The sequence below is a fragment of the Pleuronectes platessa genome, chromosome 10 (genome assembly GCF_947347685.1).
Source record: "Pleuronectes platessa chromosome 10, fPlePla1.1, whole genome shotgun sequence".
NCBI lineage: Eukaryota > Metazoa > Chordata > Actinopteri > Pleuronectiformes > Pleuronectidae > Pleuronectes > Pleuronectes platessa.
Genome location: NC_070635.1, coordinates 4,467,961 through 4,521,116, shown reverse-complemented (window position 1 = coordinate 4,521,116; position 53,156 = coordinate 4,467,961). Strand labels below are relative to the sequence as shown.

Below are 53,156 nucleotides of genomic sequence, written 5' to 3'. Positions count from 1 at the left end.
TGTTTCAGAAATCCAGTTGTAGTCCCAGATGAGATGGAGGCTCAGACAGTCACGTGGTTGGTTTTTCTGGCCCTAATAAAACGTAAGGATTTTATTTTTCCATTTTGAAAATAAAGTTGGTGTTTTTTTTCCAACATTTGCATTAAAGATTAATTGACTTCTCCACTTGTGTTTTCACCGACAGATGTTTCTACAAGTGACCCTGGAAGTCCCGTTAAATGTATGTACAATACAAATCTGAATATGGAAATATGTTTCAGAATATACATAAAATTACAATCAGTACACAAATGTGTCCTTCCTGCCCGAGCAACCAAGGCTCCTCCGGGTGGAAATATAATTATTAACCTAACGTACATGAAAAATGGACATTTGAACATAAACCATTGATAAAACGACAGAATGCATCTTTGAAATCATTTTAGTTGATGTGTATTTTGACTTTTTAGTTTGGTCCATGTCCCATTTACAAAAATTCATGAGGTGAGATTTATACTGCAATCAGGCACCAGGTGGCGATCTAGACACTTTGACTTCACTTTTAGTCGATGGTTTGAACTCTTCAAGATCAGTTATGACTCTAGAGCAGTTTGGCACAAAAAGCTTCACTCTACATAGTTTCACAATCAATTTGGCTACAAAAATCTGTCATAAAAGAATAAATAAACGAACAGAAAACTAGACCTACGTAAAATCAGTGAATGAAGAAAGATAAAAGTTTGTTTTCACCTCCTGACTCAGTCTGCTGTATGTCCTCGTTCAGGCTGTTTCAGAGCCTCAGGGCTCTTGTTTCAAAAGCTTTGTCCCCCAACTTTGTCCTTTTGTACAATAATTCATATCAGCTGGACTGATGAAGAGGAGTTAAGGAGCTTCAAGAGAGGAGCTCCCTTTACCACAGATTGTTGGATCTTTTGCTCTAGAGAACTTTTACATTGACAAGAAACCTATATAACACAGACTAGAGGGAAGAACAACAATAAAATCATAATGTCCATTCTTTAAAGAAGATTCTGCTTCCTCTCTACAGACCCGCCCACTGAACCTATACTGTCTATGAGTTCTGAGGTCACAGACGGTCAGACCATCACCATCAGCTGCACTGTTGAAAGTTTCCCACAGTCAACTCTCACCTTGATGTGGATCAATACAACTAATCAGGCTGAAATAATCCCTGAAAATAATCTTAATTCACGACCCATCAACTCTCTCTCCCACGAGTTTAAAGTGACTTCATCCGACGCTGGCTGGTACTTCTGCTGTGCCCAGAACACTGAGGGCTCAAAGGACAGCAAGTGGAAGGAGTTGGTGGTGAAATGTGAGTGTTTCAGCTGATGCTTTTTTTTTCAACCAAACAGATCAAACCAAATCTTCCTTTAAAAAATCTGTTTATGCAAAAGTAGCTTTTCTCATGTGTTTTTCTATCAACTATTACTTCTGACAGTTGAAACAATAGCACCTGAGAAATGAATGACCTAAAGTAAATGTGTCTATTTGATTAAGTTCTGTAGAGCTTGGACAATATGAATAAACTACCAGACCCTATATAAAGTAATTTAATCTATAAATTATCAATAAAAATGATCCAGTAATGTTACGTGGTGCCACTCTGCCACTTAATGAATACTCCTGATAAACTACTGTGCTGCTTATTTAAATTATGAAATCAGGGCCTATACTTGTAATGGAGTATTTTGTACTGCGATTTTTCGACTTTCTTCTACTATTCAACATGACTTAAGTGTCCTGTTGTCATAACTTGATTTATTTAAATAGCTCTTCTAAAAACAACGTTACAAAGTGCTTCCGATATAACATATATAGTAACAACACATCAAAATATGAAGATACATTTAATAACAATTAAAAATGTCTCGTAATTCACGTGGTCTTGATGTAAAGGAAAATGTGTTGTTGACACTGAGGGAAGAAAAACAATAAAATCATAATGTTCCTTCTTTAAAGAAGATTCTGAGTGTTTCAGCAGCGGCTTTATGTTTTAAACAAACAAATCAGAAAAAATCTTCCATAAAAAAATTTGTCAATGCAGCAGAAAAATCTTCTCATGTATTTTTTCAGTGATCCAGTTTTTTCATTAATTTTACTTCTGATAATTGAAACAACAGCACCTCAGGAATTTATAACCGTAAGTACTTAAATCTCAGGGCTGTTGTTTCAAAAGCTTTGTCCCCAAACTTTGTCTTCATGTATTGTTTTAATCTGAATTCTGAACTAAAATCTTCTGCATAGTATTCACAATATTACGTTCTTAGTGGACCGTCACTCACATAGCAAGTGTCTTGGTCCAGATTTGTCCTGGGCCACTTGAAGACCAGAAGTGATGGATCATTTCCTGAAGTGGCCCACATCCGTGTGCTATCTGGGTTGTGAATTAACCTGAAAGAATCTTCTGCTTCAGATTCACCTGTTGTTGAGATAAAGGTCATTTCACTTGGGTCCTTTTTCCAGATAAGCCGAGGAAGACGAGCATTTCTGTCAGTGGCTCTTCTGATAACCAAGTGAAAGTTGGTGGTTCTCTCATGTTAACCTGTGACACCGATGCCAATCCTGCCCCGACGACTTACTCCTGGTCCCGCAGCAAAAACCAACAAACTGACTCTTGGTGGAAGAACACAAACAGCCGAGAGCTGAGTTTAACAATACAAAGAGCAGATGAAGCTTGTTACAGATGCAGCTCCTCAAACCTCATTGGTGGAGGGGATGAGAGTCAACCAGTGTGCATACAAGTACTGTGTAAGTACTATTATGTTTCCGATCATTTTTATGTAATTCAAATACTTTGATCATCTGCTTCCAGCTTGTGTGTGAAATCTCAGCCTCTGCTCTCGCTTTAAACTACTGTGCTGCTTATTTTAATTATGAATTCAGAGCCTACACTTGTAATGGAGTATTTTTGCTCTGCGAAATTTCTACTTTTACTTAAATCTCTGTAATTCATCCACCAGAGTAAAGTATAATTATGTTGATATGAAGCCTTGTGACTCCCAGTAATTATACGGTTTCTTATAGTATACATTTTGGTTTCATGCAATGTTCTATTTTCACAGGTTTGCATGTTATTGTTATCCCTGATCCACTGTCTCCAAACTTACCTTGATTTACACCCTGATGAAACATAAAAACATATATTATGCAGGTTATTCTATGTTATAAAGACCATTATATTAGAAAGTGGTTAAATCTGACAGTTCTCTGTTTTCTATATCTTTGATTACTGCAGACAGTCCCTACCATGTGACAGTTCAAGCCAATCCTGGTCTTGATGTGAAGGAAAATGTGTTGTTGACACTGAGCTGTTCTGCCAAGTCCAACCCACCAGTGAGCTCTGTCACCTGGAGGAAGACCACTGATGGGAGAGAGGAAATCATCCAACAGACTCAGACCCAGACCTTCAGCGTGAATTCAGCCAGTCCCTCTGACAGTGGACTGTACAGCTGTGAAGCCACCAATGACATTGGAAGTGGAAAGTCACAGGCAGCTGAGGTTAAAGTCAGATGTGAGTAGAATGATGCACTTGTGATGGTGAATGGATAAACAAGGAGGATATATTCTACATTACTGTGTATAAAGTAACTACTGATCAGACGTGCTGGTTCTAAAAAGAATAAACATTACTCCACTATGTCAAAAACAGGGTTCTTTTAACTATTGTGTAAATTAATTCATTCATTAAACTTATCCAACATTTCGTTGAACTGAAAACGTCTATTTCAACATGAAAATAACGTTTAGCAAACCTGCTAAACGTTATTTAAAAAAAAAAAGGAACAGTAACATTAAATCAGTGGCTGTAGTTTGTTTCAAAGAGAAATTGTTGAGAAAAAAATTGGAAGTTTCACCAGGTGAATCTGAAGCCAGTCTGTTTTATCCTCCCATTTAAAGTTTCACATTCTTCTCAGTCTGGCTTTAAAGATTTGTTGTGTTATTAATTTTTGATATTTGATGATGTTCAGAAAATGACGTTGTCTTTTCTCCTGAATTTCCCGGCTAGTTTTTCCAAAACACACACACATCACGCAGTCGGCAGAGAAGCAGGAGCTTGACGGGAGGAGCTCCGTGATGCTGAGCTGCTTCAGTCACAGCTTTCCCCCAGTCCAACACTACTCATGGTACAGGAGGAGTCAGGGAGAGGAAAAGGATGAACTTGTGTCCGAGCATCAAAACCACACAGTGTACTCAAACCAGTCAGGAGTCTACTACTGCATCGCTCAAAATGAAGTAGATCACAGTTTGTCTGATCCCGTCCATCTGTTTGAACGTGAGTGAATTTCAAGACCTTATAACTGTGTGTTTTATTGCTCAGGAGACATGTGAGAGGTTTATATCAGATCATGTTTTCTTTTTGTCCGTCAGTACATCCTATGTTTGTGAACGTGACATCTCAAGAAGGTCTTGAGGGAATTTCTTTCAACTTAAAATGTAAATGTTCAGTGTGATTCAGGAATGAAATTATAAGAATGTGGAGGTTAAAGGTTAAGATTGTGTCCTCACAAAACTGTGAACTCACAAAGCATACTTTTGCCTTGTAAAAGCAATACCCACGTAACGCCTTGAGGGAACAAACACACAATTAGACTCAAGGAGTTAGTGATTTGATTTGGCAGTCAAAGGTCAAAGGTCAAGGTCACAGTGGCCTCACAAAACACGTATCTTGTCCTCTTGAAAGTAATTTTACAAAACCGCCTTTAGAGAAATTCCTCAACTTTCAATGAGAACTCAAAACTGTGAAGTGATTAGATATCAAAGGTCAAAGGTCACAGTGGCCCGGTGAATCTTGGTTGATGGAGGTAAACAACTACAGAACAGTATTTCTAGTTCAGTCTTAAATAAATATCTGCACAAGAAATAAAGTTTAAACTAATTCTCCATGTTCACAAGTCTATATGATGCTCTCTCTCTTCTAACCACAGGAGACTATCTAGAGAACCTGAGGTTCCTCATTGTTGCTCTACTTCTCCTGATGATTATCAGTGTAATTGTGGTAAATTTAAGGTGAATGAATAAGAAGTGCATTTGATCAAATTAAATAAATACATTTCAGAGATGGTCTGGCTTGTTATACCACATCATGTCCCTCTATGTTTTCAGATACTGGAGGAAATCTGTTCAACAAGGGACAACAAACATCAAATCCCCTTCTGGTTTTTCGGTAATGACACATTTGTTTAAACTTAAAAATCTATTTCTAATTGATTATTTGTATATTGGAAATCATAGCAAACAGTGATTATGGAGAGTACAGGTATAAGATTCAGGATATTTAAGCCTCTGCTTCATCACTTCTGACCTGTTACAGCTGTAAAACTACTAATTCTTCTAAATACTCTAAATGATGTCATAATTTCAATAATAAGTAATCAAATATGTTTGAATGGTGATATTACAAAGCCTCCAAAGTCCCAGAATGTTTTGTTAATTTTATGTTAAGAACACAAGATCCAAGGATCTGAAAAAAAACAACAACATGTGCACATTAGATTTTAAAATGATAAATAATCTATCATGATATCTCCAACCCCTCAAATTGACCATGTAGAGCTACTGACTTCCATCTTCTATCATCAGTAATAATCTGGCTCTACAGGCAGATGTGTCTTTTACTGTTCAAGCTGTTGCTTTTCCCTCCTTGTTCTTCCATATCCTGCCCTCACTGTTTGCCCTGTCAGTACCTGTCTATCAGTACACTTATATCTCAGTATACAGGGGCCAGTGGTTAAAAGACAATCTGTACAGCATCCATTTTAGAGCCTGAATGAAGAGATTCAGTTGCTGCTTGATAATCATGTGGTTAGAGGAAACAAAACTCATCAGGAGATGAAACCTCCCCTTCACCCATTTATTCTGTGCAACAAGCAAAACAATTAAATCAAGAAAAATGTCTTCAAGTCCTAAAAGAATCAGATGTGAGTCTTGTATGAACTTTTTTGTGACTTACATCCAGAGAGTGTCACACAAATAATCTATAAACTACCTCCACTCTCATCCTAGAAGGAACCAGAGAGCCTGCAGGACTATGATGACATTGGTGATGCAGCTGCACGTGCACCAACATCTCCAAATCTACTTGACGACCACACCAGTGAAGGTGAAGTGGAGCTGAACTTTCCACAGGTGAGATTCACAGCGACACCCCGACGTCAGACGACCAACAGAGACTCCAGCAGCTCACACCAAGATGAGAGTTAATACTCTGACGTCAGGATTTGACCCGAGATGTTCTCGTCCTGCTTTTTACAGCTACCTCGGGCCTGAGGAAGTTTATATTCACAATAAGTCATCACAGAGAGTCTGAAGAGTTCATGTGTTAAATCGTGTTGCCATTTGGAGTATTTTAAAACTAGTTAGCAAGAAGGCACAGAAGTTACATTACTGAGCTAAAATATAATATATCAATATTTAAAACTGTTAATTAAAGGTTCTGGAGAAAATAGTGAACAAAGCTAAATGTGAGGGGTAAACGGTTAAAATCCTTATTTTGCAACTTAAAATGTAAAATTATTGTATTAATAACTTTTTATATAATCTATATATATATAAATGAAATGCAGTTAGATAAGAAATGCTGAGAATCACTGCTGAATGTTTTTTTTGTGCTTTCCAGTGTTGTGAACTTAATCCAAACCCACACACATGAAATGTAAATATCCTGTTGCTCAAAATAAAATGAAATATGTTGGAACAAATGATGAACTTTAAGTTTATTGACATTATTGTGGGATTTGTGAACATGTCACAGTGTGAAAGAGTTTCAGGAACATGCATGTACACACAAAATGCATTGCGTCAGGAAAGCACATTATTTTGTGATGCATTTCTATCAACGGACCATTTAAACCTTAAATTACGTCTTGAAAAAGAACACATGCATGTGAGCAGGCACGTGCACAAATTTCGCCCCGACACGCTCGGCGGCGCTCACTAGAGACAGGGAGAGAGATACTGACAGACAGACAGACAGACAGGCAGACAGGCAGACAGGCAGAGAATTTAAAGGCAGTTTTACTGTTCTACTATTTATTTATTATTATTATTTTTAATTTCATAAATAATTTTGGCAATGGGTGCCCTTTTTTTTGGTTTGAGCACCTGCCGCCCAAAATGTCTATGCACGTGCCTGCATGTGACTGAGGTGTAATGTTTCTAAATGTCTTCTTACAGTTTTTCACAATTGTTAACACACGTTTTTCAAAACAATAACGGCTTTCTCAAAACTGCACACAGACAACTAAAAACCTCACACACAAAATGCAAAACCTGACACTTCCTTTGCAAGATGACTCTTTGCCATCAAATCTCTTACCTGTTCACAAATTTCCTCAATGGGATTCAGGAAAGGAGAATAAGGTGGAAGGTATAGAATGGAAAAACACAGTGTGGATCATCTGTCTGGTCAGGTGGTACCAGTAGGTCATGCAGGCCAGCGATATAGGCCCCTAGGTGGGCATGACGGTGCAAGACCCCATGGGGATTCATTGCAGCACACATTGTGATGTTCCCACCACGCTGGCCGGGGACCTCAACAATGGCCCGCTGGCCAATGACGTTTCTGCCCCGTCACCTCCTCTTCACCAGGTTGAATCCCACCTCATCAATAAAGATGTACTGGTACAACACATGAGCTGTGTCATGCTCCTGGATCAGCATGAGAATGCAAGTTACAGTATGGACACAGAGCGGTCAACACAGTGGGCTACAGTGAGACACTGTAGAAAAGGAACAATATTGGATTACAGGTACAATACATGCATGTGTCAGTGCTGAATGTTGGTACTTACAAGCACAAACTCTCACCATAACTCCTTGATGCCTGTGTTCCGTTCTAATGGGACCCTGAACACTTGTTTCATCCACATGGCATTTCTATGAAGAATACGCTCCAATGTAGAGAGGCTGAGGGTCTGGACGTTTCTAAATGTAGCATGGTCAGCCAGGATCCTAGTTTTTATCTGTCTGAGTGTGATAGAGTTGTTCTCACGAACCATATCTACAGTTTCAGTTTCCTGTTCGGCTGTGTAAATGAGGTGAAAATGAATTAGGCATCACCTCTTCCTCCTCCTCCTCCTCTCACTCTTACCCCTCTCTTTCTCTGGTTGTCGATATCTTCCAAGTTCTCCATTGTTCATCAAACAACACAGAGGCTCAACAGACCTGAATGTTTAGAGATTTTAGTATTTATGTGTTGTAGGTTGATGCTTGGAGATTTTACTTGAGAAGTGTGTGCAACAACTGAACATTGTGTGTAGTGTTGTGCAATAGTACGTAAAAAGTGTTACCATAGAATGGTGTGCCTTTAGGCACTCAATAAATTTGGTTATCAAAATAAAATGTAAAACATTAATATTTAAAATATTAATATTAAATCATAACTTTAATTGGTTAAAGTTCTCGCGTGGCACCACCCTTCATAGAAGGGAAAAGATAGCCAATTTATTGATTAAGATCAGTCTCATTTAGATCTAGTTCAATTAGAAATCTCAATATTTTACCATTAAAGATTATATAATGAACAATGAAGGTTTATGGAGTTCTTAACAGTGTAACAGTTGGCAAGATTCACTTATGCAATATTAATGACAGAACATTTGTGAAAGAAGAACATTTATTATGAACATAATAAAGTATAAAAACACAAATTACTAAACAATCAAACTAACTAACAAGGAGGTGTGTGAGTGTGTGTGTGTGAATGTAAATTAGCATGCTTTAAAAATGGTCCCTAAGATAAGAGCCCCCCCCCTTCTTCTGAGGTTGCTTTATGGGGGTAGGTTTAATTAGGTGGAGACTATGCGTGTGTCTGTGGAGATGTTAATCAGATAATGCAAGAGTCAGAGAGACCTACAAAGGAGGCCTATGAAGGGCCTAACTAACAATTACTTTCAAATAACTTGTTGCCACAATATCACAACACATATCAAACTTATAAACACACACCGATCAAATAAACAGTCTTGCTTAGCGTAGTATAATTATTAAGCCCAGATTATGTTACCAGTCCGAGGGAAAGGGGAAAAGAAGTTGCAGTCCAGTTGTAGTTCTGTGACGTCTCCTGGGTTGGTGGTCGTAGAGTTCTGCATTCGCGATTCTGTCGAGCCGTGTGCTCAGATGCTGGTTGAAGTTTTCCTGCAGGACATCGCGTCGCTACGAGGAGTTTTGTAGAGCTTGAAGGGCGAGGAGATTTCCTTGAGAGGGGTGAGCTGGGAGCTGCACCTCTGACCTCCGGTTGTGGGTTGGATAGAGAAGGAAGCTGGATCAGCCAGGCCCCCCCCCCTTGGCGATGTAGGAGAGAGAGGCTGTAGCAGCCTTCCGTCCTTGGAGGGATGAGAGAAGAGAGGCTTTAGCAGCCTTCCGCCCTCGGGAGGATTGGAGAAAGAGAGAGATTTTAGGCAGACCTCTCCTTATATTGGCCCCGGTGACCTCTAAGGTCTTGGACCAGAGTGACCAATAGGAGTGACCCCCCAGGTTCTTGACACCTTTGTGTGATATTGCCCAAATCCCAGGACATGCAGCATCCTGTTACATCCTCTGGGAGACTGAGTTCCTTGACTGTCTTAAGACAAAGGGAACATGTGGCACTCTGGGAGACTGAGTTCACTCCAGAACATGCGGCTTGCCTGTTTCCAGTTTGACTGAAGGGAGGCCTGTGGTTTGCACAAAAACCATGTCCCAACAGTAGTGTTTTGACAACAAGGTGATGTGTAATTGACATCAGTGTGTAATGAAGGAAGTCAGAGTCTAATGCAGATAAGGGAGTGTGAAGTAGTGCCAAACTGGGTCGAGCGATTGGTACATGAAGTGAAGGTTGTGCAAATTGTGCCGAATATTCGCTTTTTGTGTGTTAACAACTGAGAAAACTAATTCCTGTCTCAATCTTGTCCTACAGAACCAGTCTGAACTGGCTCGGACAAACGGCCTTAGTTCTTCTATATAAGATCCTTGCATTTGACTGTTCTCCATCTTCACTGAGATCCCTGTGACTCTCTTTGTTGATCCTTTCTGCAGAAAGCTCCTATTAAAATACACAAAGACAAATATGGTGTTCCAGCCTCTTACACATCACAGTGTGTAAAAGCCTGTCGATGTGCACAGGAAAAACATTTCTCAGCAGTGACTTCCTTAAACGGTTGAGTGTGATAATTGGGGAGTAGACAGAAAAGCAACAAGAGCAGAAGTCACTTCAGAGCAGAAACAGAGAGAGAGGGAGAGAGAAAGGTAAAATACAACATTTAACTAATGCTTGACATATATAATGTTCTGAACTGTAAAGGCTTATGTAACCATCTTTGCTACATTCCTGGTGAAGGGAAGGTGTGAGATGTAAATCGATTCAGAGCTGCTGCTTGTTCTCCTAAAAGAGCGACTCAAGGAAAATCCAAACGTGCAGCATCCTTTATTAAGACGATGATTTCGATGGTAGACTGTCCTCTGGTTCCGTTACTTTATGTTCTGTGTCAGGTTCGTTGGAGGAAGAAGAAGAAGAAGAGATGTTTGTTCTCATCTGGGCGACTCTGCTTTTCTCTGTGAGAGTCAGTGATGCTGAGACAGGTATTCACTTTTTATTTTACTTATATGCCAACTTTATGGTTATGAAGAAAATAGGTGGAAATAGTTTGCTATTAAAAAGATTTGCTAGTGACAAGGTTTTAATTTGGGATTAGGATTTCAACTATACATTTGTTTTCCAAAGTATTATACGTTGATTATTGGAATTCCTCTGTGTCATGTTTGCTGACATCATTTCATATATATATATAAAACTGTGTAAAACTGACAGATTCACATGTTCTATTTTTTTTAAGTAGCCTTTCTTCTTTTTTTTGGTATATTTTAAAAGTTTAAATAATCTCTCTCCCTGTTTTTCTCTTAATGTTTGCATTAACAGGTTCTTCAGTGTTGGGGAAACAAAGTTGTCCGTTGACGGATTACTGTATCACTCTAGTTGAAGGAGAAATAACAGCGGAGGCCGGACTCTGTGTCGTGATACCATGCTCCTTCACTGTTCCTGAGGATATCAAAGTCTTACATATAGTTTGGTTGAAATGTGAATCGACCAAACAGAGATGTGATTATGGAGACATGATTTTCAACAGTAACACCTTCAGCGATCAGGTTCAGTCGGAGTTTAAAGGACGAGTGTCACTGCTGGAGTCTGATGTGAGCAAGAAAAACTGCAGCATCATCGTCAATGACCTGAAGGAGTCGGACTCTGGAACATATCAACTCAGAGTTGAAGCTTCACCGAGTGAAGGTTCATTTAATTTCCCCCAAAGAGCAACTGTCTCTGTTCAAGGTATGAACCATCCTGCTGTATGACATGTTTGGTGTTTTGGGGCCATAGGCTGCAAATAAACATGAACAACACTTCCCCATTTTCCTTCCGTTGTACAAAATACGTGTGATGCCACGTTACACTTTTGGTGTAAAAGTTTGCACAGTAGAGATTTTGTGATGTAGAGTGGTGTCAAAGTCCCGTCAGTATATGGCCTCAACCGATTGTAAGACCAATTAAGACGTTTCATCCCGTTACAGAGGCTAACACCAAAAAACGTATTAGAAACAAACTTTCTGAAGAATTTGCAATTTAACAAACATCAGTGTCATATGATCTCCTGGAAGTGACGGAAACAGTTCTTGTGAAAAGTTCATTTGAGGTGAAGTTTGAGTTTTTGATCCATGTCCCAGTTACTAACATGGAGGTGGCAACCACCAGAGGGTGATCAAGGGAATTTGGCTTCACTTTAGTGGAGCTGTCATGTCGTCCATCTTTATTCACAGTCTATGGGTGGGACATAAAGCAATTTTGGCCGTTGTTTAGCTGATGCAGATTCCTATTGTTGCCCCATTTAAAAAAATGTGAATGAAGTGAATGATGACGTTCTGATCTGACTCCATTCATGAACTGGTCTCCCATCAGGTCTGATTCAGAGGCCCACAGTGATGATTCCCCCTCTGACGGAAGGACGGCCGACCACACTGACCTGCACTGCTCCTGGTCTCTGCTCTGGATCTGAACCTGCATTCACCTGGAGGTGGCGAGGAAGAGGAGAGAGCCACGCTGACCTCACAGGAAACATCACGGCCTTCAAAACTGAGAATGTGACTGAGTTCGCTAAGAGACGCAGCTCGACTCTGTCCTTCTCCCCTTCAGCTGAACATCACGGAACCAACATCACCTGCACGGTCCTCTTCCAAGGACACGTGAGCACAGAGGAGACGGCGACTCTGAGTGTGAGCTGTGAGTAGAACTTCTTAATTTCTGAGGGGCTGATTTTTACAACAAGAAACTTTGTTCTTAACCACATTATATGACTGTGCAACGTGTGTTTATCTATCGTAGATGTGAACTGGACTAAAGCACTTGTGATGGTGAATGGATAAACAAGGAGGATATATTCTACATTACTGTGTATAAAGTAAATACTGATCAAACGTGCTGGTTCCAAAAAGAAGAAAACATTACTCCACAATATGATGTCATTCAAAATAAGGTTTAGCAAACCTGATCAGAAATAAGTAAAAAAATGGAACACTTACCTAAAATCAGTGGCTGTTAGGGTTAACCCTTTGCTAGGAAGAGAAATCTTTGATGATGTTCAGAAAATGACGTTGTCTTTTCTCCTGAATTTCCCGGCTAGTTTCTCCAAAACACACACACATCACGGAGTCGGCAGAGAAGCAGGAGCTTGACGGGAGGAGCTCCGTGATGCTGAGCTGCTTCAGTCACAGCTTTCCCCCAGTCCAACACTACTCATGGTACAGGAAGAGTCAGGGAGAGGAAAAGGATGAAGTTGTGTCAAAGCATCAAAACCACACAGTGTACTCAAACCAGTCAGGAGTCTACTACTGCATCGCTCAAAATGAAGTAAATCAAAGTTTGTCTGATCCCGTCCATCTGTTTGAACGTGAGTGAATTTCAAGACCTTATAACTGTGTGTTTTATTGCTCAGGAGACATGTGGGAGGTTTATATCAGATCATGTTTTCTGGTTGTCTGTCCATACGTCCTATGTTTGTGAACGTGACATCTCCAGAAGGTCTTGAGGGAATTTCTTTAAACTTAAAATGTAAATGTTCAGTGTGATTCAGGAATGAAATTATAAGAATATGGAGGTTAAAGGTTTAGATTGTGTCCTCACAAAACTGTGAATTCACAAAGCATACTTTTGCCTTGTAAAAGCAATACCCACGTAACGCCTTGAGGGAACAAACACACAATTAGACTCAAGGAGTTAGTGATTTGATTTGGCAGTCAAAGGTCAAAGGTCAAGGTCAAAAGCGGCCTCACAAAACACGTATTTTGTCCTCTTGAAAGTCATTTTACAAAACCGCCTTTAGAGAAATTCCTCAACTTTCAATGAGAACTCAAAACTGTGAAGTGATTAGATATCAGTGGTCAAAGGTCACAGTGGCCCGGTGAATCTTGGTTGATGGAAGTAAACAACTACAGAACAGTATTTCTAGTTCAGTCTTAAATAAATATCTGCACAAGGAATAAAGTTGAAACTAATTCTCCATGTTCACAACTCAGTGTCTATATGATGCTCTCTCTCTTCTAACCACAGGAGACTATCTGGAGAACCTGAGGTTCCTCATTGTTGCTCTACTTCTCCTGATGATTATCAGTGTAATTGTTGTAAATTTAAGGTGAATGAATAAGAAGTGAATTTGATCAAATTCAATAAATACATTTCAGAGATGGTCTGCCTTGTTTTACCACATCATGTCCCTATATGTTTTCAGATACTGGAGGAAATCTGTTCAACAAGGGACAACAAACATCAAATCCACTTCTGGTTTTTCGGTAATGACACATTTGTTTAAACTTAAAAATCGATTTTTCTAATTGACTATTTGTATATTGGAAATCATAGCAAACAGTGATTATGGAGAGTACAGTTATAAGATTCAGGATATTTAAGACTCTGCTTCATCACTTCTGACCTGTTACAGCTTTAAAACTACTAATTCTTGTAAATACTCTAAATGATGTCATAATTTCAATAATATGTAATCAAATATGTTTTAATGGTGATATTACAAAGCCTCTAAAGTCCCAGAATGTTTTGTTAATTTTATGTTAAGAACACAAGATCCAAGGATCTGAAACAAAACAACATGTGCACTTTAGATTTTAAAATGATATATAATAATCTGTCAGGATATTTACAACCCCTCAAATTGACCATGTAGAGCTACTGCCTTCCATCTTCTATCATCAGTATTAATCTGGCTCTACAGGCAGATGTGTCTTTTACTGTTCAAGCTGTTGCTTTTCCCTCCTTGTTCTTCCGTATCCTGCCCTCACTGTTTGCCCTGTCAGTAGCTGTCTATCAGTGCACTTATATCTCAGTATACTGGGACCATTATATAAAAGACAACCTGTACAGCATCCATTTTAGATCATGAATGAAGAGATTCAGTTGCTGCTGGATAATCATGTGGTTAGAGGAAACAAAACTCATCAGGAGATGAAACCTCCCCTTCACCCATTTATTCTGTGCAACAAACAAAACAATTAAATCAAGAAAAATGTCTGTAAGTCCTAAAAGAATCAGATGTGAGTCTTGTATGAACTTTATTGTGACTTACATCCAGAGAGTGTCACTCAAATAATCTATAAACTACCTCCGCTCTCATCCTAGAATGAACCAGAGAGCCTGCAGGACTATGATGACGTTAGTGATGCAGCTGCACGTGCACCAACATCTCCAACTCTACTTGACGACCACACCAGTGAAGGTGAAGTGGAGCTGAACTTTCCACAGGTGAGATTCACAGCGACGCCCCGACGTCAGACGACCAACAGAGACTCCAGCAGCTCACACCAAGATGAGAGTCTTTACTCTAACGTCAAGATTTGACCCGAGATGTTCTCGTCCTGCTTTTTACAGCTACCTCGGGCCTGAGGAAGTTTATATTCACAATAAGTCATCACAGAGAGTCTGAAGAGTTCATGTGTTAAATCGTGTTGCCATTTGGAGTATTTTAAAACTAGTTAGCAAGAAGGCACAGAAGTTACATTACTGAGCTTAAATATAATATATCAACATTTAAAACTGTTAAAATCCTTATTTTGCAACTTAAAATGTAAAATGATTGTATTAATAACTTTTTATATAATATATATATACATAAATGAAATGCAGTTAGATAAGAAATGCTGAGAATCACTGCTGAATGTTTTTTTTTGTGCTTTCCAGTGTTGTGAACTTAATCCAAACCCACACACATGAAATGTAAATATCCTGTTGCTCAAAATAAAATGAAATATGTTGGAACAAATGATGAACTTTAAGTTTATTGACATTATTGTTGGATTTGTGAACATGTCACAGTGTGAAAGAGTTTCGGGAACATGCATGTACACACAAAATGCATTGCGTCAAGAAAGCACATTATTTTGTGATGCATTTCTATCAACGGACCATTTAAACCTTAAATTACGTCTTGAAAAAGAACACATGCATGTGAGCAGGCACGTGCACAGATTTCGCCCCGACATGCTCGACGGCGCTCACTAGAGACAGGGAGAGAGATACTGACAGACAGACAGACAGACAGACAGACAGACAGGCAGAGAATTTAAAGGCAGTTTTACTGTTCTACTATTTATTTATTATTATTATTTTTAATTTCCTAAATAATTTTGGCAATGGGTGCCCTTTTTTTTGGTTTGAGCACCTGCCGCCCAAAATGTCTATGCACGTGCCTGCATGTGACTGAGGTGTAATGTTTCTAAATGTCTTCTTACAGTTTTTCACAATTGTTAACGCACGTTTTTCAAAACAATAACGGCTTTCTCAAAACTGCACACAGACAACTAAAAACCTCACACACAAAATGCAAAACCTGACACTCCCTTTGCAAGATGACTCTTTGCCATAAAATCTCTTAACTGTTCACAAATTTCCTCAATGGGATTCAGGAAAGGAGAATAAGGTGGAAGGTATAGAATGGAAAAACACAGTGTGGATCATCTGTCTGGTCAGGTGGTACCAGTAGGTCATGCAGGCCATCCAGGAAGACGAGGAGACGGGCAGCGTTATCGGCCTCTAGGTGGGCATGACGGTGCAAGACCCCATGGGGATTCATTGCAGCACACATTGTGATGTTCCCACCACGCTGGCCGGGGACCTCAACAATGGCCCGCTGGCCAATGACGTTTCTGCCCCGTCACCTCCTCTTCACCAGGTTGAATCCCACCTCATCAATAAAGATGTACTGGTACAACACATGAGCTGTGTCATGCTCCTGGATCAGCATGAGAATGCAAGTTACAGTATGGACACAGAGAGGTCAACACAGTGGGCTACAGTGAGACACTGTAGAAAAGGAACAATATTGGATTACAGATACAATACATGCATGTGTCAGTGCTGAATGTTGGTACTTACAAGCACAAACTCTCACCGTAACTCCTTGATGCCTGTGTTCCGTTCTAATGGGACCCTGAACACTTGTTTCATCCACATGGCATTTCCATGAAGAATACGGTCCAATGTAGAGAGGCTGAGGGTCTGGACGTTTCTAAATGTAGCATGGTCAGCCAGGATCCTAGTTTTTATCTGTCTGAGTGTGATAGAGTTGTTCTCACGAACCATATCTACAGTTTCAGTTTCCTGTTCGGCTGTGTAAATGAGGTGAAAATGAATTAGGCATCACCTCTTCCTCCTCTACCTCCTCCTCCTCCTCCTCTCACTCTTACCCCTCTCTTTCTCTGGTTGTCGATATCTTCCAAGTTCTCCATTGTTCATCAAACAACACAGAGGCTCAACAGACCTGAATGTTTAGAGATTTTAGTATTTATGTGTTGTAGGTTGATGCTTGGAGATTTTACTTGAGAAGTGTGTGCAACAACTGAACATTGTGTGTAGTGTTGTGCAATAGTACGTAAAAAGTGTTACCATAGAATGGTGTGCCTTTAGGCACTCAATAAATTTGGTTATCAAAATAAAATGTAAAACATTAATATTTAAAATATTAATATTAAATCATAACTTTAATTGGTTAAAGTTCTCGCGTGGCACCACCCTTCATAGAAGGGAAAAGATAGCCAATTTATTGATTAAGATCAGTCTCATTTAGATCTAGTTCAATTAGAAATCTCAATATTTTACCATTAAAGATTATATAATGAACAATGAAGGTTTATGGAGTTCTTAACAGTGTAACAGTTGGAAAGATTCACTTATGCAATATTAATGACAGAACATTTGTGAAAGAAGAACATTTATTATGAACATAATAAAGTATAAAAACACAAATTACTAAACAATCAAACTAACTAACAAGGAGGTGTGTGAGTGTGTGTGTGTGAATGTAAATTAGCATGCTTTAAAAATGGTCCCTAAGATAAGAGCCCCCCCCCTTCTTCTGAGGTTGCTTTATGGGGGTAGGTTTAATTAGGTGGAGACTATGCGTGTGTCTGTGGAGATGTTAATCAGATAATGCAAGAGTCAGAGAGACCTACAAAGGAGGCCTATGAAGGGCCTAACTAACAATTACTTTCAAATAACTTGTTGCCACAATATCACAACACATATCAAACTTATAAACACACACCGATCAAATAAACAGTCTTGCTTAGCGTAGTATAATTATTAAGCCCAGATTATGTTACCAGTCCGAGGGAAAGGGGAAAAGAAGTTGCAGTCCAGTTGTAGTTCTGTGACGTCTCCTGGGTTGGTGGTCGTAGAGTTCTGCATTCGCGATTCTGTCGAGCCGTGTGCTCAGATGCTGGTTGAAGTTTTCCTGCAGGACATCGCGTCGCTACGAGGAGTTTTGTAGAGCTTGAAGGGCGAGGAGATTTCCTTGAGAGGGGTGAGCTGGGAGCTGCACCTCTGACCTCCGGTTGTGGGTTGGATAGAGAAGGAAGCTGGATCAGCCAGGCCCCCCCCCCTTGGCGATGTAGGAGAGAGAGGCTGTAGCAGCCTTCCGTCCTTGGAGGGATGAGAGAAGAGAGGCTTTAGCAGCCTTCCGCCCTCGGGAGGATTGGAGAAAGAGAGAGATTTTAGGCAGACCTCTCCTTATATTGGCCCCGGTGACCTCACAGGTCTTGGACCAGAGTGACCAATAGGAGTGACCCCCCAGGTTCTTGACACCTTTGTGTGATATTGCCCAAATCCCAGGACATGCAGCATCCTGTTACATCCTCTGGGAGACTGAGTTCCTTGACTGTCTTAAGACAAAGGGAACATGTGGCACTCTGGGAGACTGAGTTCACTCCAGAACATGCGGCTTGCCTGTTTCCAGTTTGACTGAAGGGAGGCCTGTGGTTTACACAAAAACCATGTCCCAACAGTAGTGTTTTGACAACAAGGTGATGTGTAATTGACATCAGTGTGTAATGAAGGAAGTCAGAGTCTAATGCAGATAAGGGAGTGTGAAGTAGTGCCAAACTGGGTCGAGCGATTGGTACATGAAGTGAAGGTTGTGCAAATTGTGCCGAATATTCGCTTTTTGTGTGTTAACAACTGAGAAAACTAATTCCTGTCTCAATCTTGTCCTACAGAACCAGTCTGAACTGGCTCGGACAAACGGCCTTAGTTCTTCTATATAAGATCCTTGCATTTGACTGTTCTCCATCTTCACTGAGATCCCTGTGACTCTCTTTGTTGATCCTTTCTGCAGAAAGCTCCTATTAAAATACACAAAGACAAATATGGTGTTCCAGCCTCTTACACATCACAGTGTGTAAAAGCCTGTCGATGTGCACAGGAAAAACATTTCTCAGCAGTGACTTCCTTAAACGGTTGAGTGTGATAATTGGGGAGTAGACAGAAAAGCAACAAGAGCAGAAGTCACTTCAGAGCAGAAACAGAGAGAGAGGGAGAGAGAAAGGTAAAATACAACATTTAACTAATGCTTGACATATATAATGTTCTGAAATGTAAAGGTTTATGTAACCATCTTTGCTACATTCCTGGTGAAGGGAAGGTATGAGATGTAAATCGATTCAGAGCTGCTGCTTGTTCTCCTAAAAGAGCGACTCAAGGAAAATCCAAACGTGCAGCATCCTTTATTAAGACGATGATTTCGATGGTAGACTGTCCTCTGGTTCCGTTACTTTATGTTCTGTGTCAGGTTCGTTGGAGGAAGAAGAAGAAGAAGAGATGTTTGTTCTCATCTGGGCGACTCTGCTTTTCTCTGTGAGAGTCAGTGATGCTGAGACAGGTATTCACTTTTTATTTTACTTATATGCCAACTTTATGGTTATGAAGAAAATAGGTGGAAATAGTTTGCCATTAAAAAGATTTGCTACTGACAAGGTTTTAATTTGGGATTAGGATTTCAACTATACATTTGTTTTCCAAAGTATTATACGTTGATTATTGGAATTCCTGTGTGTCGTGTTTGCTGACCTCATTTTATATATATATATATATATATATATATAAAACTGTGTAAAACTGACAGATTCACATGTTCTATTTTTTTTAAGTAGCCTTTCTTCTTTTTTTTGGTATAATTTAAAAGTTTAAATAATCTCTCTCCCTGTTTTTCTCTTAATGTTTGCATTAACAGGTTCTTCAGTGTCAGGGAAAACAAGTTGTTGGTTGAAGGATTACTGTATCACTCTAGTTGAAGGAGAAATAACAGCGGAGGCCGGACTCTGTGTCGTGATACCATGCTCCTTCACTGTTCCTGAGGATATCAAAGTTTTAAATATAGTTTGGTTGAAATGTGAATCGACCAAACAGAGATGTGGTTATGGAGACATGATTTTTAACAGTAACACCTCCAGCGATCAGGTTCAGTCGGAGTTTAAAGGACGAGTGTCACTGCTGGAGTCTGATGTGAGCCAGAAAAACTGCAGCATCATCGTCAATGACCTGAAGGAGTCGGACTCTGGAACATATCAACTCAGAGTTGAAGCTTCACCGAGGAGAGGTTCATATAAATTCTTCCAAAGAGCAACTGTCTCTGTTCAAGGTATGAACCATCCTGCTGTATGACATGTTTGGTGTTTTGGGGCCATAGGCTGCAAATAAACATGAACAACACTTCCCCATTTCCTTCCGTTGTGCAAAATACGTGTGATGCCACGTTCAGGGGCGCCGAAAAGGGGGGTAAAGGAGACGGATTCTAGGGGCCCATGATGGAGGGGGGCCCAGAGAGGCCCCTAATGATGATGAAATTATAATACAGAAAAAATAATGACACTAAGTTATTAACTAACATATAATCACACATGTTTTATTTTCCATGTCCTGGTAACAATTCCTTTATTTGTTTTGGAAGCATCAACCCCTGCAGGGCCCCCCCTTCCCCCCCTCTATTTACGTAAAATGGTTCAGTCCGACTGGATCAGCTGCAGCCGGTAGCACCGGCGATTTGTCACAGACACATAGAGATTGCTACTTAAGATGGAAAAATCTGCAAGGATCTGTAATGAAAGATAGAGGTGTGGATTCTCTGTTAAATAAGGAGTTGCAAACAGAAATAGAGAAAAATAGAGCCATCTTGGAGAGACTCTTAGACGTAACCCTACACTTGGCCTCAAGAAACCTGCCTTTCAGGGGCAAAACCAAAGACCTAGATGACATTCATAATGGCAATTTCCTAGGCACACTGGAGCTCTTGTCACATTGTGATCCTCTGCTGAAAGAGCACTTTCAAAAAATCAGGGACAACAAACAAAAACAAAAAGAAGGAAAATGAACCAGGCTAACACATTATCTTAGCTCTGACAGTCAGAATGAGTTTATCAACTTATGTGGACGACGAGTTCTGAAAAGAATTCTGCAGGAACGGGAGGATGCCATATATTATGCTGTCATCTGTGATGCCACACCAGACATTTCCCATACGGAGCAAAATGTGGTGCTACTACGGTATGTTAAATATGACAAAGAAAAAGATGAGTGGGAAATTACGGAGAGGTTCCTTGAATTCAGGGATTTTCTCAAAAAGACAGGGAGTGAGATCGCAGAGATGATTGATGCAGTTCTTCGTGACCATGGGATAGACATCGGTGATTGCAGAGGGCAGGGCTACAGGTCCGGTTCTACGGGGGTGCATAAGCATGCATTGCACCCCCAAAAAAATTGTTTGCACCCTCAATTGAAAAAAAATAAAGATTTTTTTTTTTTATAAATATGATAAAAATAATAAAATACTTGCTCACAAAACAAATTGTAATGAAACTTGTGACTATTTCCATTAAATACCGTTGAGATATGAGCATCCGACATCACTCTGACTGTTCAACAAACTGACAAAATCACTCCGCATTTATGTATGGTGTTTTGTTTATATGTTGCTTGGCAACAGTCCGCTCAGTGGGAATTTATTTTTGTTGCCGGAAGCAATTTCATTCGTTTATATGATTAAATAAACAAACAAATCACAATCTATTGTCAATTATTATTATTAACAGTACATTTTACTAGTATATATTTTGCTTTATACTGTTGTATAAAGCAATATCACACTCGAGGGCGCAATGTTGTCGCTCTATATGATTGGCCGCCGGCCGGCATCGTGTGTCATGCCGGCGTCGTTTGCAAAATGCACGCACCCATAGTATATCTATAGCGCGCACGGTAGTGACGTTGAACTTCTTCGGCAGCAACAGTTATATATCCGTTGGATATCCATTTAGGAATGGATATCCGAAAATGGTTAAAAAAGAACACAGCAGAAGACATTAACCGGAGCAGGGAGGAGGATGGAGACAATGTGGGTCACGCGGCAGCCGGAACAGTTGACGTTACTTTGGCTTCTGTCAACGTCAGCTCTATAACCGTTGTGGAGGCTAGCACTAGCAACGCCAGCTCAATCCTGCCCGACTCGCTGCCTTTGCCTGCGCCGCCCTCACTCCCGGACAAGCAGCCTTCGGCTTCGACACTGCCACCCGTTGGCGGCCCGCAAGTGCCAGGGGATCTCGGATCAACACAGCCTACCCAGGTATTTCTTAAAACATATCCGACTCGCCTGTACAGTGGGGTAAAGCGGTCCTTTTGCAGCTCGTGGTTTGCTGCTAGAGAATGGCTAGAGTATTCGTGTGAGAAAGATTCAATTTTCTGCTATGCCTGCAGAAACTTTGGGTCAAATAAAAACAGCACCGATGCTTTCACCATGACTGGCTACAACAACTGGCGCCATGCTCTTGTACGTGGAAAGGGGCTGGGAAGGCACGAGTCCAGCAAAGAGCACATGAAGTCAGTGGCATTGTGGAAGGAGAGGCGTACAAGGAGTGTGACTGGTACAGAGATCTCCACACTTGTAAATACAGCACAACTGGAGAGGAACCGCACCTATGTAGCAGCTATTGTTGACATCATTCAATTTATAGCTTTAAACCAGCTGCCTTTTCGTGGCTCAGATGATGCTTTGGATGCAAGAGGTGAGGTGGGCAGTGGCATTTTTCTTGCATTGATGGACTACACCCTTAAAAAGGACAAGGACCTTGCTAGGATTTTTAGCACCATCCCTGCGAATGCCACATACACATCACATCACATCCAAAATGAAATTATTGAAATCATGAGAACAATCATCACAGAGGAAATAGTGAAAGATATAGGAGAGGCTTGGTACACATTAAAGGTTGATGGCACCAAAGATCCCACTGGCTGCGAAAATATATCCATAGTGCTTCGCTACGTGGACACAAGCAACACTGTAAGGGAGCGACTTGTCTCAATGGCCACTACCAAACAATGTGATGCCAAGTCTCTGACTCAGCTGGTTTTGGCACAGTTGAGAGACATTGGGCTAAATACAGCGAAGGTGCTCAGTCAGTGTTACGATGGGGCAAGTGTCATGTCTGGAGTACACGGAGGGATGCAGAAAATCGTGCAGGAAGAATTGCAGAGAGAGGTGCCATACGTACACTGCTTTAATCATCAGTTGCATTTGGTTGTGGTGCACGCCATGTCTTCTGATTTCGCACTGGAAAACTTTTTCAGTGTATGCACCTCACTCTACAAGTACTTCAAGAAACCTACAGTGGCTGCAGTGTACACGGGCGAGAAGTTGAAGAGGTTGCTTGAGCAACGGTGGACAGGCCACCTGGCCACAGTGACGGTGATCCTGAAATCAATTGATAACATTGTCCACTTGCTTCGTGGGATCGAAGGCTCCCAAACCAGTGCAGCAGAGGTGCGAATGGAGGCCACAGGGCTTTTGAAGGCCATTACCCAGCCCAGCTTCCTGTTCATTGCCTGCATGACGCATCAAATATTGAGTTTGCTTGATCCTCCCAACACTGCACTCCAAGCCAAATCCACAGACCTCTACACTGGTGTCAGACTGGTCCAAAGTGCCTTGGCGTGTGTTGAGAAGCTGAGATGTGATACTCAGTTTGACACATTTTGGGAGAAATTCTCTCAAGACAGACAGACCTCAGAACCTCCTGCAGCAGCACCCCCACAGAAACGACCAAGAAATTTGAGCCACTTGAGTGACTATGTGGTGGACACCACAGTTGGTCACCGTCAAAAGGAAGCGGAAGAGAGGACTGGGTGTAAAAGACTGTATTTCAGTACATTGGATGCTGTAGTGGGAGAGATTAAAGCAAGATTCAGCATAAGAAACAGCCAACTGGTGCAGGCCCTCTGCACCTTACACCCAGGGAGTGAAGATTTCCTGAACACAAACAAAGTGAGACCACTGCTTGACCTAACAGGCACAGAGATGAAGGAAGCTGAGTTTGCTGTAGCACAGCAGTTTCTGCAGGACGAAATGGCCAAATCAAATGAAAACTGGACTACACAGGACATTTTGATACGATACTGTGAGCCTCTAGCAGCCATGCCTACTGTGCTAAAAACACTCAAGCTGAGCCTTACCTTCGGTGCATCAACTGCAACATGTGAAAATTCATTTTCAACTCTCAAAAATGTGTTCAGTGAACACAGAAGGAGCATGCTCCACAAAAGAAAAGCCTGTCTCATCCAGATTGCTGTGGAGAAGGACCTCACCAAGAAGTTAACTGGAGAGTGGAAAGAGACGCTGCTAAGAAGATTCAGCACAGCTTCAAGGAGGCTGCAGCTCTTCTGAGGGTAAGAAATATTTTTTGTAATCACATTTCAGATTTTATTGTATCAAGTATTATGTTTATTTTAACATGATTATGTATCCTACACTGCTATAGTTGTTGGGTAATGTTAGTCATTTTATTCTACTGAGGGGGGAATACCTCGTTTGTATTAAATATAATAATGTACAATTTGTTATGTACATAGTTTAACCTTTGACTTTTGACTGTCCAACAAGGATCCTGTGCCCCCTGGTGGATCAAGTGTGCCCCTGTCTTGGAACCTGGGACAGTTTGAGAAAATGGCTGCTGACAGCCTGATGTCTACATACTGGTAGTTGTTACAATTTGAATGACATTGTAAAATTATTTGTTCATATATGTCAACAACAGCTTCTTTTATTAATGTATTAAATGTATTATGTTCATAAGAACCCATATTTCTTTTTATTGTATTTATTTACTGTTATGTTAACTTTAAGAATTATACTGATTACTTTTTGGACAAAGTTCAAAATCTGAAAGTGTTCTTTCCTTGTTCAGCTAAAATCTGTTTTATTTTTAAGTGGCAATGTAAAATTATTTGTTATGTCAAATATCCTGCCCCAATTTATAAAAAATAAACGTTATTTTTGAATTGCAGTCACATGTTTTTTTTTTTGTGTAGAATTCTGTTCTTTTTTACAACTCACACATCACACATATCAAAAACCTATCTCATATTCAAAGCTATCTAAGATATCAATAAGCAAATGTTGCAGCTGAAATGTTCTCCACATCACAAGACATGATATGATACCATCTTTTAAGCACAGTAATTGTTTGTTGTCTCAACATGTCAGTAGAACTACACAGAAGTGCTTGTCTATGGTAGAAAGGCCTGTGTGTAAAAAAGCGAAGTCTGAACTGAAGCTGGGTAGCTGGTTTGTATAGTACTGGTGCACCCCCTGTAATCTCAGATGCACCCCAAGGCATTCTGTTCTGGAACCGGGCCTGCAGGGCTATGACAACGGGGCTAACATGTCAGGGAAAATAAAAGGAGTCCAAGCTCAAATACTGAAGAAAAACAAGCTGGCTACTTATTCACCATGTGCCTCCCACACATTAAATCTTGTTGGTGTGCACGCTGCACAGTCAAGCCCAGAGGTATCCACATTTTTCGGCTGCATAAATCTCCTGTACACATTTGTAAGTGGCAGCCCAGAGCGTTGGGCCATCTATAAAGAGCAAACAGGTTGCTCATTGCATCGCCTATCTGATACCCGCTGGAGTGCAAGGATTGAGGCTGTTAACCCTGTGGCAAAGCACCTACCTTCTGTCCTCAAATCCCTTGATAGCATAGTTATGACATGCAGTCTCACCAGTGAACCAAGATCAGAAGCTAATGGTTTGAGAAAATACTTCATGTCATTTGATGCTGTTGTTCTTCTCACTGTCTGGCTGAAGGTACTGCAAAGTATTGACAACAGGAATGTTATTCTCCAGTCAGGAAAAATATCACTTGACATAGAAGCAGCCAATATCAGAGACTTGACAGAAGAGATGCAGTCTCTAAGAGATGCATGGGACACTCTCCTAGCTGAGGCAAAGTTGATTGAGCTGGGGAAATTAATGTTACACCTCAGTTAAGCAAGGAGTCCAGCCGCCAGAAGAAAAGGCGGAGATTCCATGATGAAACCGCTGAAGAGGAGACAACTCAGGAGAGTTCAGAAACAGTGTTTCGGAACACTGTGTTTTATACAGCCATGGACAGTATCATCAGTGACTTGGACACTAGGTTCCGGGGCATTGCACATATTGTCAACGAGTTTTCTGCTGTTCTGAAAGTTGGGCAGATTAGTGAGGGCAAAATCTCTTCTGTGTGCCAACCACTGATCACAAAGTATTCTAGTGATCTTACTCCTGATTTTGAAAATCAAGTAAGACACCTAAACAGTGTATATGCAGCCAACTTCCCCCCTAACCTGTCCCCTCTTGAACTCCTGAATGCAATTTGTAAGCTGCAGCTGCAAAGCATCTTTGGAGAAGTGTGCATCGCCTTGCGCATATTTTGCACCCTGCCAGTTACTGTTGCTGGTGGTGAGAGAGCGTTCAGTAAACTAAAAATGATAAAAAACTATTTGAGGTCCACAATATCTCAGGAAAGACTTTGCAGTCTTGCCATGCTGTCAATTGAGAGTCAGTTGGCTAGAAAGCTGGACTTCAAAGACCTGATAAGTGATTTTGCACATGAGAAGGCTCGGCGTTGGGCTTTTGGTGAGAAGAGTTGAGCAAGGACCAGTGATTGAAAGGTTGCAAAAGGAAGCTTGTCTCAGTCGGCAACGTTATATTATATATATATTTGCCATTCTTTCATATATTAAGTTCTACTTAAATGATGAGAAATCATATATGGCCATTTTGTATTCTGATGGCTTTTTGTTTTTGCTGAGATTTTTTTCTCTCCACTGATTATAATTGCTATTTTTTCATGGAAGAGTTTATTTCCAATTTAAGAATCAGTGGTGCAGCAAATAAATGACTCAAAATGAATTCCATTGTATTCAGAGTGCTCAGTTCTTCCCCTACTGTACATGTCAACCAGGGCCGGGTCTAGGCAGGGGCAAGAGGGGAACTGGCCCCCTCAAATAAATGTTGTGCCCCCTCAAACTAAATAGGGTTAGGGTTAGGGTTAGGCACAATGCCCCCTCAAGATTTGTGGCTGCCCCCTCATACATGCCTGTCTAGACCCGGCCCTGATGTCAACTGTCATGCTGTTCTTCTTTCACAAATATGGTAATGATAGTCAAAAATACCATTAAAATGCATAATTGTATGTAAAATAGCATCAAAAAATGTTGCCGCTGTGTTGGGGGCCCTATAAAGATTCTTTTCATGGGGCCCAAAATCCCTAGCGGCGCCCCTGGCCACGTTACACTTTTGGTGTCAAAGTTTGCACAGTAGAGATTTTGGGATGTAGAGTGGTGTCAAAGTCCAGTCAGTATATGGCCTCAACCGATTGTAAGACCAGTTAAGATGTTTCATCCCGTTACAGAGGCTAACACCAAAAAACGTATTAGAAACAAACTTTCTGAAGAATTTGCAATTTAACAAACATCAGTGTGATATGATCTCCTGGAAGTGACGGAAACAGTTCTTGTGAAAAGTTCATTTGAGGTGAAGTTTGAGTTTTTGATCCATGTCCCATTTACTAACATGGAGGTGGCAACCACCAGAGGGTGATCAAGGGAATTTGGCTTCACTTTAGTGGAGCTGTCATGTCGTCCATCTTTATTCACAGTCTATGGGTGGGACCTAAAGTAATTTTGGCCGTTGTTTAGCTGATGCAGATTCCTATCGTTGCCCCATTTAAAAAAATGTGAATGAAGTGAATGATGACGTTCTGATCTGACTCCGTTCATGAACTGGTCTCCCATCAGGTCTGAGTCAGAGGCCCACAGTGATGATTCCCCCTCTGACTGAAGGACAGCTGACCACACTGACCTGCACTGCTCCTGGTCTCTGCTCTGGATCTGAACCTACATTCACCTGGAGGTGGCGAGGAAGAGGAGAGAGCGACGCTGAACTCACAGGAAACATCACGGCCTTCAAAACTGAGAATGTGACTGAGTTCACTAAGAGAAGCAGCTCGACTCTGTCCTTCTCCCCTTCAGCTGAACATCACGGAACCAACATCACCTGCACGGTCCTCTTCCAAGGACACGTGAGCACAGAGGAGACGGCGACTCTGAGTGTGAGCTGTGAGTAGAACTACTTCATTTCTGAGGGGGGGTATTTTTACAACAAGAAACTTTGTTCTTAACCACATTATATGACTGTGCAACGTGTGTTTATCTATCGTAGATGTGAAGGAAGTCAGATTAACCCAAAATGTGTTAGTGAGGGCGAGACTCTGACTCTGAAGTGCACTGTTGAAGGTTTCCTTCCATCGCGGATCACATGGACTAATGCACTTGTGATGGTGAATGGATAAACAAGGAGGATATATTCTACATTACTGTGTATAAAGTAAATACTGATCAGACGTGCTGGTTCCAAAAAGAAGAAAACATTACTCCACAATATGATGTCATTCAAAATAAGGTTTAGCAAACCTGATCAGAAATAAGTAAAAAAATGGAACACTTACCTAAAATCAGTGGCTGTTAGGGTTAACCCTTTGCTAGGAAGAGAAATTGCTGAGAGAAAAATTGAAAGTTTCATCAGGAGAATCTAAAGCCAGTCTGTTTTATCTTTTATTGTTTCAATGCCCATTAACTGGTGTGAAAATACGTTTCAAATCATACACACATCACGGAGTCGGCAGAGAAGCAGGAGCTTGACGGGAGGAGCTCCGTGATGCTGAGCTGCTTCAGTCACAGCTTTCCCCCAGTCCAACACTACTCATGGTACAGGAAGAGTCAGGGAGAGGAACAGGATGAACTTGTGTCCGAGCATCAAAACCACACAGTGTACTCAAACCAGTCAGGAGTCTACTACTGCGTCGCAGAAAAAGAAGTAGATCAAAGTTTGTCTGATCCCGTCCATCTGTTTGAACGTGAGTGAATTTCAAGGCCTATTAACTGTGTGCTTTATTGCTCAGGAGACATGTGGGAGGTTTATATCAGATCATGTTTTCTGGTTGTCCATCTGTACATCCCATTTCCTGCATCCTTCGCACAAACACACAATTAGAATCAAGGAGTAAATGATTTGATTTCGGTAGCCAAAGGTGAAGCTCGATATGATGCTCTCTCTCTTTTAGCCACAGGAAACTCTCTGCATATCCTGAATTTCCTCGTTCCTGCTCTATTTGTCCTGATGATTATCTTTTTAATCGTCCTAGTTTTAAGGTGAATGAATAAGAAGTGAATTTGATTAAATAAATACATTTCAGAGATGGTCCGGCATGTGTAACCACATCATGTCACTCTTTGTTTTCAGACTCAGGAGGAAGAAATCTATTCAACAAGGAACAACAAACACCAAATCCCCTTCTGGTTTTTCGGAGCAGTTGAGTCGTCCAGACGCTCCTGAACACCAGCCTCTTCCAGAGAGCACGTAAGACCACACCCACTCAACACACTGTCCCCACCCAGGACAAGGATCATCATGTGGGACAGAGTCAGACATGGACTGCTGCTCATGCTATAGTCAAAGCATCCATTTATGTTCTATATCCTCCGACATGAATAGCACAATGAAACGCTGCCCTGTTATTTATAATAGTCATTCACTCTGTATGCATATGTTTATTCTTACATATCTTTTATATTCCACAGGCCTCCGACCGACATCAACCTTGTTTACAGCATTTTGAATCTGCCCCAGGTGAGTCCCGGGTTGAGACAACACTTTAAACTAGAAAACAATAAGTTAAAACAGTCTTTAAACAGAGACTTTAGTAAAACTCAAGAAGATTTATATTAAAAAGAGTTTAATTCAAAGTGTCTAGTCATGGTGGCCTGTTGTCAGAACCGTGTCGTAGCACAATAGATTTTTTAATTATTTAACAACCAGTTGTTGAAACTTCAACATTTATATCTAATTGGCTTTATGTATATTGAAATCGTAGGAAACAGTGATAAAGGAGAGTACAAGTCTAAGATTCAGGATATTTAAGCCTCTGCCTCGTCACTTCTAACCTGTTACAGCTGTAAAACTAATGATTCTTCTAAATACTCTAAAGCAAATCTAGATATATCTAGTTAACAAATCTAGAAAAATCTCTGTAAAAAACAACAAAAATGGTTGATTTTCAGTGCTTATGAATTGAAAACAAAATTAAAATGCAGTTTGTAGTTGTACTGCATCTCAGAACCATATGTACATCAATATATAACGTTCATGACTTAAATGTACAGACATGTAGCTGACATGTTGAGAGAACGTGAGAGTAATGGTGATCAATAACAATCATGGTTTGTGCCAACTGTAGGGGCGTGCTTAGGCCCGATTTAAGCTGGTCTATTCATTCTGTTGGGAGAACTGCTACTCGATAGACGTAAGTGTTATAACTCTGCTAAGAAATTGTTTCTCAACCAGCGAACGTGGTAAAGTTGACTGTTATTGCAATTAATTGTTTTGGCTATTATGCCAATTCATTTTTCTCATTACAAAGTATTTGTTTTTCACTCTTTTGTTTTATTTAATATTGTCATTATTAATGCTGCCCTTTTGGGCCTTCTTTTTGGGAAAACAAAAATTCCCATCACACAAACTACATCTCCAACACCTCCTGAGAGTTTTTCTACCTAGGTCAACTGCTCTTGTACATCTCTCTTTAACACGCATGCACAGGGGAAAACTACCTGCAGTTTCTAGCCCCAAGCCGGTTTCAAGGTTCCCCTCATCTCCTTTATATTATTATAGATATATTTATCTTATTTTAGATATTTTTCATGATATTCAAGAGTAATCTGGAAATGTGTTGAAATATCAAAGTTAATTTCGCAGACCCCCTGCAATGCCGTCACGGACCACCAGGGGGCCGCGGACCCCTGTTTGAAAACCCCTGCTCTAAAGTCATAATTTCAATAATATGTTATCAAATATGTTTTATTGGTGATATTACAAAGCATCCAAAGTCCCAGAATCTGTTATTTGTTTTATTTTGAGAACACACAATGCAAGGATCTGAAACAAGACAACAACATGTGCACATCATTTTTAAAAATTACGAATAAAATAATCTATCAGGATATCTTCAACCCCTCAAATTGACCATGTAGAGCTACTGCCTTTCATCTTCTATCATCAGTATTAATCTGGCTCTACAGGCAGATGTGTCTTGTACTGTTCAAGCTGTTGCTTTTCCCTCCTTGTTCTTCCATATCCTGCCCTCACTGTTTGCCCTGTCAGTAGCTGTCTATCAGTACACTTATATCTCAGTATACTGGGGCCATTAGTTAAAAGACAACCTGTACAGCATCCATTTTAGAGCATGAATGAAGAGATTCAGTTGCTGCTTGATAATCACTGATGTTTTCTGTCTGCATCTGCTCAGGCTGCCTCTGCACAAAACCCCACAAGACGGCAAGCTGGAAACACCGAGGAGGATTCTGTCAACTACGCTCCTCTGAACTTTAAGAATAATCGGAAGTGAGAATTTAATTTTTGTGATACAATACCAGAACAACAAAGTCGTTATTAATCAGCACATGTCATGTTGATATTTGTTTTTCAAGGAAGAAGCAAAGAAAGGTGGAAGAAGACTCTGTGTATGCGAAGGTGTCCAAGCCAACACAAGTTAAAAAGGTCAGGAACCGTGACCTCTCATTTCTTTATATCAGTCCGTATATTTAGCTATTAGGTGAATTTAATCCAGAAATTGTCACACAAATAAACTTTAAACTACCTTCACTCTCATCCTAGAATGAACCAGAGAGCCTGCAGGACTATGATGACATTAGTGATGCAGCTGCACGTGCACCAACATCTCCAAATCTATGTGACGACCACACCAGTGAAGGTGAAGTGGAGCTGAACTTTCCACAGGTGAGATTCACAGCGACGCCCCGACGTCAGACGACCAACAGAGACTCCAGCAGCTCACACCAAGATGAGAGTCTTTACTCTAACGTCAGGATTTGACCCGAGATGTTCTCGTCCTGCTTTTTACAGCTACCTCGGGCCTGAGGAAGTTTATATTCACAATAAGTCATCACAGAGAGTCTGAAGAGTTCATGTGTTAAACCATGTTGCCATTAGGAATATTTTAAAACAAGTTAGCAAGAAGGCACAGAAGTTACATTACTGAGCTAAAATATAATATATCAGTATTTAAAACTGTTAATTAAAGGTTCTGGAGAAAATAGTGAACAAAGCTAAATGTGAGGGGTAAACGTTTAAAATCCTTATTTTGCAATTTTAAATGTAAAATTATTGTATTAATATTTTTTTATAAACTATATATATATAAATGACATGCAGTTAGATAAGAAATGCTGAGAATCACTGCTGAATGTTTTTTTTTGTGCTTTCCAGTGTTGTGAACTTAATCCAAACCCACACACATGAAATGTAAATATCCTGTTGCTCAAAATAAAATGAAATATGTTTGAACAAATGATGAACTTTAAGTTTATTGACATTATTTTTGGATTTGTGAACATGTCACAGTGTGAAAGAGTTTCGGGAACATGCATGTACACACAAAATGCATTGCGTCAAGAAAGCACATTATTTTGTGATGCATTTCTATCAACGGACCATTTAAACCTTAAATTACGTCTTGAAAAAGAACACATGCATGTGAGCAGGCACGTGCACAGATAGACAGTGGTGCTCAAGCACTGGCCCTTTTGCCCTGAATGAGAAAAGTGCCCCTTCTGCTGGAGCTCAATTTTTTCTTCATTCATCAATAGTTAAAAATAAAAAATACTCTTTCATAAATTTCCCCAAAATTTGTTTTGATATCTGACAGGACATTTATTTGAGTTCTTGTCAGAATTTCGCCCCGACATGCTCCGCTGCGCTCACAAGAGAGAGGGAGAGAGATACAGACAGACAGACAGACAGACAGACAGACAGACAGGCAGGCAGGCAGAGTATTTAAAAGCTGTTTTACTGTTCTACAAATTAGACAAGTTCAGTAGTTTTGTTTCATTTAAAATCGTCATTATTGAAAAGAAGGTAGGTCTTAAGTTGAGCTACATGACAGTCTGGTGAGGTATATTGTGGTATGTTATTAGTGTAATGCTGCTTATGCTTCAACTCTGTCAGTTGGCCTTGTTTTGTCTGTTTTTGCCTGTTATTCATTTATTTATTCAATTTGATAATTTGAGTTAGTTTGTTAACAAAAATAAATATATAAGTTGAAAATATCATACTGTGTTTTTTATTTATTTATTTATTATTATTATTTTTAATTTCATAAATAATTTTGGCAATGGGTGCCCTTTTTTTTGTTTTGAGCACCTGCCGCCCAAAATGTCTATGCACGTGCCTGCATGTGACTGAGGTTTAATGTTTCTAAGTGTCTTCTTAATTTGTTGGGTCTCAAAGACATTTCAGACATAAAATCCACACTGGTCTCTCCTCATGTCCTACTGCATTGACTGTGAACCCAAGAGCAAGACAGGCTTCATCGTACTTTCTGCAGACTGGCTGAAGAGCCGCGGGTATGCCTCCGCACCACACCGGTGGGGGGCGCCAAATAGTTTGAGAATCACTGGTATAGTCCATGAGATCTGTGTTACAGTTTTTTCCATCGCTAACGAGCACTTACCTATACTTAAAATACTTTTTCTAAACTCTTAACACAGACTTACACCTGCAAAACACAATTGGCCAAATAGATCATTTTCTTCTCAAAAGCACATTTTGTTAACTATATACTAACTCTTCATTTCAAAATAGAAGACATCTTTCTCTGCACACACTAACTTTACCAAAACACTGGACATCTGACTCAAAATGAAATTATTCTTTCAAAGAATAACTCTTGTTTTCACTTCACAAGGAACATGCAGCCAATCAAAGTACACCAGGTTTCAAAATACTGGCTATTGTGGACATTACAAAAACTGCATAGACTTTTATGTTTCAGTTTTACAGGTATTTGCATGCAAAACATGCAATCCACTGTTTTTTACGCCAAATTTTTTGGTTGGGAACTGTACTGTATATCCACATGTAATGTTCACATTCAAAAGCATTCCAGTAAAAAGCGAATCAGTTTTTTTTTCTTTACTGTTTACTACAGGAGGTATAGTAGAAATACTGTTTACAGTATGATACAACAGAAAACGTTTTACAGTATTGTTTACTGTAAAGTTAACAAAATATCCATGAACAAAAAAGCAACAGCAAAAAGCCCAGTAAAAAGGGAGAACTAAAAAAAATGTATCTAATCCCTGCGATCTTCAGGGTTAGGCCACAAGTTTTCATCCACATCGCATCTGATGTTATCTAAGGCAATACACCTTGGATAAAACCGCTTGGAATGCCTGATCCACCCTTGACAATCATCAACTGTGATGTCCCTGCAGCCAGCATCCATGGCTTCAAGGAGGGACAACTGGTCATGTGGCTGATGGTCATAGACTTTCCACCTCCATGTAGAAAAGAACTCCTCTATGGGGTTGAGGAAAGGTGAATAGGGTGGAAGAAATAGACGAATCAGTCTTGGGTGGACCTCAAACCATGCTGTAACTGCTTGTGAGTGATGGAAGGCCATGTTGTCCCAGGTGATAACGAAGGTCCTCCTGTTTTCACCCTCCTGATCCTGCTCTGGAACCAGGCGCTGGTGGAGATCATCGAGAAAAGCAAGGAGGCGCTCGGTGTTGTAAGGTCCAACCTGACATTTGTGGAGGAGTGATCCTGCATTTGAAATTGCCGCACACATAGTGATATTTGCCCCTCTCTGTCCAGGAACATCAACTGTGGCCCTTTTTCCAATGACATTTCTTCCACGTCGACGCCTTTAGGCCAGATTAAATCCTGCCTCATCCACGTATACGAATTCATGAGGGGCCTGGTTGGCCTCCAATTCCATAACTCTCTGAAACAAAATTTATGTAAATCATGCCATTATAGTACTATATACCATACAGTACTGTAACCTATTACTGAGTGGGTTACCTACTTGAAAAGTGCAAAGCTTATAGAACTGTACATTGAATTGAATATACACACTATACCTGGACATATTGTTGTCGTAGCACCTGGACTCGCTCACTGTTCCTCTCAAAGGGAACAGTGTAGAGCTGTTTCATCCGCACTCTGTGTTTGGACAATATCCGCGTAATGGTTGCGAGGCTGATGCTATTGATATTGTGAAATATCTCTTGGTCCTCCAAAATTCTGCTTTGAATCTCATGCAGTTTAATGGCGTTATTTGCAACAACCATATCTACTATGGCAAGCTCTTGTTGATGATTAAGGAGCTTACCTCTTCCCCCAGAGGGAGGAAGACGTTGCATTCTTTTGAGGGACAAAAAAAATCAACATATGCATTACTGTATGGCCTCATTGACATGTCAAGTGAGAATAGAAACAATCCATGTAAAATGCAAACTTACCTGTTGGTTTGTTGAAAGATGCGTATAATTGACGCAACCGTTGACCGCCCCAAATTGGGCTGTACTCTTTCACCAGCCTCCCTTAGTGAAAGACCGTGGTTTATCACATGGTCAATGATAGTGGCACGAATTCCATCACTCACCACTGCCCTTGTAGCCCTTAGAATGCCACCACCACGCATTCTTATACCTCTACCTTGCCCTCTCCTTAGGCCTGCTCTTCTCCCTGGACCTGCTCCTCTCACTACTCCTGCTCCTCTCACTACTCCTGCTCCTCTCACTACTCCTGCTCCTCTCACTACTCCTGCTCCTCTCACTACTCCTGCTCCTCTCACTACTCCTGCTCCTCTCACTTCTCCTGCTCCTCTCACTACTCCTGCTCCTCTCACTACTCCTGCTCCTCTCACTACTCCTGCTCCTCTCACTTCTCCTGCTCCTCTCACTACTCCTGCTCCTCTCACTACTCCTGCTCCTCTCACTACTCCTGCTCCTCTCACTTCTCCTGCTCCTCTCACTACTCCTGCTCCTCTCACTACTCCTGCTCCTCTCACTTCTCCTGCTCCTCTCACTACTCCTGCTCCTCTCACTACTCCTGCTCCTCTCACTTCTCCTGCTCCTCTCACTTCTCCTGCTCCTCTCACTACTCCTGCTCCTCTCACTACTCCTGCTCCTCTCACTTCTCCTGCTCCTCTCACTACTCCTGCTCCTCTCACTTCTCCTGCTCCTCTCACTACTCCTGCTCCTCTCACTACTACACCTCTCACTGCTCCTCTCACTGGGCCTGCTCTTGTCCCTGGGCCCCTTGCTCTAACTCTTCCTCGTCCAGACATCTTTTTCGGTTTCTGTTTCTAAAAACATCACTCCTCAAAGTCCTCCTTTTAGTAATGCCATTGATTCTAAGCCAGAGTGGAATCAGCTGTGGTTGACCCAATATACCCAGCATACATCAGCTGTGTGTCAATTATTCAATTGTTTGTTTATTATCAGCTGAGATATATTGTTTTAGAACTGATATTACTGTATTACAGAAGCAGAGGTTTTTATACTGTATCTAAGGTTTGGAATAGTGTGTTTGCAATTGTGGGATGTTGTGTGTTAACATTTGTAAATAATACAAAAACAATCCATAATTTTGTTTGGAGGTATAGCTTGTCTGTTAAGAAAATGTAAGCATTATATAAATGTGTTCACTGACTGCATATTGTGTGAAAACAACATGAAATGTGTGAATGGTATGGCCACAAAGGACCGATGTTGTGCTAATCGTGTTTAGAGTTTTGAAAATGTGACTACTGTTTAGAAAAACGCTTGTTAGCGACTGAAAAAAACTGTAATCTGGCTCTACAGGCAGATGTGTCTTTTACTGTTCAAGCTGTTGCTTTTCCCTCCTTGTTCTTCCATATCCTGTCCTCATTGTTTGCCCTGTCAGTAGCTGTCTATCAGTACACTTATATCTCAGTATACTCGGGCCAATAGTTAAAAGTCAACCTGTACAGCATCCATTTTAGAGCCTGAATGAAGAGATTCAGTTGCTGCTTGATAATCATGTGGTTAGAGGAAACAAAACTCGTCAGGAGATGAAACCTCCCCTTCACCCATTTATTCTGTGTAACAAACAAAACAATTAAATCAAGGAAAATGTCTGTAAGTCCTAAAAGAATCAGATGTGAGTCTTGTATGAACTTTATTGTGACTTACATCCAGCGAGTGTCACTCAAATAATCTATAAACTACCTCCGCTCTCATCCTAGAATGAACCAGAGATCCTGCAGGACTATGATGACGTTAGTGATGCAGCTGCACGTGCACCAACATCTCCAAATCTATTTGACGACCACACCAGTGAAGGTGAAGTGGAGCTGAACTTTCCACAGGTGAGATTCACAGCGACGCCCCAACGTCAGACGACCAACAGAGACTCCAGCAGCTCACACCAAGATGAGAGTCTTTACTGTAACATCAGGATTTGACCCGAGATGTTCTCATCCTGCTTTTTACAGCTACCTCGGGCCTGAGGAAGTTTATATTCACAATAAGTCATCACAGAGAGTCTGAAGAGTTCATGTGTTAAACCGTGTTGCCATTTGGAATATTTTAAAACTAGTTAGCAAGAAGGCATAGAAGTTACATTACTGAGCTTAAATATAATATATCAATATTTAAAACTGTTAATTAAAGGTTCTGGAGAAAATAGTGAACAAAGCTAAATGTGAGGGGTAAACGGTTAAAATCCTTATTTTGAAACTTAAAATGTAAATAATGTGAGTGTAAAATGATTGTAAAATTAACTTTTTATATAATATATAAATGAAATGCAGTTAGATAAGAAATGCTGAGAATCACTGCTGAATGTTTTTTTTGTGCTTTCCAGTGTTGTGAACTTAATCCAAACCCACACACCTGAAATGTAAATATCCTGTTGCTCAAAATAAAATGAAATATGTTGGAACAAATGATGAACTTTAAGTTTATTGACATTATTGTTGGATTTGTGAACATGTCACAGTGTGAAAAGTTTCGGGAACATGCATGTACACACAAAATGCATTGCGTCAAGAAAGCACATTATTTTGTGATGCATTTCTATAAACGGACCATTTCAACCTTAAATTACGTCTTGAAAAAGAACACATGCATGTGAGCAGGCACGTGCACAAATTTCGCCCCGACATGCTCGGCGGCGCTCACTAGAGACAGGGAGAGAGATACTGACAGACAGACAGACAGACAGGCAGAGAATTTAAAGGAAGTTTTACTGTTCTACTATTTATTTATTATTATTATTTTTAATTTCATAAATAATTTTGGCAATGGGTGCCCTTTTTTGGGGTTTGAGCACCTGCCGCCCAAAATGTCTATGCACGTGCCTGCATGTGACTGAGGTGTAATGTTTCTAAATGTCTTCTTACAGTTTTTCACAATTGTTAACACACGTTTTTCAAAACAATAACGGCTTCTCAAAACTGCACACAGACAACTGAAAACCTCACACACAAAATGCTAAACCTGACACTCCCTTTGCAAGATGACTCTTTGCCATCAAATCTCTTACCTGTTCACAAAATGGAACTCGTGTTTTCATTTGGTACACACAGCCATATTTTCAAATGACACACACATACCATTCATTGGGAACACACAACTAAGCATTTGCTTGCACACTATCAAGCATTTACAGCACACTGAAGTGCAAAATTGAAAACACAATCATCAAAATGGAAAACACCATATGAATGAATGAGCCATTTCTCCTTTTGTAAATGTCTCAGTGTAGGCCTACTTTTTTCATAGTCAAACATAAAACAGCACACAAATATGCAGCATAAAAAGGTTTATTTCGGTAAACACAGAGAACAGTTCTGTAAACCGGCCTGCTCAACCCCCCCCCCCCCCCTTCACAAAAATTACAGTTTTTCACAATTTTTAACACACGTTTTTCAAAACAATAACGGCTTTCTCAAAACTGCACACAGAAAACTAAAAACCTCACACACACAATGCTGACAGGCCTCGACACTCACGTCGCCACAGGCCTCCTCCATGGCCTGGAGCAGTGGGACCCGGTCCGGTGGGTTCCGTTCATATACCTTCCACCTCCAAGCTGAAAAGAATTCCTCAATGGGATTCAGGAAAGGAGAATAAGGTGGAAGGTATAGAATGGAAAAATGTGGGTGGTCCTGGAACCACTCCCGCACTTGAAAGCTCACATTGTCCCGGATGACAACGTGATTGATCCACTATGGGTCCTCTGTCTGGTCAGGTGGTACCAGCAGGTCATGCAGGCCATCCAGGAGGACGAGGAGACAGGCAGCGTTATAGGCCCCTAGGTGGGCAGGACGGTGCAAGATCCCATGGTGATTCATTGCAGCACACATTGTGATGTTCCCACCACGCTGGCCGGGGACCTCAACAATGGCCCGCTGGCCAATGACGTTTCTGCCCCGTCACCTCCTCTTCACCAGGTTGAATCCCACCTCATAAATAAAGATGTACTGGTACAACACATGAGCTGTGTCATGCTCCTGGATCAGCATGAGAATGCAAGTTACAGTATGGACACAGAGAGGTCAACACAGTGGGCTACAGTGAGACACTCTAGAAAAGGAACAATATTGGATTACAGGTACAATACATGCATGTGTCAGTGCTGAATGTTGGTACTTACAAGTACAAACTCTCACCATAACTCCTTGATGCTGTCTGTTCCGTTCTAATGGGACCCTGAACACTTGTTTCATCCACATGGCATTCCTTTGAAGAATACAGTCCAATGACGGTCTGGACGTTTCTAAATGTAGCATGGTCAGCCAGGATCCTAGTTTTTATCTGTCTGAGTGTGATAGAGTTGTTCTCACGAACCATATCTACAGTTTCAGTTTCCTGTTCGGCTGTGTAAATGAGGTGAAAATGAATTAGGCATCACCTCTTCCTCCTCCTCCTCCTCTCACTCTTACCCCTCTCTTTCTCTGGTTGTCGATATCTTCCAAGTTCTCCATTGTTCATCAAACAACACAGAGGCTCAACAGACCTGAATGTTTAGAGATTTTAGTATTTATGTGTTGTAGGTTGATGCTTGGAGATTTTACTTGAGAAGTGTGTGCAACAACTGAACATTGTGTGTAGTGTTGTGCAATAGTACGTAAAAAGTGTTACCATAGAATGGTGTGCCTTTAGGCACTCAATAAATTTGGTTATCAAAATAAAATGTAAAACATTAATATTTAAAATATTAATATTAAATCATAACTTTAATTGGTTAAAGTTCTCGCGGGGCACCACCCTTCATAAAAGGGAAAAGATAGCCAATTTATTGATTAAGATCAGTCTCATTTAGATCTAGTTCAATTAGAAATCTCAATATTTTACCATTAAAGATTATATAATGAACAATGAAGGTTTATGGAGTTCTTAACAGTGTAACAGTTGGCAAGATTCACTTATGCAATATTAATGACAGAACATTTGTGAAAGAAGAACATTTATTATGAACATAATAAAGTATAAAAACACAAATTACTAAACAATCAAACTAACTAACAAGGAGGTGTGTGAGTGTGTGTGTGTGAATGTAAATTAGCATGCTTTAAAAATGGTCCCTAAGATAAGAGCCCCCCCCCTTCTTCTGAGGTTGCTTTATGGGGGTAGGTTTAATTAGGTGGAGACTATGCGTGTGTCTGTGGAGATGTTAATCAGATAATGCAAGAGTCAGAGAGACCTACAAAGGAGGCCTATGAAGGGCCTAACTAACAATTACTTTCAAATAACTTGTTGCCACAATATCACAACACATATCAAACTTATAAACACACACCAATCAAATAAACAGTCTTGCTTAGCGTAGTATAATTATTAAGCCCAGATTATGTTACCAGTCCGAGGGAAAGGGGAAAAGAAGTTGCAGTCCAGTTGTAGTTCTGTGACGTCTCCTGGGTTGGTGGTCGTAGAGTTCTGCATTCGCGATTCTGTCGAGCCGTGTGCTCAGATGCTGGTTGAAGTTCTCCTGCAGGACATCGCGTCGCTACGAGGAGTTTTGTAGAGCTTGAAGGGCGAGGAGATTTCCTTGAGAGGGGTGAGCTGGGAGCTGCACCTCTGACCTCCGGTTGTGGGTTGGATAGAGAAGGAAGCTGGATCAGCCAGGCCCCCCCCCCTTGGCGATGTAGGAGAGAGAGGCTGTAGATGCCTTCCGTCCTTGGAGGGATGAGAGAAGAGAGGCTTTAGCAGCCTTCCGCCCTCGGGAGGATTGGAGAAAGAGAGAGATTTTAGGCAGACCTCTCCTTATATTGGCCCCGGTGACCTCACAGGTCTTGGACCAGAGTGACCAATAGGAGTGACCCCCCAGGTTCTTGACACCTTTGTGTGATATTGCCCAAATCCCAGGACATGCAGCATCCTGTTACATCCTCTGGGAGACTGAGTTCCTTGACTGTCTTAAGACAAAGGGAACATGTGGCACTCTGGGAGACTGAGTTCACTCCAGAACATGCGGCTTGCCTGTTTCCAGTTTGACTGAAGGGAGGCCTGTGGTTTGCACAAAAACCATGTCCCAACAGTAGTGTTTTGACAACAAGGTGATGTGTAATTGACATCAGTGTGTAATGAAGGAAGTCAGAGTCTAATGCAGATAAGGGAGTGTGAAGTAGTGCCAAACTGGGTCGAGCGATTCGTACATGAAGTGAAGGTTGTGCAAATTGTGCCGAATATTCGCTTTTTGAGTGTTAACAACTGAGAAAACTAATTCCTGTCTCAATCTTGGCCTACAGAACCAGTCTGAACTGGCTCGGACAAACGGCCTTAGTTCTTCTATATAAGATCCTTGCATTTGACTGTTCTCCATCTTCACTGAGATCCCTGTGACTCTCTTTGTTGATCCTTTCTGCAGAAAGCTCCTATTAAAATACACAAAGACAAATATGGTGTTTCAGCCTCTTACACATCACAGTGTGTAAAAGCCTGTCGATGTGCACAGGAAAAACATTTCTCAGCAGTGACTTCCTTAAACGGTTGAGTGTGATAATTGGGGAGTAGACAGAAAAGAAACAAGAGCAGAATTCACTTCAGAGCAGAAACAGAGAGAGAGGGAGAGAGAAAGGTAAAATACAACATTTAACTAATGCTTGACATATATAATGTTCTGAAATGTAAAGGTTTATGTAACCATCTTTGCCACATTCCTGGTGAAGTGAAGGTGTGAGATGTAAATCGATTCAGAGCTGCTGCTTGTTCTCCTAAAAGAGCGACTCAAGGAAAATCTGAACAGGCAGCATCCTTTATTAAGACGATGATTTCGATGGTAGACTGTCCTCTGGTTCCGTTACTGTATGTTCTGTGTCAGGTTCGTTGGAGGAAGAAGAAGAAGAAGAGATGTTTGTTCTCATCTGGGCGACTCTGCTTTTCTCTGTGAGAGTCAGCGATGCTCAGACAGGTATTCACTTTTTATTTTACTTATATGCCAACTTTATAGTTATGAAGAAAATAGGTGGAAATAGTTTGCCATTAAAAAGATTTGCTACTGACAAGGTTTTAATTTGGGATTAGGATTTCAACTATACATTTGTTTTCCAAAGTATTATACGTGTAATATTTGAATTCCTCTGTGTCGAGTTTGTTGACATCATTTCCTATATATATATAAAACTGTGTAAAACTGACAGATTCATATGATCTATTTTTTTCTATCTTTCTTCTTTTTTGGTATATTTTAAAAGTTTGAATAATCTCTCTCCCTGTTTTTCTCTTAATGTTTGCATTAACAGGTTCTTCAGTGTGTGGGAAACAAAGTTGTCCGTTGACAGATTACTGTATCACTCTAGTTGAAGGAGAAATAACAGCGGAGGCCGGACTCTGTGTTGTGATACCATGCTCCTTCACTGTTCCTGAGAATATCAAAGTCTTACATATAGTTTGGTTTAAATGTGACCCGGCTGGACAGAGATGTGGTTATGGAGACATATTTTTCAACAGTAAAACCTTCAGCGATCAGGTTCAGTCGGAGTTTAAAGGACGAGTGTCACTGCTGGAGTCTGATGTGAGCCAGAAAAACTGCAGCATCATCGTCAATGACCTGAAGGAGTCGGACTCTGGAGCATATCGACTCAGAGTTAACACTTTACCGAGTTCAGGTTCATTTTCCAAATTCTTCCAAAGAGCAACTGTCTCTGTTCAAGGTATGAACCATTCTGCTGTATGACATGTTTGGTGTTTTGGGGCCATAGGCTGCAAATAAACATGAACGACACTTCTCCATTTCCTTCCGTTATACAAAATACGTGTTATGCCACGTTGCACTTTTGGTGTCAAAGTTTGCACAGTAGAGATGTTGTGATGTAGAGTGGTGTCAAAGTCCCGTCAGTTCATGGGCTCAACCGATTGTAAGACCAGTTAAGATGTTTCATCCCGTTACAGAGGCTAACACCAAAAAACGTATTAGAAACAAACTTTCTGAAGAATTTGAAATTTAACAAACATCAGTGTGATATGATCTCCTGGAAGTGACGGAAACAGTTCTTGTGAAAAGTTCATTTGAGGTGAAGTTTGAGTTTTTGATCCATGTCCCATTTACTAACATGGAGGTGGCAACCACCAGAGGGTGATCAAGGGAATTTGGCTTCACTTTATTGGAGCTGTCATGTCGTCCATCTTTATTCACAGTCTATGGGTGGGACATAAAGTAATTTTGGCCGTTGTTTAGCTGATACAGATTCCTATCGTTGCCCCATTTAAAAAAATGTGAATGAAGTGAATGATGACGTTCTGATCTGACTCCATTCATGAACTGGTCTCCCATCAGGTCTGAGTCAGAGGCCCACAGTGATGATTCCACCTCTGACTGAAGGACAGCTGACCACACTGACCTGCACTGCTCCTGGTCTCTGCTCTGGATCTGAACCTACATTCACCTGGAGGTGGCGAGGAGGAGGAGAGAGCGACGCTGACCTCAGAGGAAGCATCACGGCCTTCAAAACTGAGAATGTAACTGAGTTCGCTAAGAGACGCAGCTCGACTCTGTCCTTCTCCCCTTCAGCTGAACATCACGGAACCAACATCACCTGCACGGTCCTCTTCCAAGGAAACGTGAGCACAGAGGAGACGGCGACTCTGAGTGTGACCTGTGAGTAGAAACTACTTCATTTCTGAGGGGCTGTATTTTACAAATGGAAACTTTGTGCTTTAACCACATTATATGACAGAGCAGAAATGGAACAGGAACAACTCTGCGGAAAACCACAATCAATGACTTTCTCTATTACAAAGAAGAAAGAGGAACTGCCACTCTCTCTATCTTTAATGTCACAGCAGAGCTCAGGGCTCTTGGTCCCCCCAACTTTTTCTTAGTACTTTAAATCGTATGGGCTGGACTGATGAAGAGGAGTTTAGGAGCTTCAGGAGAGGAGCTCCCTTTACCACAGATTGTTGGATCTTTTGCTCTGCAGAACTTTTACATTTACAAGAAACTTATATAACACAGACTAGAGGGAAGAACAACAATAAAATTATAATGGGCCGTCTTTAAAGAAGATTCTGCTTCCTCTCTACAGACCCGCCCACTGAACCTATACTGTCTATGAGGTCTGAGGTCACAGAAGGTCAGACCATCAGAGTCAGCTGCACTGTTGAAAGTTTCCCACAGTCAACTCTCACCTTGATGAGGATCAACACAAATAATCAGTCTTTCAAAATCGCTGAAAATAATCTTAATTCACGACCCATCAACTCTCTCTCCCACAAGTTTACTGTGACTTCTGCCGTGCCCAGAACACTGAGGGCTAAAAGGACAGTGAGTGGGAGGAGTTGGTGGTGAAATGTGATTGTTTCAGCTGCGGCCTTTTTTTTCAACCAAACAGATCAAACCAAATCTTCCTTTAGACAATCTATCTATAAAAAAGTAGCTTTTCTTATGTATTTTTCAGATGTGAAGGTTCTAAAAAGAAGAAAACATTACTCCACCATGTCAAAAACAACACAGGGTTCTTTTCACTATTGTTTAAATTAATTCATTCATTAAACTTATCCAACATTTCTTTTAACTGAAAACGTCTATTTCAACATGACTAAAGTGGTTGTTGTCATAACTTGATATATTTAAATAGCACTTCACAAAACAACGTAACAAAGTGATTCCCAAATTACAAGAAAATAATAAAAACTAGAACTATGTCAAATTATAGATCAAAGTAAGATAAAAGTATTAGTTTTAGTTTTAAGCTAGTCAGGGTGTTGCAGAGCTTCAGGGTTCTTATTTCTAAAACTCTGTTCCCAAACTTTGTCTTAGTACAAAAGCTTTGTTTATTATTTATCGATATTTAAAGTTTTTTATACTTCAAAAATCTATTTCAGATAGACATTTTGAACAAATCATTCAAAATAACGTTTAGCAAACCTGCTAAAAAATAAGTTAAAAAAAAAGGAACAGTAACATTAAATCAGTGGCTGTAGTTTGCTTCAAAGAGAGATTGTTGAGAAAAAACTTGATAGTTTCACCAGGTGAATCTGAAGCCAGTCTGTTTTATCCTCCCATTTAAAGTTTCACATTCTTCTCAGTCTGGCTTTAAAGATTTGTTGTGTTATTCATTTTTGATCTTTGATGATGTTCAGAAAATGACGTTGTCTTTTCTCCTGAATTTCCCGGCTAGTTTCTCCAAAACACACACACATCACGGAGTCGGCAGAGAAGCAGGAGCTTGACGGGAGGAGCTCCGTGATGCTGAGCTGCTTCAGTCACAGCTTTCCCCCAGTCCAACACTACTCATGGTACAGGAAGAGTCAGGGAGAGGAACAGGATGAACTTGTGTCAGAGCATCAAAACCACACAGTGTACTCAAACCAGTCAGGAGTCTACTACTGCATCGCACAAAATGAAGTAGATCATGCTTTGTCTGATCCCGTCCATCTGTTTGAACGTGAGTGAATTTCAAGGTCTTAAAACTGTGTGTTTTATTGCTCAGGAGACATGTGGGAGGTTTCAGATCATGTTTTCTGGTTGTATGTCCATACGTCCTATGTTTGTGAACGTGACATCTCTAGAAGGTCTTGAGGGAATTTCTTTAAACCTTAAATGTAAATGTTCAGTGTGATTCAGGAATGACATTTTAAGAATGTGGAGGTCAAAGGTTAAGATTGTGTCCTCACAAAACTGTGAATTCACAAAGCATACTTTTGCCTTGTAAAAGCAATACCCACGTAACGCCTTGAGGGAACAAACACACAATTAGACTCAAGGAGTTAGTGATTTGATTTGGCAGTCAAAGGTCAAAGGTCAATGTCACAGTGGCCTCACAAAACACGTATCTTGTCCTCTTGAAAGTAATTTTACAAAACCGCCTTTAGAGAAATTCCTCAACTTTCAATGAGAACTCAAAACTGTGAAGTGATTAGATATCAGTGGTCAAAGGTCACAGTGGCCCGGTGAATCTTGGTTGATGGAGGTAAACAACTACAGAACAGTATTTCTAGTTCAGTCTTAAATAAATATCTGCACAAGGAATAAAGTTTAAACTAATTCTCCATGTTCACAACTCAGTGTCTATATGATGCTCTCTCTCTTCTAACCACAGGAGACTATCTGGAGAACCTGAGGTTCCTCATTGTTGCTCTACTTCTCCTGATGATTATCAGTGTAATTGTGGTAAATTTAAGGTGAATGAATAAGAAGTGCATTTGATCAAATTAAATAAATACATTTCAGAGACGGTCTGGCTTGTTTTACCACATCATGTCCCTCTATGTTTTCAGATACTGGAGGAAATCTGTTCAACAAGGGACAACAAACAATGAATCCCCTTCTGGTTTTTCGGTAATGACAGATTTGTTTGATCTTAAAAATCTATTTCTAATTGACTATTTGTATATTGGAAATCATAGCAAACAGTGATTATGGAGAGTACAGGTATAAGATTCAGGATATTTAAGCCTGTGCCTCATCACTTCTGACCTGTTACAGCTGTAAAACTACTAATTCTTCTAAATACTCTAAATGATGTCATAATTTCAATAATATGTAATCAAATATGTTTTAATGGTGATATTACAAAGCCTCCAAAGTCCCAGAATGTTTTGTTAATTTTATGTTAAGAACACAAGATCCAAGGATCTGAAAAAAAAACAACAACATGTGCACATTAGATTTTAAAATGATAAATAATCTATCATGATATCTCCAACCCCTCAAATTGACCATGTAGAGCTACTGCCTTCCATCTTCTATCATCAGTATTAATCTGGCTCTACAGGCAGATGTGTCTTTTACTGTTCAAGCTGTTGCTTTTCCCTCCTTGTTCTTCCATATCCTGTCCTCACTGTTTGCCCTGTCAGTAGCTGTCTATCAGTACACTTATATCTCAGAATACTGGGGCCATTATTTAAAAGACAACCTGTGCAGCATCCATTTTAGAGCCTGAATGAAGAGATTCAGCTGCTGCTTGATAATCATGTGGTTAGAAGAAACAAAAATCGTCAGAAGATGAAACCTCCCCTTCACCCATTTATTCTGTGCAACAAACAAAACAATTAAATCAAGAAAAATGTCTTCAAGTCCTTAGAGAATCAGATGTGAGTCTTGTATGAACTTTATGTTGACTTACATCCAGAGAGTGTCACACAAATAATCTATAAACTACCTTCACTCTCATCCTAGAATGAACCAGAGAGCCTGCAGGACTATGATGACGTTAGTGATGCAGCTGCACGTGCACCAACATCTCCAACTCTATTGGACGACCACACCAGTGAAGGTGAAGTGGAGCTGAACTTTCCACAGGTGAGATTCACAGCGACGCCCCGACGTCAGACGACCAACAGAGACTCCAGCAGCTCACACCAAGATGAGAGTCTTTACTCTGACGTCAGGATTTGACCCGAGATGTTCTCGTCCTGCTTTTTACAGCTACCTCGGGCCTGAGGAAGTTTATATTCACAATAAGTCATCACAGAGAGTCTGAAGAGTTCATGTGTTAAACCATGTTGCCATTAGGAATATTTTAAAACAAGTTAGCAAGAAGGCACAGAAGTTACATTACTGAGCTAAAATATAATATATCAATATTTAAAACTGTTAATTAAAGGTTCTGGAGAAAATAGTGAACAAAGCTAAATATTTTGAAACTTAAAATGTAAATAATGTGAGTGTAAAATGATTGTATTAATAACTTTTGATATAATCTATATATATATAAATTACATGCAGTTGGACAAGAAATGCTGAGAATCACTGCTGAATGTTTTTTTTTGTGCTTTCCAGTGTTGTGAACTTAATCCAAACCCACACACCTGAAATGTAAATATCCTGTTGCTCAAAATAAAATGAAATATGTTGGAACAAATTATGAACTTTCTTTCTTTGTATTCAACAGCACAGTTATATAACACTAATAGTGCCCTGAGTGGGAACAGTGGGAACACTGGTCCTTCTCTCTCATCATCACCTCCTTTCTGTCTTTCTTTCTTGGGCTTGACTTCAGCCTCTTGTTCCTTCCCAAAGGAAAGTGTGTCTGAAGAAATCTCTTCATTTGAGTCTCAGTGAAGAAACACAACAACCCAGCTCAGATATTTACATTGTTACAGTGCAGAGTAGATTCTGTCCATCAATTCACTGATCGGCCTTGTGTTGTAAGAGTAGAGCTTCAATGTGTTTAAGAGAGTGAGTGGTCAAGAGAGAGAGAGAGAGAGAGAGAGAGAGAGAGAGAGAGAGAGAGAGAGAGAGAGAGAGAGAGAGAGAGAGAGAGAGAGAGAGAGAAAGTATAAAGATGGACAAGGTCAGTTACAGTGTGTTGGAAAACAAATACAACAGCTTCTCTGTTATTTCTCTACTGCTGCAGAAAGTGAAGGGTGTGAACCCTGAAGTGAGAAGCGGCTTCAGCCCGGGAGGAGAACAGACGTCTCCCCTGTACGTCACCGACTCCGGTCTGGAGGTCGAGCAGGAGACGTTAACACTACGTTACCTTGTATATTTACCAGAAGATGATCCACTCCACCTCCTACTCACTCACCCACCGCCCACATACACACATTTTTAAATAATACCGAGGTCCGGACCTGCATGGAGCTGATTAAGTTACTTCAGATGAAGGTATTTGTCTGGGTCATGCTCTCCTGAACAACTAAAGACAGGTGAAGGGTCATAAGTTGTGGAAGGGCAGTCTGTTGGACGACTTGGGCAAAGACCTTCCAGAGATCCGAGCCCAAGCCCTTCTCTTGGCTCTCCCGACGCTCACCTCAGCCCTGGTCACCCAGAAAAAGGAGACCTTCAAAGCTCCACGATGGGCCTCTGCGTCGCTATCTGTTGGGATGTCTGCCGTTCCCGCCCCCCCCGTTGGCTTCTATGGTGGACGCGTGAGTAGCGGTGTGGATCCTGACGAAAGCTCAGTTATCTCTGTGCCTGGATGACAAATCAGTCGAGCGACTGGCCCGGCAGCGAGGCGTGGAACCCCCGAGACTTAAAGGGCTGCGGACCTGTGTGCTGTCAGGGGAGGTTACCAAAGGGGAAGTGAAGCGGCGGCTGGCGGCGGCAGAACAGGACTTGGCCACGGTGTCGTTAAAGCTGGTGGAGATGGCCATGCCCAGACACGTCCATTATGCCAGCCGCTCCTTCACAGCCATGCTGCAAGCTCTGAACTGCGCCATTGATGAAATGGCGGCTGATGCCGAGAAGATCGTGGCTGCAGCTCTCGGGGAGTGAAATGCTTTTCTCTGTGTGAGATGTTTCCTGTTTACGTGTTGTTCACCTGCACTTTTATGGTTATTCATCTCTCCACAAACCCTTTTGATACGTTTTCACATTGTTAGATGAAGTTTTAAATAGAGACACTGTGAATACTATGTGAGCAGGAATTCTCAAAATAAATATGTAGTACTGAAAACTGCTCTGTGTCTGTGAACAAGACTTCACCACAAACAACAACTAATAGAGGAAGTGGGGGGAAGAGCATCTGAGTGCAGATACTGTGAGAAGCTGCAAACTCTATCACTGTAATCAGAACAACTTCAAGAAGCTGGTTTCTGGTTTGCATGACAGGGGATGATAATCATTTCTTTGCATCCCCTTTCAAAGTGTGAACACTTCCTTTTTCTGTAAAGTCTCATTCTCGGAGTGAGGCTGTGTGTGACAGACTGATACAAGTGGGTCCTCTGAGGTAAGAACAAGCTTCTATGGTTATTTATCTCCTCATGATGTTAATCTACTAGAGTAAAATAAAGTGTTTCAGAAGTTGTATTTACAGTAGATACACTAAAATTTATAATAATTTAAAACTCTTTTCTTCCAGTCAGTTGAAAAACTTTTTTCCAAATGAAAACTCAAACATCGGTTTCAGACGTCGTAGTTCCCTGAAGACTGAGATGAACCCAAAGAACCAGATATGACTTTTTAAACTGTATATTTCAGACTAAAGGTTCAAAAATGTAAATGTAATGAATACACTGTTATTTTCCAGTCGACATATTGTATATGTGTTCTTTGGGTTCTTTGAATAAAAGTTAGTCGGACAAGTAGCTAATGTCAAATAAAATTAAAAAAGAAAACAGAAAATAAACAATATGTTGTATATTCAGCTTGAACATGGTTATATAAAATGATGGCATGTTACTGTTGTAAATTCAGCTAACGGAGCTTTCTAATATGTGTATATCCTATGCGGACATGCTTCCTCCTAAGTTTTGAGTTTGAGGTATTCGTCCCCCTCTGGGGAATGATCTTTGACCTATCATATGTTATCTTGCCTGCTAAGGGAGGAGCAAAGATGTGGGGGTTGACTTCAAACTTATAGTAACTAAAAACATGTGCAAATTTAGACATAGACCCTATGTGCTACGTCATTTTATCTATAGTTCTGTGGTAAACAACTCCTCTATAAAAGGGCTTGCCTGGCGGAGGCGAGCCAGATTTTCACTATCTGGCCTTTGTGAATTCTCCGGGCATACCATGGAGCCCGTCTGACCTGTGAAACTTCTGTGTAATAAATTCTGTTATGCTGCAAGTTCTGGGTCCGCGTCTCCTCTCTTCAAACACCAACTTCGACAAGACACTGCTGCTTCAAAGATACGACAAATACTTTAGTTATTAAAGGAAAAAAGAAACTGAACTCTGGGATTAACAAAAACACTTAATTTCCTTGAATAAATGATTAATTCTGCATAGAGGTGAGGTGAATTTTGTGTTTTCAAACCACAAGTTCACAACCATTTTGACATGAGGAACAAAACAAAGACAACTCTAACTGTCAGTAAAAGAAATGAAAAGAGGAAGAAGGAAATTCTGACACAAGCTGAAAAATAACTTATAATCACACGTTTTACAGTAAATAGAGAAAGTTATGTGATCTTAAGATGTTTTTATCCACTTTTAATTTTTAATTTGTTTCAGAAATCCAGTTGTAGTCCCACATGAGATGGAGGCTCAGACAGTCACGTGGTTGGTTTTTCTGGCCCTAATAAAACGTAAGGATTTTATTTTTCCATTTTGAAAATGAAGTTGGTGTTTTTTTTTCCAACATTTGCATTAAAGATTAACTGACTTCTCCACTTGTGTTTTCACCGACAGATGTTTCTACAAGTGACTATGGAAGTCCCGTTAAATGTATGTACAATACAAATCTGAATATGGAAATATGTTTCAGAATATACATAAAATTACAATCAGGACACAAATGTGTCCTTCCTGCCCGAGGACCAAGGCTCCTCCGGGTGGAAATATAATTATTAACCTAACGTACATGAAAAATGGATGTTTGAACAGACAGAATGAATCTTTGAGATCATTTTAGTTGATGTGTATTTTGACTTTTTAGTTTGGTTCATGTCCCATTTACAAAAATTCATGAGGTGAGATTTATACTGCAATCAGGCACCAGGTGGCGATCTAGACACTTTGACTTCACTTTTAGTCGATGGTTTGAACTCTTCAAGATCAGTTATGACTCTAGAGCAGTTTGGCACAAAAAGATTCACTCTTCATAGTTTCACAATCAATTTGGCTACAAAAATCTGTCATAGAAGAATAAATAAACGAACAGAAAACTAGACCTACGTAAAATCAGTGAATGAAGAAAGATAAAAGTTTGTTTTCACCTATTGACTCAGTCTGCTGTATGTCCTCGTTCAGGCTGTTTCAGAGCCTCAGGGCTCTTGTTTCAAAAGCTTTGTCCCCCAACTTTGTCCTTTTGTACAATAATTCATATCAGCTGAACTGATGAAGAGGAGTTAAGGAGCTTCAGGAGAGGAGTTCCCTTTACCACTGATTGTTGGATATTTTGCTCTGCAGGACTTTTACATTTACAAGAAACATATGTAACACAGACTAGAGGGAAGAAAAACAATAAAATCATAAAGTGCCTTCTTTAAAGAAGATTCTGCTTCCTCTCTACAGACCCGCCCACTGAACCTATACTGTCTATGAGGTCTGAGGTCACAGAAGGTCAGACCATCACCATCAACTGCACTGTTGAAAGTTTCCCACAGTCAACTCTCACCTTGATGAGGACCTACCCAAATCCTCAGGCTTTAATAATGACTGAAGAAAATCTGTATTCACGACCCATCAACTCTCTCTACCACACGTTTACTGTGACTTCAGCCGACGCTGGCTGGTACTTCTGCCGTGCCAAGAACACTGAGGGCTCAAAGGACAGCGAGCAGAAGAAGTTGGTTGTGAAATGTGAGTGTTTCAGCAGCGGCTTTATGTTTTAAACAAACAAATCAGACAAAATCTTCCATAAAAAAAAATCTTCTCATGTATTTTCTCAGTGATCCATTTTTTTCATTAATTTTTACTTCTGATAATTGAAACAACAGCACCTCAGGAATTTATAACCGAAAGTATTTAAATCTCAGGGCTCTTGTTTCAAAAGCTTTGTCCCCAAACTTTGTCTTCATGTATAGATTTAATTTGAATTCTGAACTAAAATCTTCTGCATAGTATTCACAATATTACATTCGTTAACATGTGACACCGATGCCAATCCTGCCCCGATGACTTACTTCAGCTGCTACTTTTTTTTCATCCAAACAAATCAAACCAGAATGTTCCTATAAAAAAACTATCATTGCAAAAGTAAATTGTTCACATGTATTATTTCTGTGGTCCAGTTTTTTTTCATGAATTATTTCTTCTGACCGTTGAAACAATAGCACCTGAGAAATTAATGACCTAAAGTACTTAAATCTCTGTAATTCTTCCATCAGACTAAAGTATAATTCTATTAAATTGAAGCCATCTGACTTTAAGCAGTTATATGTGTTCTTATAGTATAATTTGTGGTGTAATTGTGTAATGCAATGTATTGTTTTGACAGGTTTGCATGTTTTTGTTCTCCCTTTGATAAATTAGTCCACTAACTATAAATCTACAATGAATTCAACCCTGATGAAATAAAAAAACAATTTTATTCAGGGTCATTCTATGTTATAAAGACCATTATATTGGACAGTGGTTAAATCTGACAGTTCTCTGTTTTCTATATTTTTGGTTACTGCAGACAGTCCCAACCATGTGACAGTTCAAGCCAATCCTGGTCTTGATGTGAAGGAAAATGTGTCGTTGACACTGAGCTGTTCTGCCGAGTCCAACCCACCAGTGAGCTCTGTCACCTGGAGGAAGACGACTGATGGGAGAGAGGAAATCATCCAACAGACTCAGACTCAGACCTTCAGGGTGAATTCAGCCAGTCC

At 40.4% G+C, this 53,156-nt stretch overlaps 4 protein-coding genes and 1 long non-coding RNA gene across 5 annotated transcripts; all 5 read left to right on the top strand.

The window, feature by feature from the left end:
• Positions 1-10,175: 10,175 nt before the first annotated feature.
• LOC128449189 (sialic acid-binding Ig-like lectin 14) lies at positions 10,176-12,258 on the top strand. The gene is made up of 3 exons (XM_053432243.1): positions 10,176-10,560; positions 10,898-11,305; positions 11,930-12,258. Exons 1-3 carry the CDS (start codon positions 10,500-10,502, stop codon positions 12,256-12,258), a joined length of 798 nt encoding a protein of 265 aa, XP_053288218.1. The 5' UTR covers positions 10,176-10,499.
• Positions 12,259-18,964: 6,706 nt separating this feature from the next.
• Positions 18,965-20,029, top strand: LOC128449685 (sialic acid-binding Ig-like lectin 12). The gene is made up of 2 exons (XM_053432966.1): positions 18,965-19,187; positions 19,539-20,029. The coding sequence occupies exons 1-2, from the start codon at positions 19,127-19,129 to the stop codon at positions 19,967-19,969; spliced, it is 492 nt and encodes a 163-aa protein (XP_053288941.1). The 5' UTR covers positions 18,965-19,126; the 3' UTR covers positions 19,970-20,029.
• A 1,055-nt stretch (positions 20,030-21,084) lies between these two features.
• On the top strand, positions 21,085-24,952 carry LOC128449684 (uncharacterized). Its single transcript, XM_053432964.1, has 2 exons — positions 21,085-24,022; positions 24,237-24,952. The coding sequence occupies exon 1, from the start codon at positions 21,621-21,623 to the stop codon at positions 24,018-24,020; it is 2,400 nt and encodes a 799-aa protein (XP_053288939.1). The 5' UTR covers positions 21,085-21,620; the 3' UTR covers positions 24,021-24,022; positions 24,237-24,952.
• Positions 24,953-41,592: 16,640 nt separating this feature from the next.
• Positions 41,593-43,616, top strand: LOC128449181 (sialic acid-binding Ig-like lectin 12). Its single transcript, XM_053432234.1, has 3 exons — positions 41,593-41,922; positions 42,254-42,664; positions 43,288-43,616. Exons 1-3 carry the CDS (start codon positions 41,862-41,864, stop codon positions 43,614-43,616), a joined length of 801 nt encoding a protein of 266 aa, XP_053288209.1. The 5' UTR covers positions 41,593-41,861.
• A 5,977-nt stretch (positions 43,617-49,593) lies between these two features.
• Positions 49,594-51,150, top strand: LOC128450075 (uncharacterized). Its single transcript, XR_008339942.1, has 3 exons — positions 49,594-49,624; positions 50,854-50,927; positions 51,031-51,150. It is a non-coding gene; the product is annotated as an uncharacterized LOC128450075 (long non-coding RNA).
• Positions 51,151-53,156: the final 2,006 nt, after the last annotated feature.

Excerpts from the sequence above, each read along its gene's own strand:
- LOC128449189 (XM_053432243.1), top strand. The coding sequence starts at position 10,500 with ATGTTTGTTCTCATCTGGGCGACTCTGCTTTTCTCTGTGAGAGTCAGT. Across the intron at positions 10,561-10,897 it reads AGTCAGTGATGCTGAGACAG|GTTCTTCAGTGTTGGGGAAA; the intron begins GTATTCACTTTT and ends TTGCATTAACAG. Across the intron at positions 11,306-11,929 it reads AGCAACTGTCTCTGTTCAAG|GTCTGATTCAGAGGCCCACA; the intron begins GTATGAACCATC and ends GTCTCCCATCAG.
- LOC128449684 (XM_053432964.1), top strand. The coding sequence starts at position 21,621 with ATGGATATCCGAAAATGGTTAAAAAAGAACACAGCAGAAGACATTAAC.
- LOC128449685 (XM_053432966.1), top strand. The coding sequence starts at position 19,127 with ATGTTTGTTCTCATCTGGGCGACTCTGCTTTTCTCTGTGAGAGTCAGT. Across the intron at positions 19,188-19,538 it reads AGTCAGTGATGCTGAGACAG|GTTCTTCAGTGTCAGGGAAA; the intron begins GTATTCACTTTT and ends TTGCATTAACAG.
- LOC128449181 (XM_053432234.1), top strand. The coding sequence starts at position 41,862 with ATGTTTGTTCTCATCTGGGCGACTCTGCTTTTCTCTGTGAGAGTCAGC. Across the intron at positions 41,923-42,253 it reads AGTCAGCGATGCTCAGACAG|GTTCTTCAGTGTGTGGGAAA; the intron begins GTATTCACTTTT and ends TTGCATTAACAG. Across the intron at positions 42,665-43,287 it reads AGCAACTGTCTCTGTTCAAG|GTCTGAGTCAGAGGCCCACA; the intron begins GTATGAACCATT and ends GTCTCCCATCAG.